At 56.3% G+C, this 68,949-nt stretch overlaps 1 protein-coding gene across 6 annotated transcripts; it reads left to right on the top strand.

Moving 5' to 3' along the window:
- The first annotated feature begins 9,882 nt into the window (after window positions 1-9,882).
- On the top strand, window positions 9,883-67,158 carry NDST1 (N-deacetylase and N-sulfotransferase 1). 6 transcript variants are annotated; one of them, XM_054568175.1, is made up of 17 exons: window positions 28,177-28,398; window positions 28,983-29,070; window positions 37,398-37,521; window positions 38,612-39,507; window positions 45,327-45,821; window positions 48,801-48,888; window positions 50,063-50,217; window positions 50,878-51,063; window positions 51,597-51,725; window positions 52,480-52,662; window positions 53,572-53,668; window positions 54,853-54,976; window positions 56,801-56,975; window positions 58,890-59,060; window positions 59,604-59,713; window positions 61,436-61,538; window positions 62,318-67,158. In XM_054568175.1, the coding sequence occupies exons 4-17, from the start codon at window positions 38,995-38,997 to the stop codon at window positions 62,435-62,437; spliced, it is 2,649 nt and encodes an 882-aa protein (XP_054424150.1). In that variant the 5' UTR covers window positions 28,177-28,398; window positions 28,983-29,070; window positions 37,398-37,521; window positions 38,612-38,994; the 3' UTR covers window positions 62,438-67,158. The 6 variants fall into 6 exon arrangements, with proteins under 6 accessions (XP_054424152.1, XP_054424154.1, XP_054424150.1 ...); XM_054568174.1 differs by lacking the exon at window positions 37,398-37,521; XM_054568178.1 differs by lacking the exons at window positions 28,177-28,398; window positions 28,983-29,070 and adding an exon at window positions 36,502-36,534.
- The last annotated feature ends 1,791 nt before the right edge of the window (window positions 67,159-68,949 follow it).

Genomic DNA, 68,949 nt, shown 5'->3' with positions numbered 1-68,949 from the left:
CCTCACTCCTAAATTTGCGCTTTTCCAAATTCCGGATTCCAGGCCTGGCTTCTTGCTGCCCCGCTGCTCCCACCCCCCAGCCCCTCCACTTGGGCAGAGGCAGATTCTAGAAACCAAGGCTGGCTGTTTTCTGTGGCCCTCTATGGCAGGATCTTTACCATTTCCTCTCTCCTCCTGAGCACTCCAAGCCATCGTGGGGCTTTCCCCAGAGGGGAAACCCAGCCTGGGAAGAACTCAGCTTGGAAACAGTGTGACTGCAGGTGACGCCTGATGTTTGTCTCTTCAGCTGCAGAGTTCTGGGTGCCTGGGAGCGGAGCAAGGCGGGGGACCCCCTGGTGGGTGCTGAGCCAGCAGTACCTTAGGGGTCTCCCTCTGGCCTGTAGCCTGAGACAGGTCATAGCCCCACTTCGGGCTTCAGTTTTCCCACTCCACAAAGTGGAGCAGTCGCAGAGCTCCAGCGCCGGTCCCCCACACTATGTTCGGGCCGGGAGCTTATGTGCTGATGGGAAGCCCTCCTGCCTGCCTTTCCTCTTGGGCTCTCAGGAGGATGAGATGGAACCGTGGCTACAGGAGGTCTTTGGAATCGAGTACGGAGCTGGATGACGCAGCAGGTACAGGGCCCGGTCGCTGTGGACCAAGACCCTCCCCGTCCACCTCCAGCTCCTGCCTGAGCCCAAGCCCCCACTGTCCAGACCCTCTGCAGGACCTGTGGGCTTGGGACAAGGGGGAGCCTGGGGCAAGGCTGGAACCAGGAGGTCCCCGGGCCTGCAACAAGCGTCCCAAAGCCAAGAAGTCACCCATCTAAATATAACGTTGCGGGGTGGGGCCTTCCCGCAGCCTCCCTGATATTCCACCCTGCTGGGTTTGCATCTTGACTTTCCCTGAAAGCAAAAGCTGAGAGGGGAGAGGGAGTGTAGGAACCTTGAGGAGAACCCATGGCTAACAGTCACCTTGTGCCTGGCTTAGGAAACCCCTTCTGCTCCCCTAGGGCTTCCGGTTTTCTATCTGCACCACAAAGGGCCCGTCTCAGGTGACCGCAGACAGCCCTTCTGGCCCTCCCAGATCTTGACAGGGGTCTCTGACTCCTGCCCTCCAGGCTGTAGCTTCGGGCAAATGGAGACCATTTCCACCCTCAGGGGATTCCACGTGGGGCTTTAATCACACTCCCCAGATCCATCTGCTGCAGCCGGCCCCAGAGGCTCTCCAGAGCGGCTAGAAACCCCCGGGAGGGAGGCAGGGGCACGCCCCCTCCCCAGGAGGACCCAGGGGCGGTTGTCTCACTCCTGGGCTTGTGCGCTTGGGTGGAGAGATGACGAGCCTGAGGGATGACTGGAGAGGCAGCTCCACGTGGAGAGGCCAGCGCCCTGGGCGCAGGGGCACGCCCACCCCCGCCTCTGCGGGCTGGGCCAGATGGTGGGGGCGGCTGAGGGGAGGGCTTCTCGCTCCCTCTCTCCCCCGGGGCTCCGCAGGGGCCCTGATTCCTTTCCACACAAAAGACGTGTAGGGGGAAGCCTCACCCCCAGCCGACTCTGGAAAACATTTTAATCTGGTGGAGTCACAGTTGTAGCATTACAGAACTTGCATGTGCTGCAGGATTCTAGAATCTCAGAGGCACAGCTTCCTAGAGTTTGAGAAAAGTGAGTCAGAGACTTTAGGGTTCTATTCTAAACTGTGCAGCTCAACACTGTACCCACGAGCCGTGTGCGGCCGAGGAGCACTCGCATTGTGACTGGTCTGAATTGAGAGGTGCTCTGAGTCCTAGATACAGAGCGGATTTTGAGGACGTCGTGCAAAAGAAAGAATTTAAAATATCTCATTAATAGTTTCTTTATGTTAACTACATGTTGAAATGCTAATATTTGGGGTCTATGGGGTTAAATATATGATTAAAATTAATTTCACCTGTTTCTTTGAGCTTTTTAAAATGTCTACTAAAAAATTAAAAATTTCATGTGTGGCATGAAATTTCAGGACTTTAAAGTGAGAGAATTTTAGAAGCAGATTTCCAGATCTTTACCTCATCGGCTGTGAATCTGAGTTCCCCTCAGAGCCGGGAAGAATCCGAGAAGAGCCTTGGCCTGGTTCCCACCCAATGCGAGGACCCCCCAGCCCACCCTGAGCAGCGCTGACCAGCCTCTGCCTCCCCTCCCCTTTGCCTGGCTGCCGCCCGGCGCAGAACTCACTGCCCCCAAAGCTCCTGGGCTTCTGAGTGGTTAGAATTCCCCTGAGCCAGGTAGGATCTGTTCCCCACAGCCTCCTCCAGCTTCATGGGTGCCATGCAGAGCACCCTCCAGGGCCCCCTGTGAGCAAATCTGCATCTTCCCTATGAAAGGCGGGGATCTGAACCTGCAGGCTTCAGGGCGAACCTTCCCACCTGTTCTTACAGGTAGGCTTCAGGGAACCCTCGCTCCAGGTGACCTTCTCTCCTTCCCCATCCCTCAGCAGAACTGTTCCTGGGACCCCAATAATGAGTTGAGGGCCTTTCCAGCTTCTCCCCTTGTGTAACTTAGCCTGTCTGTCCATCTTGGTGAGGGGTCTGCGCTCAAACGCCCTCTAGGCCTTGCCTGTTTTTAGTTCCAGGAAGATGAATGATGGGCGGCTATGGTTGCCAAGACTTGAGGCGACACAGGAATCAGGAGGCTGATTAGAGGTGTCCCAAATCTGCCTGGGAAGTGCTTTATTTCAGTTTTCAGAGACTCTAGGGAGGAAGAAGGAAGAGGCTTTCTCGCTGACCAAGTGCCAAGTGGCCATGACTCACTCAGAGGGCCTCAGCAGTTCAGAGAAGGAAGACCAGAGGTCAGTCAGGGAAGGCTTCCTGGAGGAGATAGGCCTGGGGTGGAGACTTCAAGGAAATGGGGCTGTGAGACTTGTGAAGAGGTGGGGGTGAGCACATTCTGGGCAGAGGGAATGCTGGGCATGCATGGCGCATACCCAGGCCTCGAGGATCCCAGGCTGTGTGCAGCAGAGGGGTCTGAGGTAACGGGTCTGTGAGGGTGGGTCATCTGGCTGAGGATCCCCTGGAAGTTAGCCTCTGGGGTGGGGGGTATGTAGAACAGAGATGACCCCCAATGAGCTAGAGAGAGGAGTGTTGGGTAAAATGACAGTAACAACGATAGCTATGCCAGGCATTGTGCTAAGTGGCTTCCTAATATTTAATCTTCTCAACAACACTTTGAGGTAAGTGCCATTATCCCCATTCTACAAATAAACAATTGAAGCCACATTAAGTGACAGTAAGTCAGGGCTGACCGTAGATTCCAATACAGGGCAGTCTGGCTCCAAAGTCCTCTAAAAAAATTATTTATTAACGAAAGAGAGGGAGAGATTTGTTGTTCCACTTATTTATGCATTCTTTGGTTGACTCTTGTATGTGCTCTGACTGGGGATCAAACCCACAACCTTGGCATATTGGGACGACCCTCTAGCCTACTCCAAAGCGCTTAATCACTCAGTGGAGGGAGGTGGGTGGGGGTGAGCAGAGTGCTCGGCTTACGAGTGCGGCTGTGCTCTGTGTGTGTGTTGCGGGGGGATATCCCTGCCATTTCCCTCACTCTTCCCTCCCCCAAGCCCATCTCCCTCTCAGGGTGGACCCAGTCCAGACAGGTGGGTGTGAACAGAGGACCTTGGAATGATAAGAATCTCCATGCCTGTTGGAGCAGAGAGCCCAGACAGGAGTCTGGCCACCAGGCCGATTCCAGAGCCAACTTCCCGCTGGAATCAACGCTTTCCCCCTCCCTGCCCCCCATGCTGGCACATCTCCGAGGGCCCAGGAATGGTGTTTAGACTTGACCCTGGGAGTCCTTGCCTTGCTGGTGCCACCGCCTGCTCGGCCACTGATGCACACGCACAGCCGGGCAGTGGGGGCGGGTGACAGGCAGGAGCCTCCCCGGGTCGCCCTAGCTCAGCTTGTTGCCTGTGATGGGGCAGTTCCCTGCTCCTGCCCCTGCTCCCTGGGCCTCATCATCTTCATTGCTGCAAGAAGGTGGATTGAATTCTGTCAGGCATCCTAAGCTAAGACGAAGGAGGCCCAGGAGAATAGTGCAAACAAAGCTGGCTGGGGGGTGTGTCCACGGAGAACCGGGCGGCAACCCCCAGGCCAGGTGACCCGGACCTTCCCTCCCTGCTTCACCTGGTGGGGGCCTTTCTGGACTTGTGCTGTGGAGGCACTGGGACGCTGAGCCTCAGCTTCTTTCACTAGGAAGTGGGAATTGTTATGCCTACCTCCTACCCCACGGGAGTGGTGAGAATGGACTAGAATAATCGATGGAAATCTGGTGGAGAACCGCCCCTCCCACCTCTTTTTGCAACTAATACAATCTTTTGATTTAAGTGCTGTTAAAAGTATTTCACTGAAGGTGATCAAGTGAAAGAGAACTGAAGAATGAGGAGGTCAGATGGTGGAGGAGTGGGTGACTCCTTGCCCCGGGGTGAGCAAGGGCCAGCGCAGGGCAGAGCCCCTCTGAGCGGCAGCACAGAGGTTTGGGAAAGTTCACCCAGCTCTGGCCCCAAGCACCTGCTGCCCTGACGGTGGCTGAGCTTGGCCCAGCCCTGTGCTGCCCTCTGAGGACTTTGAGCAGACTTCTGTCACAGCATTTAGAGACCACACAGGCTTCTGAGTGGTTTTTCTTTGCCAGGTTGTAATTGGTGCAGCACAATGACCTCTGTAAAAAAAAGGGAAATTAAGCGATTTGCATTTGTTTACAAAAGCCATTATCTCCTTGGTGTGAGGATTCTAAAGATCTTTCACTCCCACTTCCCTGTTCTCTTGGTCAAGTTGAACCCTCCAGAGACTTGGAAGAAGGTGGCCAGATGGTCCCAAAAAATGTGTAGCACAGCTCGGCTCTTTTGCAAGCTGAGGGGATCTCCCACAGTTTGGCTGAACCTCCATTTTCTCATCTTTAAATCAGGGTGAGTCTTGGCTGCTGCGGCTCAGTGGATGGAGCGCCATCCTGAGAACTGAAAGGTCAATGGTTTGATTCCCAGTCAGGGCACATGCCTGGATTGCAGGCCAGGCCCCTGGTTGGGGCTATGCAAAAAGCAACGGATCCATGTTTCTCTCGCACATTGATGTTTCTCTCCCTCTCTTTCTCCCTCCCCTCCCCTCTCTCTAAAAATAAATAAAATCTTTTAAAAAACAGGGTGAAATTCTCTACTGTGTCTACCTCTCAGGACTTCTGTGAGGTCCCCAGGAGTTGGTTCACAGAGTAGGAAAATGCTTTATTCAAAACAAAACAAAACAAAACAAAACAGGAAAATGGCTGCACATGAAAGGGATTGTGCTAGGGGAGTCTTTGGCCCAGTGGCAGCTCCTGGGAGTCAGGGATGGTCTGGGGAAGGTGTGACCCACATCCTCAGATTCTGCCTGAAACAGGAAACCTGACCCCAGGGATGGGACTGCTTTGGAAACCAGCTGCAAGTGCTCTTTGAACAGCAGCGGCATTAAGGACAATGGGCACACAAGAGGGAAGGGTGGGAACAGATCCCCGTGGAAAGAAGGGGAGGGGACATAGACCCAGGTGGCCTCGCACACTGTGGGGACACCTGGGCACTGGGAGGTAGAGTAAAATAAATAAGGACAAGAGCTTAGTCTTTTAGTTGGATGGACCTGCATTGGATACTCCTGCCTGGGTGACCTTGGGGAAGCTGCTTCACCTCCCTGAGCTCACACTCCCTGAATTACTGAGTAACAAGTGGAAAGTGTGTGGCATGCACCAGAGTAAGTAATCAATTACTATTAATTGCTCCTATTCCCCGGCCTTAAGACAGTCTTAGGCGGGTTTCCAGAACATTTTATATTCATTGCTTATCAGAAGCATGAATTACCTTCCCATTTCACAGATTTTCTCCTTTAACAGATATTTGGTTCTGCCAGAAGCAAACTGCCCTGGCCCTGGAAGGATTTACTTTGTATGTGTGTGTTGGGGGGAGGGGCGGCAGGCAGGGGAGGAAACTGTTACTCTATGTGGTCGATGCTATAATTACGGTGGCCATGTTATCCAACCACAAATCAAGTCACATGGTCTGACAGTTGCTGTTTTTCTACCTCCACTTAAGTCCAACATGAAATCATGTTGAGTTACACATTCATTGGGTCACCTTTTACTTTTTAAAGAAGCAAATGACATGAAAGTTGTATTGTTCTTGACAAATCCCACTATAGTCCCAGAAAGTCACTCATGACGCGTCCATACGGAGTCCTGGCACGAGCAGGAGGACTCCCTGGAGGAAGTGCTGCTTAGGTGGGCCCTTGGAGGCTGACTGGGTCTTTAGGCAGAGAAAGAGTGGGTGGCCTGAACGCCCCTGGGACAGGACCTTCCCTTCTTGCTCCCGAGACATCCCTTCTGGGAACCAGGGATGTTGGCTGAAATAGGCAGCTGCCATTGTTTTCACTTATGTTTCACTTTCATTGTCCCAAAGACCTCCTGGGAAACAAAATTGGTACAGGCCTTGTAGCCACATGGTTACATTGCATTGTATCTTCTGATTCATTTACATGGCTATCTCTGCGGTAGACAATACATTCCTGAGGACAGGGGCCAGGACTGTCTTGTTCAGCTCTGTGTCCCTCTATTCCCCCTGCCAACCCCAGAGTGGAGTGAGGAAGACCATAAGAGAGGACCTAATCAATGTCAAAGGAATAAATGAATGAGGTACCGCTGATGGGTACTTCACAGGGAGACAGGGCCCTCTGTTTTACGTTGACTCGATGAACTTCAGTTTCATCCGCTTCACCAGGAGCAGCCTGCCGGCCCTGTGCCTGGTGCTGTGGCAGACACGGGCCTTCCCACACAGTGCTTACCCTCCAGAGCAAGACAGGTAGCCGACAAGCAGCTTACAGGAGCGACGAAGGGGCAGGTGTGACGTGTAGACCAGGAAGCATGGTCTGGATCAGGGGTGTAAGGAAAGCGCCCAAAAGGAAATGGAATTTAACTTGATCCTCGAAGGGTCACAATTAATCCCTTAGCTTATAAGTGGCAAAGCCAGCATTCAAGCCCAGGCAGCCTGGCTTGAGTCCACACTCAGTGAGGAACTAAGTAAAGGTGAAGCAGCGGTAGACCACTTAGGGCAAGAGATTAGACTGGACAACAAGGCAGGGAATTCACCCTAGAGCAATGCGAATCTGTTGCTGGTTTCCAGTAAGAAACAGGCACAAGGCGATTGCATTGGAATGAGCAAAGCAGGAGGTAGGGAGAGTATTTCAGGGGCCACTGAAACAAGACAAGACATTAACACAAGGCAGAGACAATATGGAGGCTGGACTAGGGCAGCAGTGAGAAGGAACTGAGGGCAGGTTAGAGAAAAAACTGGAGGCAGAACCAGTGGGACTGGCTCATGGATAGGATGTCTGGGGACAAGGGGCTGGTGTCGGAGCTGGATAAAGGTGCCCTCGAATACAGCCAAGGGGAGCGTCCAGTGGGCAGTGGGGAGGCCATTTAGGGCTGAGGAGAGGGTCTGGGCAAGGGTGGCTGTCAGCACAAAGAAGGGCCCCCTTTGCTCCGGGAGATGTGGGTGGGTCCTGGGGGGAGGGAGGAGCAGGGCTGTCTTCACAGACCCTCCCAGGGGGTGGTTGGAGATGCAGGTCCTCGGCTCCACCTGGACCCCTGGAGGCCTTTCCTGTGTCGGGCCTTGGCCTTGCCTCCTTCCAGGCTTTCTCGGTGACACTGAGCTGGAGGGCCTGGCGTCCAGCTTGGTGAACAGCAGCTTGGTGAAGACCTGAAACATGTAGGAAGAGTTGTTAGCAATGGGAATCGCTCCAGCTCACAGATGCTCCCCCAAAGCAGTGGCTCTGCATGCAGCTCCATTGGCAAGATGCAGCCTCGCGCTCAGCTCAGGTGACCTTCCTTCCCTGCCTCTGTCCTGCACTGTGGCTCTTATCACTTCCTTCACCTGCTACCAACCTTCTCACTCCACCAGGCACTCAGATAACAGTGCAATCTGCGGAGCCCCTCACACAAGGTCACTCGTCATCTGCTCCTAACCTTCCTCTCCAGCTTTCTTGCTCATTCTTTCCTCTCTGCTTCCTCCACTCTTCTCCCCCTGCCCCCTGCCTCCTGCCTATGCAACTCTCAACTTTTCCTGAGTGTTTTCCACGTGGCTTTGCACAGATTGTCCCTTGTGCTGAGAATGTCCATCTCCTACCCCAATCCCCCCACCCATTCCTCTCGATCCAGGTCAGAGGCTCCCTCCCGCAAAAGCTCCCTCATTCCTCTCCCCTCTTACTGGGGGCCCTTGCACTTGCCCTGGGTGTCCCCAGCCTGCCTTTAGCTCCAATAGCTTTTGGACACAGGGAGGGACATGCAGGGCATCTCCAAACCTACATTTCCTTATACCCTGCATCTCGTTACCAGGACCATAGTGCCTGGCAGGAAGAGGCTCACAGGGCCTTATGTGGACGAAAATGGTCCTCCAAACCAGAGCTTTGCATGAGTAAGATTCTAGGGACTTCTTTATCTTGCCTAAGATCCAGACCGTGTTCAAGGACCTGAGGTTACAGACCTCAGGAACACAGATTATGAAGGAGAGTTTGCTGGTGGGTGCTGATTTCCTTGGTCACCTTGGCAGGGTGATGGGAGTATGTCGCGGGAAGTCACAAACCTATCTTCAAACAGGGCCCGCAGCTTAGGCTCGTGGCCGCCACCGTTAGGCTTGGTCCTGTCAGAATACGCGCCACCCAGAGCTGCCACAGGAACACGTCTGGGAGTCGGAAGCTGGGCTCCATTCCCCGGCCTGTTCCCTCCCCTGAGACGTTAGTCTGGCTGAAAAGCCTTTCCTTTCACCACAGGGAGGTTACATTTGAGGGGAACCAGGAGGAGTCTATCCTGTTCTCATGGTCAAACCTGGCTTCTCTACCTCCCTTTGCTCTGTTCTGGTTGTGTACATGTTTTTGAGCTTTGCTCCTCCAGTTAGATAATCTTGAGCCTCTGAAGGTCCTTAACACCAATGCCCTATTTTCCACATTTGCCCAGCGTCACCCTAGACCCACCCAGGATCAGTGTCTCTGGGGGAGGGGCCTGGTAATCTGCATAATAGCAAGTTCCTTTAGGCTCACTAATTAAATCCCCTCCCCCACGTATAGTCTGCCTCAATGAGGCAAAAAACCCCTGGCTGGGCGCAGTGAGACCTAAGTGCAGGCTGAGGCTCTGGCCTTCCTATTGGACTCCCAGAAATCATCTCATCTCTCTGGGCCTCCTGGTCCCCGTCTGCTCCATGAGGACCGGCGGCACGGTAAGGTTGCCCTTGCAGGGTTGTTGAAGCGGTTGAAATAACACTGCGGGTGGGAAACCGAGGTTCAGTGGGAGAAGGGATTTGCACAAGGTCATCTGCCTGTTACGTGCCAGGCTCTGGGGACTCATCTGGGAACAACTTGTTGGGAGAGATGACATTTTAGGATACAATGAAACCAGTAAGTGAACCAGATAATAAAGATCAAATAAAGGGGTTTTCTCGAGTCAGGGCAAAGGTGGGGAGGGGCTGCCGAAAACCTTCCCAGGAGGGGTCACTCCAGCAGAGACCTCGATGTCGGGGAGCCCTCGGACGAAGCCCTGGAGGGCTGTCCTAAGCGCAGTGGCGGCAGAGCCAGGAGGCCCCCTCAGCCCGGCCAGAGCTCTCCCAGGGCCTTTGGAGGCGCGGCGGGCGCAGGTCTTTGTCTCCATGGTTCTCTCTCAAGCCTCTCCGACCCCCAAGCGCTGTTCCCTCTTTGACCCCGAATAACTTGTTGGTTCCCCCTGGGCTTTGTTTCCTCGGGGTCACCACCTCCGGGACGCCCGGCAGCCGCTCCCGGCCCTCGTGGGTCCCTTATCTGACACCCCCTCCGGCCCCCGCCCCCTACCAGCTCGGAGACAGGGGTCAAAGGCAGCCCGTGTCACGTGGTCGCCGAGCAGCACCGAATCGGCCGGGAGAGCCGAGGGAGATTCCGGGTGGAAGCCGAGAAATCCAGCCCCGATAGCAGCGCGGGGTCCCGCCCCGGCCCCCGCCCCGGGGCGCTCGCCGCCCGCCCGCCCGTAGCCCGGGCCTCCGAAGCCGATCTCCGGCCGGCACCCACGCTCCATCACGGGATCGAGCCCCGCTCCCACGGCCGCGATTCGGGGAGGTAGGCGCCAGGGCCGGAGCGGGTAAGGGAGCATGGGTTAGGGGGTCCCTCCGAGCGCGGGTTCGCGGGTCTGCGCTCCGCGGGCCCGTGGGAGGCGAGGGAGCTCGCCCCAACTTCCAGTCTGAAGGGAGACCCCCACCTCGCCGCCGGGGGAGGAGGGGCAGGCTGCAGGCTGCCCCAGCGCTGTGCCGGGGGCCGGGACTGGGGGCTGGGCACCGGGAGGGTGAGGTGGGGGAGGAGAGTGAGCCGGAGGCGGGGCGGACGGCGGCGGTGGCGGCGGCGGTGGCGGCGCGGGGCGGGGGTGGGAGCGGCAAGAGGCGGCCGCGAAAGGGTTAACCCCGGCCCGGGCCGGAGCCTAGCGGCGCTAGCACGGCTAGGGGACCCAGGCGTCCTGCAGATCGCCCAGAGCGCCCCCTTCCCGGGGTTGCGCCCCAGCTGTGGCAGGTAAGAGGCCGAGAGAGCCGGGAACAGCCGGTCTCCTGTCGCCAAGCCGGCGGGGCCCGAGCCCGGCGTGCAGGCCGCGCGGGGCCCAAGCGGCCGCCGGCGCAAGTTCGGTGCGGGCGGGCGCCGGGCGGGCCCCGCGCTCGGGGTGGGAGGACAAAGGGGTGGGGGGCCACGCGGGGGCCGGGGGCAGGCCAGGGTGCGCGCGGGGGCAGCGCGGCAGCTGTAGGTCACGGATAATGTCACTCACGAGGAATGCCCCCTCCCCCTTCCCTACTCTCAAACAGGGGAAACTTTTGTCTGGCGAGGGAGGGGGTTAGAGCCCGGGTCCCCGCTTCGAGAGGGGTAAGGCAGCAGGACCGGTTTTCTCCGGGCTGTGAGCGGCCTGGTCTATAGCTCCCCTCTTCCTTCAGGTTCTCAGGAGCAACGAGTCTCTGCTTTGAACGCTGCCCTTTAACACCCTGCGACCGGGTGAGGAGGGGGCACTCGTGTACGCGTGGGCTCTGGGACAGGAGGGGAATCTGGGGACTGGCTTCCTGGCTTTTTCCCAGATTCGAGCACCTGGGTCAGCTAGGAACCATGCCAGGGCCAGGGGATACAGGACCCTAACCCCAGCCATGCCCCAGTACTGTTACCACCCCACCCCCCACCCTGCCACCACCACCACCACCACCACCACAAACAAGCATGCAGAATGGCCTGGGGCAGTGCTGGCCGCTGGTCTGCTGGTCTGCTGGTCTGCAGTTCGGACTGACCCGGCTGTCTGTTACTTTCCAGCTGTGTGACCTTGGTGCCTTACCTTCTCCTAGCCTCAGTTTCCTCGCTTGTGAAATGGGCAAAATGTAGTATCTGCCAGAATAAGGATGAAAAGAGAACCTCTGGGACCTCAGTAAACAGTGGCATGTTTATATTCAACAAGTATTTATTGTATGTTCATGGTGGGCCAGGCACTGGGCTAAGTGCTTTACGGATGTGAGCTTATTTAATTCTTTGTCATTACTATTAATCACATTTTACAGAGGGGGAAACCGAGGCACAGAATAGCAAAGGCCACACAGGTGGGAAGTGGTGGAGCTTGGATTTGACTCCCCTCCCCCAGCCTGAATCTCAGCTAACAGGGCTCTATAAGGTCCTGCTATGACTGAGCTCACAGTTTCATTTTCAGTTGAAATGATGAGGACACCTGCCCTCTCCTCCCACTACCCTCACCCCCAAGTGATGCTCCTTCTGGCTGGTGCTGCTATGGTTGAGGTCTTGCGCCCTGGCTCTTATTGAAGGCAGCTCGAGCAGGAGGGGAAGTCAGTTGGATCCTGGGCCTGTGGCTCTGTGATGGTCCGATTTCTGTCGCTGGCTGGATCCCGGGCAGGAATGCGCTCCCAGTCTGGGTAGTACAGGGAGGAGCCCGTCTCCCTGGCTTTTGGCTGGGGACAGCTGGTGGCTTTGTCAACAGACCTTTCCCCAGCACCCAGGGGAGAGCAGTGCCTTTCATCTCCATTAGACCAGGTCACTTTGAGATCAGCAGGGGGCAGAGGTAGGGCCCAGAATCGAAGCCCTTGGGGTGATGAGAGATCTGAGGCCCGGAGATTGGTATCTTAGCGTCCTCTTATGTGACTCACCATCAGAGTCTTCAGTGCTAAGCTTAGGGGCTGCTCTAGGTGTCCAAGCCCCAAAGGTCCTTGAGGACAGTTACGGGGAGTGCACTTGGAGCCAGCGTCAGGACTGCAGGATCCTAATGGAAAATGCATGTGTGCACGGGTTTCTGAGCCTAGGGCACGCCGTCGGTTCTCATTAAATACCCTGTGGGTGAGTTGGTGGGTTAGCCCAGACTGCCACTGGCTTTAGTTCCCTGTGCCGGGGATGCCACCTCATGACTGCTGATCGGGCTTTCATTGGGGGCTTTGAGTAATTTCTTAGAAAATGGAAAGCAAATTGTTAGTTCATAAATGACACCTTAAAACAACGGAGTGCGGTAGATAATGAAAGAAGTTCTTGGGAGGCGAAAGTTGGTGCATTGCTGCACTAACTGCTCCGAGGGCTTCTCCGCGCTGCGTCTTGGATTTTCAGGGTCCGTAGGCTTTTCCTCGGCCCTGGGAATAGGGGCCCTCCTGGGGGGACAGTTCACTTTCAGCTTGTGGGAAACCAGTGGCAATTCCACGACCAGCTGGACGTTGAGGAGACTCAGAAACGCAGGGGAATGAGTGGAGGGGCTGGAAGGCTGAAAGGAGTCCCGAGCAATGGGGAGGGCCATTGGCACGTGGTCAGACTCTCTTTGTCATGCTCAGAGCAGGGGGAGAGGCCTCTTGGAGAATCAACAGGTGAAGGGAGACAGCCAGCAAGCAAGAAAAGATGGAGAGCTAGCCTCCTGTGACCAAGGGGGTATGCGAGGAACAGCTTTGCAGTCGCAAGCTGAGGGTGTGAGGATGTGACAAATATGAAATCATCGGCTGGGATTGCCCTAGGAGCCAACGAGCAAACTCTGCATCTGCAAAACTTAGAAATGGACTCCAGTCTCTCTCTGCCCTGCGCTGGGGACCTGCTTGACCTGTCTTCCATACTTTGGGACCAAAGCCAGGCCTGAAAGTCCTCAGAGACTGGGCAGATTTCTGCTGGGCTGGAATTTGCTTTGGGGCATGGCTTGAAATATCTGGACTGTTGGGAAGATTTGGACATTCTTAACTGGAAGTGGAACATTAGGGTAATTTGTTAAATATATATATATGGAAAATGTCAGTAGACAGGGTAATAGGGACGTGAAATGGGCTAAAGGTGCTGCCGGTTTCTGACTGGCGAGGCTGCTGATCTGATGGGGGAAGGAAGGCAAGGATCGAATGATGGCGAACTTGACCAGTGATGGATGGGCTTTGGGAAAGTCAGCAGAGGGTAAAGACCTTCGGCTGTTAACGTCCGCAGGGCTTCCTGGGGGAGGAAGTGTTGGCGAGGCTGTGGGCCGGGAATCGGGGCAGTGGGAGATCAGATCGGTGTGGGCAGCTTGTGGGCAGCCTGCTGTATCTGCGCGGGAGTTTGGATTTTATCCTGCGCTGGAGGAGAGGACAGAGGGTTGTAAGCAGCTCGTTGAGTCGATGCCTGTTACTGTGCCTTGTGCCAGGCTTCTCACAGACGCTCCATTGAAATCTCACAATACCCCTGCAAAGGAGCTGCCGCTGCTGGTAACCCCCACCCCTGCCCCGTTTTCAGACGGGAAAATGGAGGCTCCGAGAGATCGAGTCACTTACAGAGCTATATTTGAATGCAGGCCTGAGCTGTTTCTGCCCAGGTCATTTGGCCAAAAATGATGGCAAGGCTGGCTGGGTTGCAACCAGCTCAGAGAGATGATGCTAATCACGGTCCAGCAGAGAGCTGACCAAAGTCTGACTCAGGCTATGGGACTGAGAGGGAAGGAGGAGGAGGCTGCTCGACTTTGTAGCTGCCTTGGGACTTGGGCTCATCACAGGTGGTCTAAGGTTTGGGAAGGACCCTTAAGTGGCAGTGTCACTGCTTTCAAGTTCCTGCAGAGCTTGAAAGAGGGCATAGTCTTGTCCTGTGTGGCTCCTGTGGCACAGACAGCACCAAGTGCCAGGGAAGCTAACAGAAATGAGCTCCTTGGCCAGGAGGCGAGGTCCCTGTCGCTGAAGGTATGCAAAGGGGCTGGAGAGTTGGAGAGGGCATAGGAAACATGAACAAGGAGGACAGGTCTGGATGACCTCTTTCAGTTCCCATTTTAGCCTAGAACCTCAGCATTGAGGGTGGTGCTTGGCCCACATCCATCCTGTTTTTCTCACAGCTTTTCAGAACTGTTCCTCTTGCACATCTCAGAAGTTCCCCAGCGGGCCCGCAGGCCCCCGCCTGGGAGAGCCCTTGCCCCGTGGACTAGTCGTGGCCCAGCTGACCTTCTAGGGGCCTCTCGGGATGTGTGGCGCAGCTGCCAGAGACTGTGGTTTCACAGACGACTGGGACTTTTTTCTTCCATTTCTCAGTCTGTGAAAGGGGTTCAGCTTCTCTTTCCTCGAACATGAGGAGGTACAGCTGGATCAGGAACCAGGCTGAATGGGAAGGGGGTGGAGGAAAGGGCTGGTGGGTTTCAGGGTGAGGAGTGGGAGGGGTGGGGAGTGGGGCAGAGGAATCTCCCTCCTTCCTTGAAATAGAGGTTAAGGCAGGACCTCCTGGTCTTGGGGCATTTGGAGCTGGGTGGAAGGGGTGGGCATGGATGTCTTGAACCATGTGGCCTCAGGGCTAGAGCCAGCCTGCCACCAAGGAAGTCACACTGGGAATGAGGGTCTTTTCTAGATGGAGGAGAGTTTCTGTAAAGGGGCCTCCTGGCCCTTTGTGTTCCTACTTGGTAGAGTTTTTGATACAGATTGGAGTTATCGAATTTTAAAATGGGTGTTATGAATGAGCACTTAACTAAGTGGAAGGCGAGGTGTGGAAAGTCGGCTGTGACCGCAGTGCCCCACCTCCTCAGCTCGCAGGCAGAGCCGGCCCCCCCCCGCCCCCCGACTCCACATGCGCCCCCTCCCTTCCTGCCCCCACATCTCTCCTGATGGCGAGGATGCTGCACCCCAGTCACTTCCCCTCAACCCCCAGATCCTCCCTGGCCAGTGCCCAGCTCCAGTGTCACCTCTACTTGCAGCCGTCCCTTTTTTGTTTTCCTCTCTTGCAGCCATTCCTAATTCCGTGGAGCGGCATTGCCCACTCCTGCTTTATGGGTGCACAGCCTGTTACTTGGCCCTCTCACGGGCCCTTCGCACCCCCAGCTTTGGCTCCTGGCTCTTATGAACATGTCTCATCTTCCCTGGACTTGGTGCTCTGGGAGCAGGGGCTGCTGGTGGCCCATTTCTGCACCAGTGGAGGCGGGAGGCGTTGCAGAGTGGATCGCAAAGCCCTGCATTCAAACCCCGGTGCCACCGCCATTGGCTGTGGGATCCAGAGCAAGTTCCCTCGCTCTCTCTGGGCATCGGCGCACTCAGCCACGGGAAGAGAGTAAGGATCCCATTTTGCTAGGGAGGCCGAGCACATCAGAGTAAGAGCCCAGTAAGGAGGAGCCCTTGAACGATGACAACCGTGGCTGTTACTACTGTTTGTTTACATCTCAGGAGGTATCTGTCCTTTCAGAGATGGGGGCGAAGGAGTTTGAGTTCCTGAACTTTCTGTCTCATGGCCTGAGACTGTTCAGGCGGCAAAGTTGAGGCCAGGAGACAGAGGGCAATGTGCACGGGATGTGGGCGCTGTCTGCCAGTCTTATCCAGGAAGCCTGGTGGGATTTCCTCTTTCTATCACACCTGTTCTTCCTCTTCTCTGCTTTTATTAAGGTTAAGCTGCTCCAGTTCTGGAAGCCCAGACTGGAGGCCATGTTGAACAGTGTGTAAGACATGTGCCAGATAAGCTGGCCTGGCTGGCAGGCCCTGAGGCGGCCCCCAAGACCCCAGGGACACAAGGCCCAGACTGTGCGCTAAGGGCAGGAACCCCCAGAGGATGCCTGTCCAATCACGCGCCGCCCCCCCCCCCAAACCACCCCATGCCCTGGGAAAGGGGAGAGGTGCTGGCAGGGAAAGGTGACCTGGACCAGGACTTGGAGCAGGTGGCTAGGACACACATGCAGCAAAGGCTGGGAACTAGGCTCTGGAGCCAGACGTCTGGGTTCAAATCCCCGCTGGGCCACTTGCTACTTGGGGGGCCTGAGGCACGCTGTGGAGTTCCTTCCTCTGTACAAAGGGGACCATAACTGTCCCCATCTCACAGCATTTGGAAAGGTAATGCAGGAAGGTGCTTAGCTGCTAGCTCAGTCCACGTAAGTTATGGCGATTGTTAGAGTTGATGATGTTATTGATTAGGGAGCTCACTGCACCCTCCCTCCCAGCCGCAGGAGGAGATAGTCACCGTGCCACCTCCTTTAGCAGGCACGGCAACTGAGGCTTAGCCGAGTGCACAGCTCAGCTTAGAGAGGGTCAGATCCGGGGGGATTACCATCAGGGTCTGCTGGTTTCTGAGGGGCTGCTCGGGCCAGATAGAGCTCCAGAAATGAGAAAGTGTGAACCGTCAGAGCTCGCTGACACGGAGGGCTTGTGTTTGGGGGTCGTGGAGCAGGACCCCGGCTCTCGCAGGGCTGAGATGAGAGGTTCCTGGACCGGTTCAGACCTGAGAGAAGTCCGGCTCCAAGAGGCCGGGCGTGGATTCGCATCGCCCCCAGGCGGGCGGGCCGAGGTTCGGCCTGTCTGGGCAGGCCCCGGGTGGCGGCCGGCGAAGGTTTGCTGTAGTCGTGGTGCAGCCGCAGCCACCCCTGGTGTGCCCAGCCTGCCCAGGCAGAGGCCAGGTGAGAAGAAACGAGTGTCGTCATCGCGGGCCTCCCGCGTGCTGCGCCCTCTGCCCTGAGTCCCTTCCTCCTCCCCTTAAGTCTGGGCAGCTCCCGCTTTCACAGGGGCGTCGGCATTGCCTCTTCGCGGACACTCTCCCTGGGTCACCTGCAGGTTCAGCTCGTGGTTCTCAAAGTTGGTCTCTGGACCAGTCACACCGGCAGTACCTGGAAACTCATTAGAAATGCAAATTACCTAGCCCCACCCCTGACCTACTGAATCAGAAATGTGGGAGGTATGAGAGGTGGGAAACCGGGGACCAGCAGTCTGTTTACGAAGTCCTCCAGGTAATTCCGATGCGTGCTCGCGTTCAAGAAACACCAGTTGGGTAATTTTTAAAAAATTGATGCCTCTCTCCTTGAGCTGTCAGCATATGCAGACACCCAGCGAACACGGGGGCCCTGGAGGAAAGCTCAGTCCCTCTGCCCTGTCTCCACGGAGCCACCATCTTGTAACAGCTTTCTAATCCCAGCAAAAAGCCTCATGATGCAGTGATGGGGTTCAGTAGAACCCTGACAGGACATAGGAGACATTGCTGGGGCGACTTGAGGAAGGCAGCATTGGGGGACTTGGAGGCGGGGGGCGATGTGTGGGCGGCAGCGATGCGTGCCAGGAACAAGCTGGCCGTGTTCTGGGACTGGGGCCAGAGCTGGGGCTGGGCAGAGAGTGTGGGGTCCTGCTTAGAAATGGGGGTGTGCTGGGGCAGGTGCGAGCCTGTGTGGGTGAGGACAGCAGCCAGATGTGGTCCGAGAGGGCCAAGTGGCCTTCGCTGTCACCTGTCCTGTGGTTTTAAGCATCTCCGTAATTTTAATGATGATCGTGTAATTGCCACTCACATTTAGCGGGAGCTTATCAATGCTTGTTAGGTACTTTCACGTAATCGTATCTGGAGTAATCCCCAGAATAATCCTATAAATTAGGCACTGTTGTTGTCCCCATGTGTAGATGAAAATCCTGAAGCCACTCTGTAGCCATAAGGTGGTAGGTCTGGGAATCCTATAGAATTCTGTAAGGGTGCTAAGGAGCATGATCTCACTGGGGAAGGGGCAGTGGGGGGTTGTCCTGGAGTGTTTGTGTGGCAGACACAGCTTAGATTCATTTTCTAAAGGTACAAGAATATACAGGCTATCAAATGAGTGAGTCAGCGGGGGTCGGGGGGGGGTCGGTGTGTGACGGGATTGTGTCAGGGCGGTTAGGGCTCCAGCCTCCAAACTGGGGCCTCCACCACAGACACCGTCGCTCTTCCCGTCTCAGGGATGGGCCATCTGAGGCACAGAGAGGCTCAGTGCCAAGTTCCAGGCCCCACAGGGAGGGCACGGGGTGAAGCCAGAGGCTACAGTGGGTCTCCTCTGGTTGTCGCAGAGCTCCCACGGTGCTGCCTAGGAGTCCAAGGGCTTTCTCAACACCACTTTCCCTCCATTTCTGAGAGGGAAACCGAGGCGCAGGGAGGAGGAGCAAGGACTCGCCCACACAGGCCCACACATGGTGTCACGATGGGGACCAGAACCCAGAGCTATCTCTGCTCTGACCAGGGAAGGGTGTGTTTCCCGAAAACTGTCCCCGCCCCCACCCCCATCTTTGGCAGGCTGGGTAGCGGAAGCCCTCAGGGTGGCCCAGAGCAGCGCTGGGGGCAGAGATGGGCGTGTGCCTGGGAGAAAGCTGCCAGGGAGGGGCGGGGCAGCTTCCAAGAGGAAGAGCGCCAAGGAGCCTGAACCCCAGACGGAAACCAAATGTATTTTCTCGGTCCTCAGAGGATATTTGGAACAATGGAAGTAGGAAGGGGGAAGTGGGGCTATAAAAAGGGCTTCTTGATATCCTTTAAAAAAAAAAAAGAAGTAGTCTTTAAATTTGACTTTTGTTTTTCTGGAGAATGTTTATGAAACTTCCTGAAGCAGGATCCCAGGGCCCTGGGAAGTTTGTCAGGGGCTTTTGTTGCTAGATTCAGGGCTTTGGATCTGGGAAGGACTTGATAGGGTCCTTGCCCCCATTTTACAGTTGGTGGAACTGAGGCTCTAGGAGGAAGGAGGGGCTCGCTTGAGGTCAAAGAGTGAGGCTGTGGAAGACTTGGGACAAGAACCCGGGTCTTCCAGTGCCTTGAAAGAGGCCATTGTCTTGACTTACCTCTCCTAGGACCCTGGCTTGGAGGCCAGGCAGAGGCTGTGGAGGGGCCCCTTTGAAAACACTCAGAGATGCTCCATTCAGGGCAAGGCCAGGTCCAGTCTGCAGTGAGGTGGGCCCACTAGATGGTGACTTGCCTGGTGGGGAGGAGGAGGCTGGGATGGTTCGCATGGTGATGCCACCCCCGTCCAGATGCTGGGGCCCAGCTGTGCACCGTCTGCCCAGCAGCTGGGAGCTGTGAGTCACACCCAGTGGGTGCAGAGGCAAGGGCCATTGTGTGTCGTGATTCATTCTGCTCGCCCAGTCCTGAAGGCATGGCTAGGCCCTGAGCCCTGATTTGTGCCCATGCCTGTGGACTTCAGCAGCTGTGCGTGTGGGCTCCAAGTTAACAGATATGAGGGGGTCCAGCGGGCTTGGGGGAGTTCCTTCCCTCCGCCACCTCCTGTCTCTTGATCCTACGTATCCTATGATCTTGACACTTGCGTTCTCACCAATGCAAGGATCTGGGAGCCCACGCGATCACGTGCAGCGTTTTGGAGGCGTTCCTGTGCGCAGAGCCGGTAGGTTTTGTCAGGTTGTGAGAGGACTTGGCCTCCCCCAGGGTGCTGACAGGAGGGCAGGGGCCGCATGTGTGCACAGCAGGCTTGAGAGAGGGCTGGTGAAGAGGCTGCGTGCCTCTAGCGGAAAGTAGCCTGGCGGTAGTGCCGCAGCTCAGAGCGTGGTCGCGGAGCCGCCGTCGGGTTCTAAGCCGGCACCTTCGCTCACCAGCTGCACGATCGTGGGTGAGGTACCGTGTCTGTCCTCCAGTTTCCCTATCTGTAAAATGGGAATAAGAAGAATAGTGAGGATGTGACAGACTTAACTAGGGTAATACACATAAACGATTTATCCCAGTGCCTGGTATAAAATATCGCTGGGTAAAAGTTTGCTATTATTTTTCATTCCAGCTCTCTGCTCATTAACGGTGTGATCCTTTAAGTGCTTTATCCTGGGGGTCTTTGCCTCCATTTCGGGCTCTGTGCTCTGTGCTAGGCTTCCCAGGAGCTGCAGGGCAAGCTTGGAGAGTGGGGTGGACAGGAGAGGCGGGGGCACGCCCTCTGCGCGCTGAGGCTCCCTGGTCCAGGCCCCCCTGCTGCCTTGAACGTGGCTTTGTCCTGAGGCCGGGTTATGTAATCAGCCGGGCCTGGCCAGGCAGGATACCATTCTCAACCTCCTTTTGTCCCCATTGTCTCTTCCTCTCCCTTCTTCTGCCCCCTCTCCCCCCATGGAGCTGTTGCATTAGCTGACCTGTTCTTCAAGCTCCAGGGATGAAATCGAACCTGTGCTATTCTGCCACCAATTGATTTAGTTTGGAGGTTTACTGGGCAGGTGGCCCCTCCTCCTGCCACCTGGGGACAGGCAGAGCTAATGCCTTTGTGCCTGCTTTGGGAATGGAGACAGGGACTCCTTTCTGGGGGAAAGGCAGGAGGCTGGGGGGCCCCTGACCCGTGTCCCTGTCGTTCCAGCAGGTATGCTCACCCCTCCCCGTGACTTCCTCCCCAGGAGGGCCCTCTCCACTCCTGTAGCCCAGCACCGATGCCTCTTCCCCTAGGAAGCCTTCCCTGGTGTCTCAGCTGCAGGGAAGTTGGCCTCTACTGAGTCCACTGAGCTCCACAGCGTGTTTTCTGTCCCTTTTAAGAAAACACAGGCCATAAACTGGCAGGCCACATCCGCCCCACAGGCAGATTTCGCTGGGCCCGTGCCAAAAACTGAGCTAGTTGCCAACAGGAGAGTTTACATAAAAATCCTAACTTTGGGCCTTACTTCAGAAACGGGAAGATCAGAAAACTCTGAACCTCCCTTTTCCCGTGGCTACTACTGGAGGTGGGGCACATGCGCCCCGCTCTGCGCCAGCGCCACTGGCCGCTTCACGCACTCGCACGATCGTTCTGGCCCTCTGGGTGTCGGAGTTTGCAACCCTGCCCTGGCGGCGCGGACTGCTCTCTCCTGCGTCGCCTTGGGGTGCCTTCTGTGTCTGCTCTGTGGGCTCACTGAGGGTCCCATGTCCCTCGAAGCGCTGTGCTCAGGCTCCGTGCTCAGGCTCCGGCTCAGGCCCAGGGCGGTGCACACAGCAGGAGCATACTACGTGCTTCCTTTCTGAACCCGGGCACGGCCGTGGTGCTCCCGCCAGCTGTGAAGGCCCCATGTAATACAGGCCCTGGATCCACCTGCCCCGTGGCCCCCGAATCCTCCCCCATGTTAGCTGTGGCTGCTTACCACTGACCCAGACAGCTCCTTAAGCTGCAGATAAATAGTCACTGCAAGTGTCCCCATGCTGCAGTGTCACCAAGGAGAGGGGCTTTTAACTCGCAGCCGTCCCCACGGTTCACTCTCCTGGAGGGCTCGAAGGAGTTTGCGGGGAGAAGGGAGGCCGGGATCAGCAGGCTTCACAGGGTGTCACCATTTCCTACCGCCGCACCCTGAGAGGAGGGGACCGGGAAGGTGGGGTCATTTCAGGTGTTTACCGGCCGGGCTTCCCCTCCTTGGGGCCTTTCTCTGTTTTGTTCTCCTTCTAGAGTTGCACTTTATCCATCAGTTATCCAGCTGTCTGTCCCTCTAAGGTTTATTTCTCTCTTTTAATTGAAATCCAAAACATCCCCCGAGGCCAGCTAAGATGTCTCCGCCTGGAAGACGTCTTAGCTGTGAGGTCAGGATGACTGGGTACGAGTAGACCTGGGAGGCTTGTAAAAAATGCGTGCAGGTTTCTGTCCCCGGTGTCTGAGCCCTTCCGTCTGGGCCACAGCCTCTCACGACTCCAGGAGGTCCAGACACGAGATGCGCTTTGAGGGCCCCGTCTTAACTCCTGGAGCCCAGGGCGGGCAGGAAGGACCCCAGGGTGGCACTTGTGTTGTGCAATGTCAGCGTGCCCCTCTCCCTCTCTGGGCTTCTCTTTTGTCCCCCGTGTACTAGCGTGCTGTGCCCCTCTCAGGGGTTGTGGCTGAAAGTGCCCTGTGAGCCCTGAAAGCGGGGGTTGGGGCGGGTACCAGTGTCGGGGTGGGGACCCCCGTCCTGGCCCCACCTTGAGCAGGCCTGGAGGAGTTCCACATTCTTCAGGCAACAGCTCAGGAGAGGAGGGCCTGACGCCAGTGGAGGACGCAGGCTGGGGGCCCGGCGCAGAGTGAGCGGGGGCTGTGTCCCTGGTGTCCGGCCCCACCGGGAGGGCCTGGGCCTGGGAGGGTGGAGGATGGGCCTGGCCAACCCCACCACTGGGCCTCAGGCCACGCTGTGGGGTCCTGGGGGACGTGGGCTGGGCTTCCAGTGAAGACCTGGACAAGCCACGTGCAGACAAGTAGACCAAGGTCCATCGAGGGAGGGCCTCCCACTGCCGTAGGGGTACGTGGAGAGTCGGGCCTGGACTCCAGGTCTCCGACTCATCGGCAAGGCCACACTCCTCTGTCCTCACCTCCCTCTGCAGGGCCACTGCCTGATCATTCAGCTGGGACAGTCGTCTGCCTTGAGGTTAGGGCTGTGTCTGGTGCCCTCCGGGCTAGGGACTGGTGGGGTCTGCAAATGACCCCTGAAACATCCTCTATCCCATTTTTTTGTTTTTCCTTAAACTGCCGCCTGTGGGTCCGTGCCCACTTCCGCCTGGCACTGGGCTTCACGCTCTTTATTCTGAGAACAAAGCTTCCTTCTGATGGTCCCCCTGCTGACAACAGGAAAAGGGCAGGCGTGGCACCGGGCCGCCCTCCTCCGCCTCCTCTTGCTGGGAGCATGGGGCAGCCTTTGTAGATGCTGGACCTCGGCAGCTCCGGGGGGCTGGGAGGGAGGCCAGCGGCAGCCCGGTCCCCGTTCCTGCTGGCGGCTGGAGCTGCCCCACAGGCCCAGCTCTTAGACTCAGAAGTTCCCCTTCAATGACCAAAAGGGTGGGCAAAGACGTCGGACAGGGACCAATGTAATTGTCCTGTTTTGGTCCATGCACTCAGTTGTCGCAAGACACTTTGACGGGGCACGGTTCACGTGACAACCCTCTGGGCTTCAGCTGGCCCAGACGGAGTATTGGATTGGCCTCCAGGTGACCGAGGTCTTCTGGGAGGGCTGCAGAAACTGAAAGGTGTGTTCAGATGGGCAAGGCAACGGTCCCTCATTCAACAATTCTTTCTAGGCATCTACTTTTTAACAATTCTTTTTAAGCATCCACCCAGGCCAAGAGTGGCATTCCACTGGCCACTTGGACGTGGCCTCGGTTCCTGTTGTGGATCCAGGCTGGGTGGTCTTGCTCCTTTGTTCCAGCTTCTTTTTTAGGCACGGGACACAGCAGTGAACAAAACAGACCAGGACTCGAGGCTGACGTTGTAGCAGTGGGATAGATTCAGCAAACCAGCAAACACTAGCTTGGCTCTAGCTGTTAGTCGGGCAGTGAGCAGTGCCTGGAAGAAAGGTAAAGCTGGCTTGGGGCCAGAAAGTGTGACTTTCAGGGAGTGGCTCTGCTGTGGCAGGTGGTCACCAAAAGTCTCTGGTAAGGGGACAGTAGACGCCAGGAGGGGGAGGGGGAGCCAAGGGTTACCCGAGGAAGGAAGAGCCTTCCAGGCAGAGGGGATAGCATCATGAAGACCCTGAGGCAGGAGGGCGTGGGGGTGCTGGAAAAACAGCAAGGAGGCCTGTGCGGCTGGGCAGGAAGGACAAGAGCCATCCTAGTGGGAGAGAGGGCCCAAGGGAGCGTGCAGGGCTCCGAGCCCACTGAGGGGACCTTGCTGTTCAGTCTGAGCAAAGGGGAAGCTGCTGAAGGGCTGGGCGCAGGCCCAAGGTGCTGGGACGTACGGCGCTCCCGCGAGGAGGAGAGGCTGGAAGCGGAAGTGGGACCCCGGCCGGGAGGCCGCTGCAGTCACGCGGATGAGGGAGGACCTCCGTGTGGGCACGGCCTGGCAGGCAACCAGGGGTCGGATGCTGGATTGATTTTGCAGGATCAGCCAGTGGATTCCAGGTGGGGTGTGGGAGGAGCAGGGTGCCCATGGCAAGGCTGCTGCCCTGAGGACAGTGTTGGCATTTACGGAGAGCAGGGGAGGCTGCAGGATGAGCAGGTTTGGGGAGAAGGATGGAGATTTCAGGTCAGGGGTGTGAAACTGGCAGTTACCCTGGGGTGGGGGAGATCAGTGCTGGGCCTGCAGGGTCTGGTTGCTGCGGGGATGAGGGGTGCTCTGCAGGACCCTCCTGAGCACCGAGGGCCTTGTCTATAAGGACAAAGATTTCCTGGGCCCTTCCTGTTCTTTTCTCTTCCTGCAAACCTCCTCCTGGACAGAGGAAAGAGACAAGATTCTGAGGACTAATTGTTATGGAGTCAGTCCGGGCATGTCTTTGGGGTGGGAGTTCCTCCTGGGCTGGGGGGGGCTCTGGTATGGGGAGCCCTGGGAAGGGAGGCTGGAGGCCATAGGCCTTGCCCTGACTCTGCTACCAACACAGAGGGCCTTTTCTCTGTGGCCTGGTTTCCCCTCCTGGACACACAACCGTTGAGCTAGCCTCAGGGTTCTGGCGGGGGGCGGGGGCAGGGAGCTCTTGAGGGGGCTTCATAGCACGACGGTTAAGAACCTGGGCTTAGTCCAGGCACGGTGGGAATCCTTTCTCTGCCAGGGACGTAACTTCTTGGCTGTGAGACTCTGGGTCAGTGACACAAGCTCTCTGAGCCTCAGTGTTCCCACCTGTAAAAAATTTGCCAACTGTGGGACCCGTGTCACAGGCTTACCGCGAGGGCTGAGTGAGAAAATGTGCGCAAAGCCCTTGGCAAAGGCCCTGGCATGTTCCGCGCCCACTTAGCAGACGGTTAGATGGTTGGTAACAGTGACCTGTGTAGTCAGCCAGGTTGAGAAGGTTTTGCCTGGTGGCTGGTGGGAGCCGTGGAAGGCTATTGAGTAGGAGCGTGTTATACACGTGGTTCGAGGGGGCGACTGTAAGTGTGGAGGCTTGGGCTGAGCCCCCTCCACCTGCCAGAGTGAGAACTGAGGGTTGGACCCTCCCCAGCCCAAGGGTCTTCGCTGACTTGGTGTGGGCAGCCCCTGTCTTGCACGGGTCCCTTGGGACGGGGGGTGGTCATTTACCCTAAGGTCTCCTCCAGGACCCCTTGTCTCTACATCCCAGGAGCTGGCCCTTAGGGAATGTGAGCGAGGGGGGGTTGACAGTAAGTGCACTTGAGTTGCATGCAGAGCTCCGGGCCGGGGGCAGGGTGGGCCTGGAGCAGCATTCCACTGGCCTCTTGGACGTGACCTCGGTTCCCGACGCGGGTCCAGGCTGGGTGGTTCTCGCTGCGGTGGAGCCGTGGAGAGGTTGACAGCAGCGGAATGCAGCCCCCTCAGGACCCACACTTCAGCGGTGCCCAGGCATGCTGGCCCGCCCCGCGCTTTTGCAAGCCTGTTTCCCAGCAGTCGAGCCATGCCAGGACATCCAAGGACATTTCAGAGTCCCCCAGGGCTCGCAGCCAGGCTGTTACCGAGCAGTGCTTGTTTTCCCAGGGTCCAAGGGTTTTTATCATGGCGGGGGCTCTGAAGATATTCCAAGGATGTTTCTCAACAGCTGGGTAAATTGAGAGAGAGCAAAGGCACTTGACCAGGGTCTCACAAGGCCACCTCCCACCTGTCACCTCCCCCTGTTCCCATGTCCCTTGCTCAGACTCCTGGCCTCCTGCCCAGATGTTTGTAACAACCTCAGTCTTGTGGGCTCTCCAAGAGCTTTGTTTGTCCTTCTATTATCATAATCTTGCTATAACCTGCCAGACACACACACTGAGTGCATCTGGTCTCCTGGCCCCTCTGGTCCCAGACAGAGCAGTGCAGCACTGAGGTTCTGAGCGCAGGCCCCAGAGCCAGACTGACCTCAGTTCAAATCCCAGCTCTGCCCCTTCCTCGCTCGGCGACCTGGGGACAGATGCTCCATATTTCATTTTCATCTGTGAAATGAAAACAGTAGCAGTACTTAATTTATGAGGATGTTGTGATGGTTAAATGAGATACTGTCAGAAGTGCTGGGTAGAATACCTGCACTGGGTGAACTCAGCAATGGTCATTGTTGCTTTATAAGGGCCATGAATGCTGGTTACACTGAAAAGTCAAGGGCACGGAGGGGAGACACAGCCCTGAACCGGGAGGCAGGAGAGGCAGGCTCCAAATTCGTTCTCAAGCTCTGCCTCGCTGTGTGCCTTTTGGGAAGTCACTCCTCCGCCGGGAGTGGCACTTTCCTCATTTGAGAAAGAAATCCCTGCTCTGTTTCTATAAGGTTGTCATGTGACGCCAAAGCAATGTCTGTGAAACAGCTTTGCATCTGTGTAATGATTTAAAAATGGCACAGCGGTGGCTGTGGTGTGCTGGTGGTGATGTGGACATTGTAGCCACAACGATGGACAGCTGGCTTGGCTGGAGGCTGGTCAGCCTGCAAATGCCCAGCGCCCATGCGGGCGTCCCGTCCCCGCCTGCTCCCGGCCTCCACCAGCCTGCCTTTCACATTAGTCTCGGCATTTCGCGCTCAGCGTGGGAGGTGCAAAGACCCGGTGGCACCCACCAGGCCCTAGTGGGTTTGGGCAACCTGCCGCTGAGGCCACGGAAGGCAGGGGTTACAGCCAGACGCCGGGCTCAATCTCAGCTGAGCACTTTGTAACTGGGAGCTGGAGCAAGTTGCCAGGAGCCTCAGTTTCCACATTTGTTTCCACAAGATGAGGCCCTGCCGAAGTGCAGCCAAGCAGTTAGCAAAGGCCCGGTCCTCGGTCCTCGGTTGTGGCTGTGTGATGTGTTTTCCATCTGGAGTGTGGTGACTTGCAGATTCACGGATGGTGGCGAGTGGCGGTCATTGTGGATGAGCTGTGGGGGTCGCCCCGCTTAGAGTTAGGAGGGCCTTTGGAGCCACCTGCCGTCATTCCATTTTACAGGAGAGCAAAGAAGGCCCACAAAGGAGTCACGGAGGTCCCAGGCGAGGCTGGGACCAGCGGAGGCAAGCGGGGCCCCTAAAGCTAACTTGAAGGGGTGTTTACTCTTAGGTGCCGTGATGAGGTGGCGCTGAGGCCTGGCAGTGCCCCCACGAGGTCCGTGCCTGCTGCCTCCCTGGCCCTGCCCTAGAGGCCTGCGACTAGAATTCTGCTCTCCTGACCCTGTGAACCGTTTCCTGAGCCTTGGGAGTGTGGGGACATCTGTGAGGCACCTTCTAGAGTCTCACTGAGGCCCCCTGGGTCCCATTAAAAGGAGCCTGTGATATGTAGGTCACCCGGCGCCTTTTGCTGTCTCCGCTCACTCACTGGCTCTCTGTGCTCGAGAGAGGGCCAGGCCCTCCAGCCCCCGCTTTTACTCCCTGCTCTCCTGCCAGCGGCGCCTCTCTGTGTGTTGAACCCCTCACCCCCGAGGTGTGGTGGCAGCGGGCTCTTGTCTTGGTGACGAGCCCCAGCAAGTCTGGAGGGACAAGTCCACTTTCATGTGGGCCTTGAGTCTCAGCAAGCTCCATGTTATGCCCACCAGGACTGCAGAAGATTAGGGGGCTTCTGCAGCTTCAAGTGCCTCAAAGCCTTCCCTCCCTCCTCGTCGCCCCCCAGCGTCCCTGGCTTCCCTCCGTTCTGGCCACGGGGCCTGGAGCCTTTCAGATCCCCAAGGCTCTCATGTCTTCTAGGCAGACTGGTCCCCGTGTAGCCTCCTGGGCCGTTCCCCCCATCGCCACCGCCAGGCCTGCTGGCTGGGTCCCAGGTGACGTGGGAAGAGGCGGCCAAGACTGCTGATTCCTGCAGGGGTGCCTCGATTCCCCTGGGGCTGGCGGCCTCCTAGGCCACCCTCAGGGTGTGACAGCGGGGATCCTTGGACAGCCCGCCCAGCCTCCCTCCCCAGGCCCCACGCGTCCGAGCACGCCATGTTTTTTATCCCCATGGCTGCTCCTGGGGCCTGAAATTCTGTCATTAGCAAGTTGCCTTGTGCTCTCCTGGGTGTCCTCTAAAAAGACAGAAACCTTGCAGGCGGTGCCTCTTACATGCTTGCTTGCTGCCGAGAAGTAAATCCGGGCCAGCCTGGCTCTTTCCCAGCTGCCTGTGTGACCGTGGCCAGGTTGCCTCTGCCCTCTGGGCTCTGTAAGGCCCTTTTCGGCTCTAGCACCTGACGCTCTGGCATGGGTTTGGCCCCCTCCACGCTGGCAGTCACCCTTCTTCCTCCTCGGCAGGGCAGGGCAGTGGGAAGAGCCCGCGGGTCAGCCGGGGTGCAGCAAGGGCCAAAAGCCAACGTCACGGACGCTTTGATCACCGGCTGGCCCCACCGGGGGACAGCAGTCTTTCTTCCTCCGCTTTGCAGGACCGGTGGGGAAACTGAGACCTGGAGCGGGATGGGGGAGCCTTGCTGAAGACCACACGGGAGGTCAGGCAGAGCCGCAGTCAGTGGCGCTTCCTGCCGGCGTGGGTTCCTCCGCCCCCAGGTGCTTGCTTGCTTTTTTAAGATTTTATTTACTCATTTTTAGAGAGAGCAGAAGGGAGGCAGAAAGAGGAAGAGAAGCATCGATGTGAGAGAGGGGCGTCAATTGTTTGCCTCTTGTACGCACCCCGATCGGGGACCAAACCTGCAACCCAGGCGTGTGCTCTGACCGGGAATCAAACCAGTGGCCTTTTGCTTTGTGGAATGACGCCCAACCCACTGAGCCACACTGGTCAGGGCACCACCTGTTTTGAGAGGGACCACAGGACTCATCAGCATAGAGTCAGGCACACACTTTCTCTTCTCTGGAAGGCACTGCCAGGCAGGGGTCCCTGCCTGTTGCGGGGATTCCTGGGCTGGGGGCTGAATCGGGCTGAGGTTCAAGAGGTAGGAGCTCTGACCCTCAGAACCTTGGCTTCTGACAAGGGACATGGTGGGGGGTGGAGGGCTGGAAGTTTCTGGGAAAATGGTTGGTGGCGCAGGGTGCCCTAGGGCCACCTCCCTCCGTCCCTCCGTCCCTCCCTCCCTCCCTCCTGGGGAGGAGACTGGGACGACTGTTAATGCCATTTGTCCTGGCTCTGGGATTAGGTGCTGCCGTGTTAAGTGAGGAGTGTGGAGCCATTGAGAGGACATGGAGAAGTGAAACGGAGCTGAGCGGCTGCTGCCTGGAGCTCGGGTGGGTCTTGTCATTCTCTCCCTGGCCTCCTGGCCCTCTGACCATAGCCCCTAGTGCCCCTGCTTCCTGTCCAAGGCTCCCAGGTCTGCCTGGGCGTACATGTACCTCTCCTGTGTGCATGTTCATACCCACACAGGAGAGGCCCGGGGTACCGAGGTTGGGGCAGGCTGGCCCTGCGGCCGCTCCAAGGCTGAGCTGGCAGCTTCCTTGCAGAGGAGAAGAGGGTGGCAGCTCAGGGATGGGAAGGAAGGAAGGGATCACTTTCTCTTGCGACTTCTCCTGACAGCTTGGCGAGTCCACAAATCCACCCGAAGCCAACAGGTCTGAGAGTTAAAGATTTACCGCAGGGCCCTGGGTGGAGCTGGAGTGGGGAGGTTCCCGGGTGCTCAGATGTCACATTTGTGGCTTCAGCGCTGTCTAGACCTTGAGAGCCATGGCTCATCAAAGCCGGCAGGGCCCCTAGAGGGTTTCCATGTTCTTTACTTGGGGGCCAGTCACAGCCGCCCCGAATTCGTATGGATCTGGCATCTGTCTAGGGAGAGTCCAGTAAGAGCCATCATTATATTCTCGAAGGGTTCTGTGACCCAGGAGGTCATCACGTTCTGGTCTAGTTCACTCCCCTCATCGTCCAGTTGAAGAACAGGCTCAGAGAAGGCGAGGGTCCAGTCCGGAGGCACACAGAGGGCGAGTTGAAGGCACTGGAGTGCTGATGTAGACTTCAAGCCCACGTGGATTTTGGCTTCTGCACCCACGAGACGGGGGTCCCCAAACACGCCTGCTTCTTGGAATCTCTCGGGGCATCTGGCAACCTGAGGTGGGCAGGTGGGAGGGCAGGGGTTGGGCTTGACTAGCATTTCCCTGCTCCTCTTTGGGGTGACAGACAGGGAGGAGTTTGGGGCATGATCAGCTTGTTTCTACTTCATTGGGAATACGTGATGGATACATGAGGTCACGAGTGGGACGTGCTTGCTAGAGCACTGGCATGCAGCAGACCCCGGAGACATGACAGCCACCGTTGTCCTTCTCATTGTGGTTAGCTGAGATCCCACGCTTCTGACCATCACTCCTGCTTCTCCCTCCTCTTCCGTAGCAGGGGGCCCCTGCCCAGGGCATGGAGGCAGCCCCCCTTTCTCATGTGGGTCTTTGTCTCCCTGTGATGACAGAAGCCCCCAGGGCAGGAGAAGGTAAGGACCCTCTGGCTGAGGTCTTGCCTCTCTGGGGACCTGTGGTGCCCCTTCTGCCAGGGAAGGCTTTACCGTTGCAGATTCTCCTGGGCGAGTCTACGCTTAGGCAGCAGGGCTGGTCACCTGCAGAAAGCCTCTCTCTGGGTTGGCTTTGGGCCGAAGACCCGACTCAAAAATGGTGTGGAATGCTGGGCAGCAGGACTGTATAGGGCTTACAAGCAGGGGCTCTAAGTGGGCTGGCTTGGGGCCGTCCTAGCTCTACCTCTGCCCAGCTGTGTGGCCTTGAGTCAGTTGCTTACCCTCTCTGAGCCTAAGTTCCCTCATCTGTAAGGTGCACAGCTCAGTGATGCCACCTCTCAGGGTAGGAGGACTGGGTGTGATAATTCAGGGAAAGCTCTCAGCACAGCCGGTGTGGGGCTGGTGAGTTACCAGCAACTCAGTCCCTGCTGGCTGCTGGCAGCCAGGGAGATTAGGAAATTTACAAAGAAATAGCGTTCTCGTCTTCTTGAGTGCCTATGATCTGAGCCTAAGAAAAAATAGTTAGGGGTGGATTTGAGTGTGTCGTAAGTGGATTTGGGGGTTGGGAGGAGGGAGCCCTAGTCTGGGAAGCTGAACGGGCTAGTGAGGAGCATGCCCTGTCATGGGCCTGCCCACCTTGGTCAGCGTTGGGAGCTTCAGGGGGCCCAGAGGGGAGCCTGTCCTTGGGACAGGACGGCAGCAGGTCCTGACCTGCCTGTTCTCCACTCCAGCCCCTCCCACAAACTGTCTTGTTTGTTTGCTCCGTAAGCCCTTTCTTCAGAGCTGGTGCAAAGGTAAACGCTCAACTCAGGCCCTGTTGGAAAAAAGACAAATTCTCAGCCAGCAGGTCTAAGTTCTTGAGGTTTCTTGCTGGGCATTCCCTGCCAGGGAACCCACAACAAATCCCGGCTGAGAACCTGGGAGTGAACCAGGGCTTTAGGCTTTGTTTGCTTGCAGATTGACAGGTGATTTGTGGGTCTGCTTCCAAGAAGGCTTGTTTAACGTTGCCTGTAAGTTAAAACATACATAAAATGGGTGAAAACAAGAGCAGAAAAAGCACCATTCAAAGGGAGTGGAGGGTGGGAGGTCCTGGGGGAGCTCAGGGGACCCATGGTTTTGAAGGATGACGATTCTGTGCTGAGATTCCCCTCTGCCTTGCCTGCTCAGCGGCTCTGTGCGCTGGGGCAACTCGTGGGTCCCCTCTGGGCCTCCGTTTCCTCATCTGTGAAATGAGTGCAAAGAAGGCGATGGTGCTGTCGTAGGGTTAAACAATAGCACGCCGTACAGGCCATGTCCTGCCTAATAAATGGAAGCTCATACTATCAGTGCATTCAGCTTGGAGAGGCCTCACAGCAGATTCAAAAAGGGAAGGTAACTGGCAAGGGCACGAGACTGCTGGGCGCCTACCATGGGTAGGAGACCACGTCCGCCTTGGAAAGCTTCCTGTGAAGTTGGGCGACCAGTGTTCTAGCCTCGAGGGCAGCTTGACATCCAGCAGCACAAGTCTGGCATTGCATGGTGGGATGCAGAGCAGGAGAGCCCGTCGAGGACTTTGGAAATCCGCAGCTGGTGGAGTCCAACCTGCAACGACGGCTGGGCTTACGGGGGATGGGCAGGGTTTTGTTGGACAAGTAAATGGGCCGCGGTGGGTGGAGTGGGGGGGTGGCAGCCTGGCCAGCACAGCCGCAGGGGATCGTTTTCTCTCTCTGGGCCTCAGTGTCCCCGGGTGTCACTGCAGGGCGGACTGCACGCTCTTTGGCCCCAGACTCTGAGCCAGACCGCCAGCAGTCCCTCGGTGGTGGCCCTGGACTCCAGGATGACTGACGGGCAGCAGCTTGGCCCCGGGCCCGGCAGCACTGCAGGGCTGTGGGGGATGGGGGACGCTGCGAATTCCTGCAGAGCAGGGATTTGCTTCTGGCCTGGGCCTCCCAGGGGTGTGATTGAGCTGGAGAAACTCCGGCACAGCTGGGAAGCAAATGTGGAGGATTTTCTTGCCTGCGCTGTGCATGGTGGGTGGGGCAGGGCGGCCGGTGGAGCTGGGTGGCTGTGGGGTGCGGCTGGGCAGTGGGTGGTGAGGTGACCGTGTTGGGGGTGTGACAGGCAGAAAGCGCCCGGGGTCAGCTGTGGGGAGTGTCCCTGGGATTGCATGTGGGGCTGTCAGAGCCTGGCCTGCAGCCACCTCTCCTCCCCCGAGCCCAGGGCCCATTCACATACTTGCAAGCCTGCTTCCAAGGCTCCTCCCGCACCTCCTCTCCGCTCCCCAGCCCCGTTCTTGTGCCTGTGGCCCAGATGCCTGCGAGGCACTGTGTGACCATGGAAGCGCCATATGAATTTGTCTGTGCATTCGTGTGCGTGTGAGTGCGGGAGAGGCCGGGGACATAGTCAGGAGTAACCCAGGCGAGACGTGGAACCTGGGCTGGGTGAGCCTGCAGGCTGCGGGGACTGTCATCGCCCTGCAGCAGCACCGCGCCAGAGACCTGAGACCATGAGACCGCGGGGCCCAGGGCCTGCGTCTCCACTGCCTGGGGCCACGCTTGTCCCTAGCTGGGCTCAGCAATCACAGAGGGAGGGAACAGGGAGCCATCACCGGCTTGTCCCTAACTCGCAGGGTGCTCCCGGACCTGACCTCCCTTCTTCTCTTCCTGGGCCCACTCTTAATTTGATATGTGGCCTCGGGCCAGTTCCTTCCTGAGTCCCCGTTTCCAAATCTGTTAAAAGGGTAGTACGTTTATTAACCTATGACACCATGTGCCAGGCGCTGAGCTGTTCTATCCACATCATCTCTCTTAGTCTTGGCAGCATATAGATAAGTGGTATAAACTCCATTTTACACTTGGGGAAACTGAGGCTCAAAGAGGTTGAGAGATTTGCTGAAAGGTCACACAGCTAGTAAATAACGGAGGCCGGACTCCAGCCCGGGCAGGCTGGCTCCAGTCTGAGCCCTTGACTGCCACGCTGGCGGCCACCACGCTGCCACCTGTCAGACTGGTGGGGTGAAATGGCATGAGGCATACGGCCCTCTGTAGGAGGCCCGCTGCACACAGTAGGCACTGAGTGCGCTCACGTTACGTGTTAGGTGCCCTTCACCATGAGAGGCACAAGGAGCTCAGTCTCAGGGAGCTCTTGGTTGCACTTCAGAGTCCACCCATCCATCCAGGGCAGAGCTGGACCCCCTCCCCAGTCCTGATCTCTAGACAGCTTGGTCCCTGGGAGGCCCATCTCCTTCTGCCTCCACTCTGGGCCCTAGAAAGGATTATAGGGGAATCAGAGCATTTCTTAGTGGAGGGTGGGGTAGGGAGTGACTTTCAACTCCTGAGCAGCGGCCACAGTTACTGTGGTATTTCCCGAAAGTGCGGTGTTGCCATGGCGTCTCCATGACAACCAGAGCATCTCATTCATTATCCCCAGCACCTTGGCAGGGAAAGCTGGACCTAGGACTGGGAGAGCACAGTGGGAGCCTGGCTGAGGGTTGGAGGCCTCTGTGGCTGAGGCCCCCTCTTGCTGTCCCCCATCCTGGCCAAGGTTCCCCTGCAGGATCTGGACCCCCACCCCCCATGGGGTCTGGATTCAAATTGCAACCCTGCCACCGAAGAGCTGTGTGATTTGGGGCAAGTGACTTAATCTCCCTAAGCCTCATTTTTCTCAATCGCAAATGTGAAAATATCAGTATTAGTTGTCAGGATTAAATGAGATGAGGTGTGTAAAGGTGGTTAGCACATGGCCAGGCTCATGGTAAATGCCCAGTACATGGTAGCAGGAAAAATAACAATGACAATAATTATAATGGTATTGTTTGTTTGTTTTTTTTTTTTAAAAAAAACAAACCTTTGAGTTTCAGGGAGGAATGACAAGATTTTGAGTCAAGATTTAGCAGTTTCCTATGTGACTGTGACAATTCACTTCACCTTGAAGCCTCAGTCTTCTTATCTGTAAATTGGGAACAATAACAGCTGCTCATTTATTCATATCCTGAGCACTCAATAAGGACTGATCCCTGGGGAAAGTCGTGGGAGCATGTCCCTGTCCTATAGGACACCCAGGCAGGTGGGAAAAGGGAAGAAAGGAAATTAGCATTTGAGGAGGACCTCTGTGTGCTGCCTGCCAGGCAGGGCCTACCATGCAGTGGTCAGGAAGTCCTGGTTCAGCCCTGGGACCTGCAGCCTACAGAGTTCAGGGCTGTGCGTAGAAACACCCCACGTCTACTCTGTATGGACCACATGCCCAGGTGCGCCGAGGGACTGGCCAGGAAGCTGGATGAGGGAGGGAGGTTGACTGCGGGACACTGTTGACTGGCGAGTGCGTGGCCAGCCAGTCTGAGGCGGGTGTGTTGGTGCCTCAGCTGACGGTGGCCAGTAGGGATGTGTGCCCCATGTCACCAGAATGTGCTGGTTTAAAAAAAAAATCTTTACTTACTGATCAGAGAGAGAGGAAGGGAGAATGAGAGAGAGACATTGATTTGATGTTCCCCTTATTTATGCATTCATTGGTTGAGTCTTGTGTGTGCCCTGACTGGGATTCGAACCTGCAACTTTGTTATTAGGTATGATGCTCCTGTAGCCAGGGCAGAATGTGCTCTTTTTAAAGACAGCTTAGAAGTTCTGACTTTCATGTGAACTCTCCTGATTGTAAATTAAAAAAAAATATTGTGTGAGTCAAAGGACACACACCTGCACCCTGGTTTGGCCTGAGGGGCCAAGCTTCCAGCCTCTGGCTGTGGAGTGGGGATGGGCCGGAGCCTGAGGAAGGGGACCATCTGGGACAGGAACGGGCCTGGTGCATGGGGATGACTTCAGAGAGGAGATGATGACATTGGCACTGGGGTCTTGAAGGATGAGTAAGTGTCCCAAGGGGTAGGGGGAGAGATGTCAGGCAATGGGAACTTCATTAGAAAAGCCCAGATTCACGACCAAGATTGGTGACTGGTTGGGAGAGGCTAGAGTCTGACTGGTGATATTGGCAAGGCCCAGAGCATGGGGGATTGTTGAGGCCTCGCCCCCCAGCTGCCCTTGAGGCCCTGGTGGCTCCTGGGGAATTAGAAACCCGACAGCTCCCCATCCCTGGAGTCAGGGCTCTGGAATGCAGGCTGTGTGGAGGGCCTCGAACGGCCTTTGAGGGGACTGTAGCGGGGGGGGGGGGGGGGTGCTCCAGCTGCCAGCACGCTGGCGGCCAGCACCCTGTTTACGTAGCTACTGGCTCCCCCTCACCCCTACTCCAGGGGGTGGGCTGGTGGGCCCACTCTCTTGTGCCCTTTATCCTCGCTTGAGCCTGGGCCTGGGCTGCACCATGGCCTTCTCTCTAGCCTCCTGACCTCTAACCATCTGGCCCCTCCCTGCCCCCCCGCCCAGTGCCTGGGAAAGGTCACAACCTCTGAAAATGGGGATTCAGAGAGAGCACGCACAGAGCTCCCCGGTGCTCCGTGGGCTCCGTCAGTGCCACGTGATGAGCACTTTAAACGGGGCGCCCAGGAACAGCGGCTGGCCCTTCGCGCTGCGCATCAGGCGTGGTTCCAAGCCATGTGTATGGATCAGCTCATTTAATCTCCACGGCTTTGGGGAGTATGTCACGTTTTCCTATATTTTACACATCAGGAAATGGGGGGTGGCTGAAAAGTTAAATTACTTGCCCAGGATTGCACAGCGACTGGGTGGTGGGGCTGGGGTTTGAACGAGGCCTCCTGGCCCCCATAACCATTAGGCTCTGTTGGCCTAGGGTTTTAGGTCCCACGGATGGGTCTGGGGTCATGGGGTCTGGACTTCTCGAAATCATTGCAGCCTTTTCTAGGGCGTGTGCATATTTTTTGGTGGGAAAATGTCTGATTCCCACAAGGGTCTGTGTCCCCCAGATGCTGAGATGTTGCTGGATGATCATTAGCACCCATGCAGAAAGGCCGTTGATGCAGTAGACTGAGGGCCAGTGACCAAGCGCCCGGGCCTGCAAGGAAAGTGGGGTTGGGTGGTCCCGCGCCTCAGTGACAAGCAGGGCACCAGTGGGGCAGCTCTGCCTCCTGTGCTCCACCCGCTGCACTGCTTTCCTGGCCCCGGGCCAAGGGGCGGGGCTCACTGTGACCGCAGGGCAGAGGGCTGCCCTTATCAGTGGGATAGAGGACGCAGGTGCACCCTGGGTATAAACAGGGCCAGTCAGCCCGCCTCTGCCCGCCCCCCCCCCCCGCCTCACCCAGGAAACTTGCCCCTTTCTGCCTGCTCTCAGCTGGGACTTCGGAGGCCCCGGAAAGCTCCACGCACTCCTTCAGCTCCACGCTGTGGTATGTGCCCCTCCCCCTTCCCACTCAGGGTCAACAGTTACTTGTTTTTCTCTGGTTAGTTCACTTACCACTTCCTCCAGGAAGCCTTCCTTGGTCCTTCCCCCTCCAGGGACATTAGGTGCCCTCAGGTCTTTCAGACACCCTTCATCCCCCACTGCCCCACTCCTCCCCATACACTGTAGGTGCCTGTGTTTTTGGTGGCCTTGGGTTCCCCACGGTGCTGGCACATAGTAGAGACTGAATTGTAGACTCAGAGGTGAAAGGGTCCCCAAAGGTTATCCGGCCCAAGCCCCTCTCTAATCAGCAGGAGGCCCAGAGAGGGGCAGGGTGTGCTTGGGGTCACACAGCATGTTAAGGCAGAACTGGGAGCAGGCTTGGTGGCTAAGATGTGTCCTCATTTCACAACCCTGCCCCTTGCTTCTGAGCACATCTTTTAAAAACACTTATTTTCTTATTTTCGCAAAAAAAAAAAAAATACTATTGTAAAAAATTTAGGAAACAAACAAAAAGAGGAAAATAAAAACTGCATCAGAGATAATCATTGTTAACTTTTTTGGGTATTTAGTACCAGTTTCTGGCCTATGCATAAAAAATTTTACCCAAAATATGACAATGCATACTGTTTTATACAGGTTTTACACTTGAACAGTCTACCTGGCAATTATCTTTCTGTGTCAGTAAACATCTTCTTTGACATGCTGTGAATAGCTGCCTGGCATGCAGTCCCCTGCTTGCGTTATAATTGCCAAAGGCAGTCCCCTGTTCTTGGGCATTTGCTGTTGAAACGCCATCCTTTGCTGTTACCTTGATAAATAGCACCAGGGTCTGCATTTTTGTGGGGAAATCTCTATATGTTTCTGCAGTTACCACCTCTAGGATAAATGCCGTCAAGTTCAGGGTCTCTGGTAGGCTGTACCCATGCTGGACACCCCGGATAGCCTTGGAGCTGGGAGGGACTTGGAAGATTTTCACGAGTCTGTGTCAGAGGTTTGCATTCCCTCCCTGGCTGCACCCACCCAGGCCCTCGCACCTTCTGTCCCTGTCCCCATCCCCACCGCCTGGGGGAGCTGTCCTGCTGGCTTTCCGCGGCTGCTTCCACTCACGTCGAAGGGAGGCTAGGGGGCTGTGGTGGGGGGTGCTATTTGGCGTCATGGAATGGGGGCCTTAGTGTGGTGGGTGTGCGTGTGTGGTCTTCAAGAACTCTCCAGGGAAACCAGCGCAGGTGGCATGCCTGTCTGGGGTCAGCTGGGCGGGAGCCCAGAGCCCAGAGTTCTGGCTGCCTGGGTAGACAGAGGCCCAGGAACGGAGATGCCTCCCTGCCTGTTGGTCCGTCGGGATCCTGGTAGGTGTACCAGTGGGCATGTGCTCTAAGGACGAGAGATGCCTGCTGCGTTGGGGCAAATAGCAACAGCTGCCGTTTCTTAAGTGTTGCTGGTGCCAAGCTCCTCTGACTGATTCACTGGGTTCTCCCTCGGCCCCAGGCCTGCGCTGCGGGGGCGGTGATTCTGCAGAGGAGGGCGCGGATGCTGAGAGGGGCCTTCTAGCACGGCTAAGCCGCTGGTGCCTCACAGCTCTGGCCTAGCTGCCCTGCCTGAGCCTCAGTCTTTCCACCTGGTAGATGGGGCTGCTGGGGCCATTCAGAGAGAGAAATGGGAAGGAAACACTGTGGATAATTGAGGGGAATGTTCGAGTATGATTGAGAATTCCACCTCCAGCTCCCAGGTCTGGGAAATATTTATTGTCTCACTTCTTTCTGCTTCTGGAGTTTTCTTGGTCTAGTCTTGGACTCCGATAATTGCAGTAAAAAACAACTGCCATATAGGCACCAGATGCTGCTGTAAGTGATTTATATGCATTATGGGATTTAATCCCCCAGCCTGTCTTGTGAGGTGGGTAGTAATGCCAGCCCCGTTTTGCCAGTGGGCAAACTGATGCTCAGAGAGATTAAGGAGCTTGCCCATGTTGGGCAGCAGCACTTGAACTTGGGCCCGCCTAGGTCAGGTCCTGTGCCTCCGCCGTCAGTGGACCCCCACAGCCCACGCTGCCGCTCTTCACCTTCTCACTCTTCTCTCCACAGCCTTGGCCTCGGGGGCCCCGCCAAGCCAGCAGCATGTGGCACCCCCGGGCCTGGCCAGTGTCCTCCCGCCAGCTGCCTGGCCCCCCCAGGAGGCCCTGACGCCCTGGGGCACTTCTGCTGTGCACAGGACCACGTGGGGGTTTGCCATGGTGACATAAAGGGGCGCGGAGGAAGGAAGGAGCACAACCAGCCTGCGGACTGCGCCCCCGGCTGGGAGGAAGGGCCGGCGGCCTGACCCTCCCCTCCTGCTGCCCACTGAGGGCCTCGCTTGATAAGTGTCTGTGAATCTGTTGGTCAGCGGACGACTCCAGTATCTCCTGCGTGAGGCCGTGGGGTGGCCAGGGCAGGCCGGGCCTCCGGGGGCCGAGGTCTCGAGGACCAGGATGCCCACCCTGACGCGCTTCCGCAGGCTGTGTCGGCACGTGTCCCCACAGGCTGTCCTTTTCCTGCTGTTTGTCTTCTGCGTGTTCAGCGTTTTTGTCTCCGCCTACTACCTATATGGCTGGAAGCGGGGCCTGGAGCCCTCGGCTGACGCCCCCGAGCTTGACTGCGGGGACCCGCCGCCCATGGCCCCCAGCCGCCTGCTCCCGCTCAAGCCCGTGCAGGCGGCCGCCCCTTCCCGCACGGACCCACTGGTGCTGGTGTTCGTGGAGAGCCTCTACTCCCAGCTGGGCCAGGAGGTCGTGGCCATCCTGGAGTCGAGCCGCTTTAAGTACCGCACAGAGATTGCACCGGGCAAGGGGGATATGCCCACGCTCACGGACAAGGGCCGTGGCCGCTTCGCCCTCATCATCTACGAGAACATCCTCAAGTACGTCAACCTGGACGCCTGGAACCGGGAGCTGCTGGACAAGTACTGTGTGGCCTACGGCGTGGGCATCATCGGCTTCTTCAAGGTACGCAGGGAGCACAGTGCCTGTGCTTCAGAGCTCCAGCTGAGTTTGAGTCCCGTCTCCACACTCATTAGCTGAGTGCCTGACTTCTCTTATCTGTGAGATGGGTGTAGAGGTAGCACCTACCTCCCAGGGTTTTTGTGAAGGTTGAATGGGCGAGTGCACGTGAAGCATTTGCGGCACACTGTGCTGGTGCCCTGTGAGTGTCTTCGAAGGATTAGCTTTTATTAGGAGCACAAGGCAGGGGCATTGCTTGCCATGCATGAGACTCAGCATATAGCAGGCACATGCCTGAAGGAGGCCCCAGGGATGGGTTGCGAGGGAGGGGAGGATGTGCTCGGCTGGGCCCTCAAAACCTGTCATGGCAGCCCTCCTACAGGACAGGGCACGTCGTTCCCATTTTGTAGACACCTAAACCGAGGCTTAGGAGGGTGAAGTTATGGATACGTATCTGTGCAGCCTGTAAGTGGGAGAGCCAGGATTTGAACCCAGACTTAGAGGGCTTGGGCTCTGGAGCACAGGATCTTTCCTCTTGGCTGTGGTGGAGTGTGGAATATATGCAGCTCCTGAATCACAGCCATTTTGCATTGGGAGCAAGGGGAGAAAGAAATCCCAGTGGGCAGGTGAGCTGCCCTGGGCTCTGTGGGGCCCCCAGAATGACTGCTGGGATCAGAGTCCTTGCTGACAAAGTGTTGCAGAGAAGTTGTCCTTGGAGAGGGGGAGGTTGGGGACAGCTGGATGGGGCATCCAGAGGCTCTGGCCAGAGAACTCCGACCTATCAGATGAAAGCAAGCACTGGTTGGGACGCTAGCTGGGTGCTTGGGAGCGTTCATTCCTCAATTCGGCAAATATTTACTGAGTACTTAATATGTTCCAGGGCCTGTGCTAGGTACTGGGGACAGCGTAGTGATCAAAATGAGCCAAGTCCCTGCTGTCATGGAGTGGACATTTCAGTGCCATGGGGTGGGGTAGGTGACAAACAATGAACGAATAAACGTACCAGTGGCAGGTGGCGATCACTTCAAAAAGGAATAAATGAGGGCAAGGGCGTAGGGGGTGATGGGTGTGGCAGGTGAGACTATTTCTGATAGAATGACCAGGGGAGTCGTCCTTGATAAAGTGGCCGGAAGGAAGTGAGGGGAGGAGTTGCCTGGCTTTCTGTGCCAGGGGCCTTCCTACGCACGGAGGGAAAGGTGAGTGTGTGGGTCCTGAGGCAGGTTCTTGCTTAACATGAGCGGGGAGGGGAGCAGGAGGTGGATCCGAAGTGGCCTGTGTTCACCGTCGGATGACCGTTTGCCCCCAGGCATTCGTGGTCACCCCTGTGCACGGGCCCTGTGCTGGGAGGAGCCTGTGGCAGTGGCGGGTTTCCCACAGCGTGTGCTTTCATGCCTTAGTGTAGCAGGGTGCTCTGTCACTAACGAAGGTTTTGTGGGCCACGTAATTGCAGGCGCTTAGAAGTCCTGCAGCAGAGCAACCTGGTGAGGTTTGTTTCCCGGCTGGCTTGATCACAAAGCCCTTCGCCTCGCAGAGCACCGTCTGGGAAACACTGACCTGGTTTACGGCTTTATGGTGACATAACGTCAGGCTGTCTTCATTGTCTGTTTCTTCTTTTCTCCTGGATTCTGCTCTCTTTCCTGCCACCAACTTCATTAAGACTGAGCCAGAGCCCCAGGCCTGAAAAGCATCAGGATTGCTGACGTTTATTGAGTGCTCACGCAGAGCCGCACCCTGTCCTGCATGCTTTGCATGAATTAACCCACTGAACAGTCATGAACCATTCTCCAAGCCAGGTAGATATCATCTTGATTGAGGCGGGAAGGGAATAGAGGCAAAGAGGGGCGAAGAAATGTGCCCAAGCTCACACCTCCAGTGAGTGCAGACCTAGGACTTGAAGCCAGGCATCTGGCTCTCGAGGCCTTAGTCTTAACCATTGTGCAGTGAGTCCAGGATCCTCAGGTACCATTCATTTCGTAGAATTTGCATCAAGAGGCCATGTCCAGTGCAGAGTCCCAGTCTCTGGGAACCAGGCAATGGGCTAGGGCAATTGGGCACAATTGGCACAACGAAGGACTTGGATCCCATCTAGCCCCAGTTCCTTGCTCTACAGGTGAATCCGAGGCCCTGGAGGGGGCAGGGGCATGCTCAGTCTCACTCTGGGGTTCGTGGCAATTTGGGGTCTTCGTGCTCTTCCTACCCTATTGCATAGAGATAACTTGGTTTTAAACAGAGGCTTGTGACTTTTTACTCTTCTGGGCTCCCTCTGGTGGTCAAGCTACATTTTTTGGCTCTTTCTGCAAGGCCAGCTTCAGCACTGTGCATTGGGTTAGCCAAGCCCAGACAGTTTGTGGACCCCGGGGGATCTCGAGACTCATTTTCCAATTCTCACTGGTGCTGGAACAGGGGCAGAGAAGTCCAGACCCTTGTTTAGATCTTTCTGTTACTTAAAAACAGAGTGACCTTGGACAGGGTACTACTCAAGCCATCTCTAAAGCAGAGCCAGTCACAGCTCCTGCCTCACTGAGCCATGGTGAAGATAAAGCAAGACAGGAGGTGGCAATCGCAAACACAGTGCATGGTACCTGGAGCCACCAAATAAATGGCAGCTGTCATGCTTTGTCATCTCTGTGTCGGCAAACAGCTGGTGGCGGCATTTAGTCTTGTGGCTCTGAATCCTGAGCTCATGTAGGGTCCTTCAGGGTGGGAGCAGGTCTTTGTCAGGAGCCTGGTTCCTGGGATGGACGAGGGCTGCCCGACCTCTTTTTCCACACACTCGCTGTGTGCCAGACACTGAGCTCATTGCTTTGCTGCCTTTGCCACGCGTAATTTGCACAACTACCCTGTGAAGCGGCACTTTCTTTACAGGTGAGGAAGTAAGGCTCAGAAAGGTACATGGCTGTCTAGCGCGGCACAGCTGGGAAGCCAGGGCCAAGCTTTGACAACCGCACTCGGTGCCTCTAATCCAGCCACACGTGAGCACGGCAGAGCAAGCTGACCGCGGCCTGGAGGGGACACATGGGGCTCCTAAGGTCATCAGCTGGTCATTGAGTCTGCGCCAGGCTTCCCAGTACCTGAGTTGGGGCTTCTCTCTGCTGCCTGGGTGACCTCAAGGGAGGATTTGGCGTCCCCTGAGTGGGTGTTCAGTGCTGAGACATGGGCAGGGTCCCCTCCCGTGGGGCGAGGCCTGCTGTCGCTCTGCAAAGCGAGCCTCGCTCTCCATTCCCTTCTCCAGCTGGTTCCTTTCATTGCCGCCTGGAGTGGACTGTCAGTGACTTGGCTTTTTCCCTTCTTCAGTGTCTCCCAGCTGGGCAGCCGGCTGAGCTGCCAGCGCCTGGCAGTCAGCTTAGGGTCGGGGCTTTGAAATGGGATCCCCCGGTGCCCGTGGTCCAGCGTGACCTCCCAGGCCACGGCAGGTGATGGACAGGGCCCGAAGTGTCCCTGGCCCCTGCTGTCTTTGCAGTTCTCCTCTTCAGCCAGCGCTGGCCTAGGGGTCGTGGGGAGCCTGGGGCTGGCGGAGGTGGCCTCTCAGGATGGGGTGCTCTGCACTGAGGCCGGCTGGGGACAGAGTGGGGAGTTGGCAGGTACTCCTGGTAAGTGGTGACATCAAATGTGGCTCCTTATCGCGTTTGCAAGGCCAGGGCCCTGCAGAGCCTTTGTGGGAATCAGGAAGAGAGCCCTCCAGCGTGGAGGAGAGCGTAAAAGGCACCCCTCTGGGCAGATGTGGCTCCCCCGCCCCGGGGCACCGCGGAGTGCCCTTGTGCAGCGCTCCCCTGGCCAGCCCTCTGGGCGGCCCTGGGCACCACCCTGCCTCCCTCTCTGGCCTCATTTGGCGCCCTTGGTCCACTGTTGCTTTGCCCCACCCCACTCATTCTCCACACAGCGGCCAGATGGTCTTTTAAAATGCAAATTGAACCCGTCATCCCTTTGATGGAGTCTTTGATGGCTCCCCGCTGCCACTTCCAGCCTTCTAGGTCCTGCCATCTGGTCCCAGCTGACCTTTCTATCTCATCTTCTTGGTCACTCTGTTGACCTCTTGCTATTCCTTGACTGTGCTGAGCCCTCTCCTACCCCTGGGCCTTAGCACTTCTGTTCTTTGAACTTGGCCTCTGCCTCTCCCCAAGTTGATGCTTACTCATTCTTCAAGTCCCACTCTCCAGGAAAGTCCCTTTGTCCAGGAAGTCTTTTCTGAGCCCGTTGATTATGGCCACTTATCTGTTGTTCTAGAACTATGAACCTCCTCTGTGTACCATGTGCCCCAGTGACATTTTATGTTTATTTCTGCGGTTTTGATTGTTGTCTTTCTTTCTTGCTCAACTTTAAGGTTCATGAGGGCACGGACCCAATCTGTTTTTCTCACTGTATCCCTGACAGTAAACACAGCGTCTGGCACGGTGAACAGTTGTGGAGGGAACAAATGAAACCTCTACTGAGCAACTGTCACGTGCCAGGTACTGGAGAGCTGTCTGTTCGTCTTTCACTCTTTTTAAAAAGTCAGTTACTCATCAAATGGGTGTTCGCTCCCTGTGGATGTCAGGTCTGTGCTGGACACTGGGGATCCGAAGGTGGGAAGGACACAGCCCTTGCCCTGAAGAGGGTACAGACTGGTGGGAGGGAGACCCTGAGCGAGAACGTAGCCGCCCAGGTAAACGTTGCTGTAGCCAAGGCTTCAGCATGATCCCAGGGAGGCCAGTGCAGAGAAGAGGGTATATGCATTGGCTTTTGAAGGATGAGCAGGAGTTGGCCAGGAAGACAGAATGGAACTGGCACAGGGACAAGGACAAGTTGTACCATACCCAGAGGCAGGTGGCTGGGAGGCTGGGAGCCTAGGGAAGAGGAGAAGCAGGGGCGGGGGGCACTGTCGGCAGGCCCCCCGGGAGCTGGGCAGCAGCAGGCCCCGGGAGGAGGGGGGAGGGACGGGCGGCGGGGTTCCTGTGAGGGGGTGGCCTTGGAGCTGCTGGGGGCAAGTGGGGGCTGGACATGCCGTGGGGTGGAGTGACGCTGTTCCTGCGCGCCCCACAGATACCTCCTTTTTGATCTCCTCTACACTGGCTCCTGTCAGATTTCTCCTGAAGAAAGGTTTGTGTGCAGAAGCAGTTTGGAAACCCCAGGAGGTGCAGCCTGGTGGTCAGGTGTGTGGGCTGCAGGACTAGACCGCCTGTCTGCACACTGGCTCCTCCCGACAGCTGTGTGACTGAGGGCCGCCCTCCCCTCGGAGCCTCAGTGTCCTCACCTGCGAAGTGGGGCAACCAAGGCCCCTTCCTCCTGAGGCCGATGTGAGGACTGAGTGAGCAGTCGGTGGTGCCGCTGGCCCTGTGCTGAGCGCTCTGCCAGCGTTGCACTCGTCCTTCTCCACGGCCCCTTGGGATATTTTCTGAGTCCGTAGCCGCATCTTACAGCGGAGGGAGCCGAGGCACAGAAAGGTTACCTACCTTCCCTGGGCCCAGTGGTCAAGCCTGTGCTCTCAGCTGCTGGGCCTCTCTCACTGTGTGACTTTGGGCAGGTGGCCTCTCTGGGCCCCATTCTCCTCATCTGTAAAATGGGAATGATAGCAATGCCTTCCTCGCGGGGGTCTCTGGGGATTACCAGCACCCCTGCATGCAAAGCGCTTGAACCTGGGGCCTGACTTTGGTACGGACGGCATGTGTGTTAGCTAGTGTACTATTGTGACAGGTGAAGCTGGGTTTGAGAGCCAGAGGTGTGGCAGGCCCTCCGTGAAGGTTAGTGAAGACTTGATATTCCTGTTACCACACACCTGAGACTCCATGGGCCCTTGGGACTCTGGGTCTGATGGCTCTTCTCCCCTCCTTGCCTCACCCTGACTGCAGGCCAACGAGAACAGCCTGCTGAGTGCGCAGCTCAAAGGCTTCCCCCTGTTCCTGCACTCGAACCTGGGCCTGAAGGACTGTAGCATCAACCCCAGGTCCCCGCTGCTCTACGTGACGCGGCCCAGCGAGGTGGAAAAGGGCGTGCTGCCCGGCGAGGACTGGACCGTGTTCCAGTCCAACCACTCCACCTACGAGCCAGTACTGCTGGCCAAGACGCGCTCATCCGAGTCCATCCCGCACCTGGGCGCGGACGCCGGCCTGCATGCCGCGCTGCACGCCACCGTGGTCCAGGACCTGGGCCTCCACGACGGCATCCAGCGCGTGCTGTTCGGCAACAACCTCAACTTCTGGCTGCACAAGCTTGTCTTCGTGGACGCCGTGGCCTTCCTTACCGGCAAGCGCCTCTCACTGCCTTTGGACCGCTATATTCTGGTGGACATCGATGACATCTTCGTGGGCAAGGAGGGCACACGCATGAAGGTGGAGGACGTGAAGGTAGGGCCCAGGCGCCATACCGGGGTCGCCTCGCCTTCCAACCTTCCCCTGCCCCGTCAGGACTGTGCTGTCTGCATCTCCCCTGTGCTGCTGGTCCCCCGCCCTTGGCCAGTGGGTTTTATTAATTGCTTATTTGAAGCAGAGGTCATGTAAAATTATATTGAAGTATTGACTCTAGAGGAATTTTGCATCTGGAGTGGGGAACCCAAGAATATATCTGTGGAGGAAGAAACCCAGCCACTGGGGTGCAGGTGGGCAGGGTTGTTTACCTACCTATTAATCCAGACATGATTTTTAAAAAAAAACATTTTATTTATTTATTTTTAGAGAGAGGGTAAGGGAGGGAGAAACAGAGGGAAAGGAACATTGATGTGTGAGAGACACATTGATTGGTTGCCTCTTGCACACCCCTAACTGGAGACCTGGCCTGCAACCCAGGCATATGCCCTGACTGGGAATTGAACCGGTGACCTTTTAGTTCACAGGCTGACACTCAATCCACTGCCACACCAGCCAGGGCCGATGTTTAACTCTCAAAAATGTCTGTGTCAGTACCAGAACCACCAAACTCTTACACAAGAACTAGAGCTTGAATCATACACAAAGCACACGTCAACTGAGGTCAGTATAGATAGTGGAATGCATATGTTTAATTCAAAATGTGTTTACGAAACTAAGCTCTATGTACAAGCACTTGGCAAACCACAAAGTTTTACACACGGCTCACAACTAAAGAGAAGGCTGCCAATTGAGACCATTACGCAATCCTTACACAGTTTTTATCTACTCAGTGTTTCACGCACAAGTTATTTGTAAAGGAAAGGCCCCCACTCGTGTAAATGCAAAGTCAGAACCGGTTGCCATAAATAGAGGGCAACATAACAATAGCTCCAGTGAAAACAAAGCCGGGGGATTACATTCTGCAGAGATACTGCCTGTCCTCGCTTCCACCAGATTAGCAAGTGTCAGAGACGCATTAGCACCAAACCAAGCCTTCTTTTTGATGTTAAGAGGAGGATTGGAAAAAGAGACTTCCAAGAAGAATGCTTTTCACCCTGAGTGACTCAGATGATCTGTGCCGGCTCATCCTTCTGAAATCACTGCTGGGGATTGGCCCGGGGGCCTGGAAGGAAGACTGGGGTGGGGGTGGGGTCATTCTCCCGCCCGGGTCAGGAGTTAATGCTCCAGTGTTCCTCACGCCTCCCTAGGAGGAGGAGGGCAGAGCAGACCGTGTCAGGGAGCAGGCACTGTCGGAAATCAAGTTTCAGTTTGACTCTCCCTGGGTGACTTGGGCCTGTCCCTTCCCATCTCTGAGCTTCAGCTCTAAAATGACAAAGTGGGGTGGATGGGAGGTTTCCAGGCTATTTTCTGACATCCTAGGGTTTCGCAGAGGTGCTGGGAGAGGCATGAGGGATTGGGGAGGGGGGCGGGGGGGGCAGGGCATTTGCAGACAGCCAGGTGCTGAACCCTCTGGGCGGCAGCCTCCTGGGACCGACCGGGCAGTTGCCTTGATCTGCTTTACAAACTGTGTTTCCTCCTGGAATTTCACGTGGGATCGTTCTGGTGGCCCAGCCTTGCTCTCTCCTGCCGTCACCAAGGTCTTTGCTGCCTGTCCAGGGTTGACGCGCCTGAGGAAACCAGGCTCCGGGCTCACTGTGTCCCCAAGAACCCTGGGGTCACCCGGCTTAGTTCTTACCTTCCCTATTGCTGGCGTGGGAGGAGTGCTCGCGGGGTAGAGCCATTTCTGTAAGAGAATACTAACAGGTGCCCCCGCCGCACGCTTAGCTCAGCGCAGACTGCAGAGTGCGTCGCCGGCCAGGGTCCCATTTGCCTTAAACGTCCTTGTGAGTCAAAAAGGACAGAGTTGTTTTAATTTTTTCTTTAATCCCAAGCCCAGGCTACAGCTGAGCCTTTCTTTCAGAGTCATGAATGTTGCCTCATTAACTGGTACAGTACTGGCTGTACAGTGTAATTTAAATAATCCCAGCAGCAGCTGCTTATTCAGGGCTTGGCGAGGGCCAGGCTCCGGGCTCAGGCCGTCCTGTGCGTTGCCCCATCTGATCCTCACAGCCGCCCCAGGAGGTGGGCATTGTTGTACGTTGCATTTTGCAGAGCAGGGCGCTGAGGCTCGGGGGGCAGAAGCAACTTGCCCAGGGCCACCCAGCTGGAGCATAGATGTCCATCAGGCAGCCCGTGGGCTCAGGAGGGCCAGGACGGCGACTCTGCGAAGTGCTCGGATAGCAGGCTCTTGCAGGTTTCTTAGCAGCCTTCTGCGTCCTGCGAGGGTGTTTTCAAGTCTTGGCCCCAGAAGACAACCGTGCGTTTGTTTGAGGAATGTCAGCAGCCTTTCGCTGTCTTGCAAAGCACTGGGTGCGCTATGCATGGGAGCTGCTGGGTCCAGTACATCTTTGGAAAGGTCATGGCCCTTTGACATCAGCCTCGCATTCACCTATGAGGAGAAATCCTCCCCATTTGACAGATGAAGACATGGCAGGTGAAAACATGAGGCTTACAGTGGCAGTGATCATAGGCAGACATACGACACCATCATTTTTCATCATTGACCAAATGTCAGGCGGGTTAACATGCAATCTCTTATTTAATCCTTCCAAGAGCTCCTTGAGGGAGATGATATTATCCCCACTTCACGTTTGGGGAGACTAAGGCCTTCTCAAGGACACACAGCAGGGCCAGGCTGGAGCCTAGGACTTGTCTTGCCTGGTGTGGGTGGCCACACGGGACTGGCTTCAGGGTGCGGGGCCTGTGCAGCCACTCAGGGCCCTGTGCTCAGATGGGCCCGGACAAGGTGTGATACTTGGCTTTTGCCTTTGAGTGAGAGTCCCGCCTTTTCATTTTTCACTGAGCCCCACAGACTTTTTAGCTGGTCCTGTAGCCACAGGACACTTCCTGGCCCTCAGTGGGAGGGGCGGGGCTCCTGGCTTTTCCCTCACCCCTTTCTTTCTCCTCTGCCCGCCTTAGGCCCTGTTTGATACACAGAACGAACTACGCACGCACATCCCAAACTTCACCTTCAACCTGGGCTACTCAGGGAAATTCTTCCACACAGGTAAGTGGGTCTGGTCGTGTCCCCACCAGCAACTTCCTGGGGCCTTCACGTCTGGACAGATCCTTAGAGCATGGCGGGTGGTGTGATGGGCCACGTGAGGAGCACATTTGATCCCCGTTCCCCACCCCCCAGCCCCCAACCAGCAGCTCACAGAACAGCCACAGTCCCAGACAGTGGCCCTTTGGGGACAGCAACAGCTCGATGGTAGCTCCCACTCAGGTCTCCCTGGCCTGCAGGCTGCACTGTCCTGGGGAAGCGTCTTCTCCTGCTTGTCACCCCCTCATCCCCACCTTTTAAAATGACTTGTACTCTTTCTGCTTCAAAATGTAATGGAATGTCAAGAAATTACAAAAATATATAGGATAGAAAGTGAAAATGTCCTAGACTTGTACCCACCCTGTTCTGAGTTTATTTTCAAGTCCTCAGGGTTGAGGCTGAGGGCTGTGGGCGGCCTGGTTCATGCCTTCTCTCCTCTCTTGGGCTCGTCCGCGTTCCTCACATTCCGCGCACACTGCCCTTCAGGGACTGGGCCAGAGGGAACACACCTGAATGTCACCTGCAGTGAGCATTTCTTCTCGCCGCCCTCTGGCTGGGCCACAGTGAGGACGGCCTCTCTTGAATTCCAGGCAAAACCCTATTAGTCTGCAGTTCTGGGGGAGGAGTGTGCAATACAGCCCCAGAACCAAAGAAGAGCGACACTGGGCTGTCCCTCCACATTTCTGATATTCTCAGCCCTTAGCAACGTACCAGAGGGAGTTGCAGTCGTGCACCTGAGGCAGAATTAAACATTATGTGCATATGCAAAGAGCTTCTGCAAATCCATAAGAAAGAGATGAGCGGCCCACTAGGAAAACAGAAAGAGGATCGGAGCAGGTGTGTCCGAGCGGAAGAAACCTTGGGACCATGGCCTCTGAAGCCTGCATTGCACAGAGGAGGAGGTCTTGGCCAAGGTCACAGAGGGTGTCAGAGTGACACCCCAGACTGGCCTCCAGGGCCCTGGCCTGGGCTCTGTCTGCTCCTGTGCTGCCGCTCAGGCAGCTGTTCCACGCTCTTGGGGGGGGGCCTGGGGGGGTACCGTATAGCCATGCCCCCCCCCATTCCTGCACCAGCCCAGGCTGGGGGACGCCGAGGCAGGCGGGCCAGGCGGGCTGAGCTACCTGTGCTTGGGCCGCAGGTACGGACGCTGAGGACGCTGGGGATGACCTGCTGCTGTCCTACGTAAAGGAGTTCTGGTGGTTCCCCCACATGTGGAGCCACATGCAGCCCCACCTTTTCCACAACCAGTCTGTGCTGGCTGAGCAGATGGCCCTGAACAAGAAGTTCGCTGTCGTGAGTAAGATTCCCTACGGGGCAGAGCTGGGCGGGCTAGGGGCTGGGCTGGGGACCGACGGCGGCCTCTGGCCACTATCGCAGTCCGGTCCGACAGCTTCTTATGAACGTCTTTGTAGCCAGTCTCGCGGGAGCGTCACAGAGACTCCAGGAGGCGGGAGTCAATAGCCTCCCTTTTAGGCAAGAAACCAAAGCTCAGGGAGGCCACAGCAGCTAGTGAGAGTCCAGCCAGGACTTAACCCCAGGCCCATGTGCTTCCTGAGCGCAAGCTCTTCCCTTCAGGCTAGAACGGGAGCTCTGGAAAGCTGGAGGAGGCGCTCCACCAGGAGGGAGGGAGGCCTGGGGCCGGTGGAGCTTGAGCCCGCCAGCCAGCTCGAGGCCCAGAGAGGCAGGAACAGCCCCGTCTTCTCCCTCACTCCTGGGCACTGGATGGCATGACCCTGAGAGTTAGAATCCCAGCTCAGCTGGTTTCTCATTCGGAGACTCTGAGCACATCTCCCTCCCTCCTGGGCCTCTGTTTGCCCATCTGTAGCACAAGGCCTTGGACTCCCTGCCCTGCTGTCTAGCCTCTGGTTTTTCTCTCCCATTCTGCAAAGGGGAAGTAAGGCCCAGAGGGGCTGGACCCCCATGCTTAGCCTGCCCGGGCCCTCCTCTCCCCAGGAGCACGGAATTCCCACAGACATGGGGTACGCAGTGGCGCCCCACCACTCGGGCGTGTACCCTGTGCACGTGCAGCTGTATGAGGCCTGGAAACAGGTGTGGAGCATCCGAGTGACCAGCACGGAGGAGTACCCCCACCTGAAGCCGGCCCGCTACCGCCGCGGCTTCATCCACAACGGCATCATGGTGCGTGGGCTGCTGCCTGCGGGGGTGGGGCAGGTGTGCACACACTCTCCTGGGAGGCGTGGCTTTGGTGAGCTGGTGAGGGGTTCCAGGCCAGTTTCTGCTGCCCCCTCTGGCATCTGAGACTCTCCATCCCAGGGAAGGCAGCTGCCAGTCTGCCCCTGTCATGAGCTCCCTAGCTGTTGTGACAGGGGACGAACACTGTTTAAAGGGACCTCCAGTGGGGCCTTGGGACAGGCGTCAGTCTCATTTGTTTGCTTACATAACAAATTTCCATGAGCTTTGACTGTATGCCTGACACTTTCCTACGCACTGGGGATGCAGGCATGCACAAGCCCGACAGAAGTCCCCGCCCTTGTAGATCTGTCAGTCGAGCGGTCACATGGTGTCGTAGACTGGGTCTTTGTGGGAGAAGACCCTCAAGGGACAGGGCTGTGCTGCCACATAGAAGGAGACACCCTGGCTGCTCTGAGGAAGGGTCCTCCCACCCCCATCCATGTCTGGAGGTGCTAGAGCTCCCCCCGGCCCGCCCCCAGGTCCTCCCGCGGCAGACCTGCGGCCTCTTCACCCACACCATCTTCTACAACGAGTACCCTGGCGGCTCCAGCGAGCTGGACAAGATCATCAACGGGGGCGAGCTCTTCCTCACCGTGCTCCTCAATCCTGTGAGTGCCCCATGGAGGAGGGGCTGTGGGCAGCCTTCCCAGGCTGAGAAGAGGGGGCGCGGGGGCAGGTGTGCGGGCCGGGAATGGGGACACCCACCCTCTGGCCTGGGCTTTGTCCCCACCCCGCAGCGCGGCCCTGGGTGGAGAATCTGCGCTGTCTTTTTTTTCCCCTTTTACAATCTTGCACTTCAATATATATAGTAGTGTTAGCATTTTAGACCATGTTTTCTTTCCAGCCTTGGCGTGCGTGTATAAATATATATTAATATACATAGTAAACTATTACTAGAATAAACTGTATATACTATTTATAGTTTAAACTATTCAGCTGAGCTTTCTGGGCCTCTCTTTCCTTATCTGTAAAATGGAAGTAATCATTCATGTTTTAATATAGATATCAAGATGCTAAATTCATATCAAGTGGTGGTGTTATTTAGTTGTTTTGGATACTAAATAATCCTTATTGTCCATGCACCACACCCCCCTACCCCCACCAAAAAACATTAAACAGAATACCCAGATAATTGCAGTAGGTTGTCTTCCCATTTCAGGGCCGTAATAGTTGGTGGCCAGTCAGACCTTCATTCACCTGGCTGCAGCCAGCCCAAGGTCACACAGTGAGTTTGTTGATGGCCTGATAAACCTGGTCATTGAGTGGCCCTCCAAGTGAAGCAAGACCAAAAGGTCAGAAGTAGGGTGACTGTGGCTCAGAGGGTGACCAGCTTCTGCCTCCCGCCTCCCTGCCCTGGAGCAGATTAGCATCTTCATGACGCACCTGTCCAACTACGGGAATGACCGCCTGGGCCTCTACACCTTTAAGCACCTGGTGCGCTTCCTGCACTCCTGGACCAACCTCCGGCTGCAGACGCTGCCCCCTGTGCAGCTGGCCCAGAAGTACTTCCAGATCTTCTCTGAGGAGAAGGACCCGCTCTGGCAGGTGGGTGCAGGTGGGGCCTGGAGGCCTTGTCGCGGGGATGGAATGCCCGCTGTGCACAGATGCCTGCTCCAGATGTGGGCTCGGGGGCCCAACCCTCACACCCGCGTGCAAGCTCAGGTGCGCATCTGCTCACCGACACGAGCACACTCACTTGTTCTTGTGCATGTATATGTGTACTCCACCCCCAACAGGCACGCACACTCACGCATAGCCTCTGAAAAGATAGCAGTAAGTGGATATGAGTAAGTGGACAAAGTGTAGAAAGCAGCTGCCTGGCCTGGTTAGACTTAGTTTTTTCTGCCCTGAGCCATGGGAAAGGGTACTGAGGGGAGGGTGGTGGAGACAGTTCTTGGGGAAGCCTGTCCTTGGGGACTGTCAAAAACTGGAACTGGAAGCTGGAATTAATGCTGTGCTCATAGTTCAGACCAGGGGTCCACAAACTTTGGCCCATGGTCTGTTTTTGTAAGTAGAGTTTTATGGGTACCCAGCCCCGCCCATTCTTGTCTGTACCGCCTGTGACTGCTTTCAAGCCACAACAGTGGAGCTGAATAGTTGGGACAGAGACCGATAGTCTCCAAGTCTAATATATTTAATAAATATTTCAAAAGATTTACTAAACTTTATAGTAAATGGTTTTGACCCCTGGTTGAGACACATCTCAGACAGTTAAATTCAACAAGTACTTGTGAATTCCTGTTGCGTGCCAAACACTGGGCTGAGTGTTTTGCTAGGACTGACCCTAAGTGGTCCCTGGCTGCCCTGCCAACAGCCCAGTGTCCCACGGAGGGGATGTGACAAGGACACATGTAGTAAAGCCTGACAGGGCTGTAAGAGCCACAAATCAATGCACCGTGGGAGTCCATTCACTGGATTTTGGCCCCCCGCAACAATCCTTCACTGTTATTCTAGGACCCCTGTGAGGACAAACGCCACAAAGACATCTGGTCCAAGGAGAAGACGTGTGACCGCTTCCCGAAACTCCTCATCATCGGCCCCCAGAAAACAGGCAGGTCTCCTCACTCTCAGTCAGCCTTCCCCACTGCCCACCGTCTCAGCCACACAATTCTGGGGACTAGCTTGCCTTGGTCCCATCCCCAGTAGCTTGCCCCCTCTTTCCCAGGAAGTGGGAGTAAAGCTGGGGTGAACATGAATTGCCTGTCAGTGTGGAGGTGGGAACAGGGTGGAGGGTAGGCACGGGATTCTTCAGTCTGTCCTGAACCACAGCTCAGACAGTGCTCCCTGGGTCCTGGGAGTCTCTGAGTCTAGGCAGAGAAGCCCAGATGACCTGTATGACGACTTCAAGCGGTGCCAGGTCAAAACTGGTTCTGGGCAAAGAGGACTGCGATCAGTTAGTCATGTGATCCATTAGTCATGTCTGCCGGAGGTGCAGGAGGGAGAAGTGGTGGCACGATTGCTAAGCACTTGCCACCCACTGTCTACAAGGCACAAACAGCAAAACGCTCGAAGCTCAGAGAAGTTAAGTGACTTCCTCTAACACATTCAGTTAGGGTCTGATCCTGGTCTTGAACCCTGGTCTCTGTGACCCCAAAATGCATACTCTTAATTACCAAAGTCTAGCCGCCTTCTCTGCTGGGGCCTCTCATTATAGCATGTTAACCACAGGCTCACACACAAGGAGGGAATGAGCTCTCTGTAGGAGAAGGGGTAGGGGAGCAGGTGTGAGTGAGGGCACCCAGGAGAGGAGGCATCTGAGCCAGCTTTCTTAGCCCTTCGGGAGTTTCACATCTGCAGACTGGAGCGTCTGGAGCTCCCTTTTCTCCGAGCTCCTCCTGAGTGTCAGAATAGAGGCCCAGCGCTGGCAGGGCCCAGCATAAAGCATCCGGTTCTGGGATGACGAGGAGACTGTAGTGAGTGTGATGTGGCTGCTGGCGTACAGTGGTGAGAAGGATGTTGCAGCCGAGTTCCCACTCCGTAATGAAGAATGCCGTGACGGATGAGCGAGGTCCACAGTGGGTGCAGCAGTTGAGATACTCACATGCATGCCATGTATTTGCCATACTGGGTGTAGTATAACTCCTTCACTGTGCAGATGTGGAGCCCCAGAGAAGGGAAAGGACTTTCCCAGGACCTTGCAGTGAGTCATGGAGAACTAGAACCAGAACCCAGGATTTCAGACCCCATCTCTGTTGGGGGCCAGGCCCTGGTCTCAGCCTCCTTCCACCTGCACAGGCACCACGGCCCTCTACCTGTTCCTGAGCGTGCACCCGGACCTCAGCAGCAACTACCCCAGCTCAGAGACCTTTGAGGAGATCCAGTTTTTTAACGGCCACAACTATCACAAAGGCATCGACTGGTGAGTGGGTCTTTCAGGCCGCAGCAGCGGGACAGGGTGGCCTTTGTAGAGCCTGCACAGGAGGAGGTCTGCCGGGGCAACAGCAGGAAGCAGCTGGTGCTTGCTCATACCCAGTCAAGTTCCTGTAAACAGGGACAAAGCGCAGTGACCCCAGAGTCATGGGCTGGAACCTTGTCGTAGATGGGACACTTGATGAGGAAGCCCTTGGCCCCTTTGCATTACTGCTCACAGCCAGAGGCTACTGGAAGCCGGAGTCCAGCCCCTCCCTTGCTTGCTCAGGCACATCCTGAGGTCCAAGGTCCTGAGGGCTGGAGACAGAGCAGGGGCCAAAATCCAAGTGTTCTGACCTGAGAGCTGGCCCTTCCTGCTGTTCTCGTGGGTCCTTCAGAGGCGGGTCGCTAGCCTTCGGGGGCGGGGGGGGGTCCCTACATGGGGGGAGGCATGGTTGGCATGGCAGCTTCCTACAGAACCTGTCACCAGAGGTTACCCTGCGGGGTAGGGACCATATGGGGATGGTTTCATATTCTGATTTTTCAATTTGCATCTTTCTGTTTATCGTTTCTTACCCTATCCATGTGTTACTCTTTTTTTATGTCAGTGGTTTACCTGGGTGGAGAGATGATGGCCATTCTTCCAAAGGTTTTCTTTGGTATTTTTCTATGTCTATTTCTCTCTCTCTCTCATCTCTCATATCTCTATTTACTTACCTACCTACCTGTCTCTCTGTCTCTATCTCTAATATGTCTACATCCTCTTATCTAAAACCTGTCATGGCCAGACGTATTGTTGGAAGTCAGCATGTTTCAGATCGTGGACGAGTAATGTGCCGCAACACCCACCATCTGCACGGTCGGGGACAGCGCCCTGTTAGCAAATACATCAGTACGTCTGTGGCAAAGGGCGTAGATATTTATACTCGGTGAGATGAATAAGTCTGGTTTTGCTGCCACGTGCCTTTGCTACAAACATGAGGGGAAGTTTCAGTTTTCAGAGCTTTCTCGGTTTAGGTATTACAGTGGATTGTGGACAGGAAGATGCGTGTTAGGAAGAAAATTCAGAAAGAGGAGAGAGGGAGAGCAAGTCGTCAGCCGCATTCCCAAGATTTTGACTTTGTAGATGTGAGTAGGGTGGGGTGCAGGAACCTCACAGGCCCCCTGAGCGTGCACCCGGACCTCAGCAGCAACTGAGAGTAGGGTGGCTCTGCTGGAGGGCCCCCTGGGACCACTCTGGAGAATCTCTGTCTCACAGGACAGAGCGGGGATCCTACACATTAACTAAGGTGGGCCTCGTGGTTCCCACAAACCCCTGGAAATGTCCCTCTACTTTGCCTGAGTAGATGCCCTTGTCGGGGGGAGTCCAGAGTGTTCATTTAGGTTTCTGAGGGGTCCTCAACCTGGAGATGGTCCCAAAGGACGGGTGTGGACTGTGACTCTGGGTGGCATATAGCAGGTTCATCTGGGAAGCAGCTGTCGTTCCCAGTCCCAGCCCGCCCCCTAGAGGCAGTGAAGGTTAGGGCTCTGTCAGCTTTCCTCTGGGAGCATCTGTTTAGGATGGAGACACAACAACCCCTTCCCATGCTGCAACCCATATCATGCCCTAAGTCTTCAGCTCCTCCTCACCTCAAGGATTTCTGAAAAGGGAGACTGCCAGTTGGCCATTCCCCTAGGACCCCTGCCAGAAGTGAGCCCCTGCTGGCCTGGGAGCGACACACCTTGCTTGATTCCGGAAGTTCCAACCCCAGCGACCCTTGCCCTCTGTGCTGTATCCCTCAAGCCCGTTCCTCATGAGTCTTGACTGTGAGCCCCCTCTCTGGGCTTCCTGCAGGTACATGGAGTTCTTCCCCATCCCCTCCAACACCACCTCTGACTTCTACTTTGAGAAAAGCGCCAACTACTTTGATTCAGAAGTGGCACCCCGGCGGGCAGCCGCCCTGTTGCCCAAAGCCAAGGTTCTGACCATCCTCATCAACCCAGCGGACCGGGCCTATTCCTGGTACCAGGTGAGCCAGGCTGGGGCAGGGCTTGCGTCGGGGCACGGGGCTCTGTCTGCCGCTCAGCTATGCATTCATTCAAAAGATTTTTACTAATCGCCTATCATGTGTGCTAGCTAGGCTCCTGGGTAAGGTGAGAATAGAGTCCCACCTCCATAGTGCTTCCAGCCTGGTGGAGGAGATGGGCAGAAATCCTTGGAATCCCAGCCAACAGTGGCCTGCTCACCATCCTGGCCTTGTCTGGGGTCCTGCCTCGCGGTCTGACACCAGTAAGAGGTCAAGGCTGTTTCTACTTTGATTTGGTGGACAGTGCTCTGAGCTGATACTAACGGTGACCCCTCGCTGGACACTGGGTGGGGTTGGGGGTGGGAATTCAGGGAAGGACAAGACACAAGACCTGCCATTCTCAGTGGAAGTTGCAAACCCCTGATCAGGTGAGGAAGTTACCGGGACTGCGTCCGTGCCAGAGTGTGACTTCTAGTCCTTACTTGACTATGTAAGAATTAGAACTTTCTTTCATTTTGATGATCTGACTTAACTTCTGCTGAGCACCATTCCCTTGGGCTTTAAGGAGAGCATAGGCTTGGGCCTCTTTGGGGGTGTCCTCCCCTGCCTGCCGTGTGCTGGGGTATTGCGGGTGGCTGGTCTACCAGCTGGTCCAGAAAGGCTGCCCCGAGAGGCCCCTTTGGGCAGTTCCCTGTCACCCTCTGAGCCTGCTCGCCTGGCCACTCTAGGTGGCCAGCTCCACTCCAGGGCCTTGCTGGGCCCATGCTACTGGCAGGGGCCGGCTGCAGACCCTCCCCCACTTCCTCTGAGCTGGGCACGGTCCTCAGTGGGAGGTGGGGACAGGTGAGGGGTCCCCCGATCCAGGCCCCTGGTCTCTGGACTGGGGGAGTTCTGCAGGAGCCAGCGGCCCGTGGCATTATTTCAGGCGGTTCAAACCTGGCATTTCCTCCTTTCTACTTCTGCCCCAGTCCCTCAGCCATGGTCTGCTCAGGCAGCCGTAACAAAATATCATAGATTGGGTGGCTGAAACAACAGAAATTTGTTTCTCATAGTTTTGGAGGCTGGAAGTCCCAAGATCAAGGTGCCACCGATACAGTTCCTGGTGAGAGGGCTGTTCCTGGCCTTTAGACAGCCGCCTTCTCCCTGTGGCCTCACGTGGCAGAGAGCAAACCCTCTGTGTTTCTTCTTTACAGGGAAGCTAACCCATCACCAGGGCCCCACGCTCCTGACCTCACCTAAGCCTCATCACCTCCCCAAGGTCCCATCTTAAATATTACCACATTGGGGGTCCAGGGTTCAACATAAACATTCGGGACAGGACATTCCATCTTTGACACTTTCTGATTTCTATAAAGGAGAAGTTATTAATTCAGTGCAAATGGCTCCGAAGTCCTTTCTAACACTGCTAGGCTGTGTCTTCAAACAAAGAGTATGAACTTGCAGGTCACCATCTGTAGCAGATGTCTGTATCTGGCTGGCATTTGAGAACGTTGCGTTCTTGTTGTGTTTATGAACTTTCTGTATATGACAACTGTTCTAGTTATCCTTTTATGGAGGGAATAGTGGGTTTTAGTTTGAAATAACTGTATGTGAATAAGAAAGATGACTCAATGTAAAGTATGTTGGCATTGGCACATACTTTTTGTGGATGTTGCAGAAATTTCAGAGATGGTTTGCAAATTACCAACATTTGGAAACTCTCTTCTCATCCAACTCATGTCTTGCAAAGATGTCTAGGGCTCAGAGGGGCCAGTGACTTCCCTGATGGCAGATGACGATGGGAACAGAGCCAGGACTTGAACCCTTGGCTCCTGGTGTCAGCCCGGGGTCGTCTGGCTGCCTCATAGTGCTCTGCCACTAAAGCTTCCTCCTTTGTGCCTTCTCCATGACATGCCAACCTTCCCCCCTTGCCCGCAGCACCAGCGAGCCCACGATGACCCAGTGGCCCTGAAGTACACCTTCCACGAGGTGATCACGGCTGGGCCCGATGCGTCCTCGAAGCTGCGCGCCCTCCAGAACCGTTGCCTGGTCCCTGGCTGGTATGCCACCCACATTGAGCGCTGGCTCAGCGCCTTTCACGCCAACCAGGTAGCTGCCTGTCCCTCACCCTTTGGGGGGCAGTCTCAGCTGGCAGAGAACCACAGACACTCTCGCCAGTCATGGGGCCAAAATGCCACCACGGGCAAGTTAGACCTTTGGGGTCTTCAGAAGTTTCCGTCTCGTCTATCCCAAGGTTGATGTGTGAGAATTCCCCAAGTCCTTGTCTCTTCACAACAGGGTCTGTATCCTTAAGGGGACCCAGATTGCACAGCACGTTTTAGGAAAACTTGGAGGACTCAGGAGAGTGGCCTGTAGGCCAGGAGCTTGGGGAGAGGCCAGAGGGGGATGTTGTAGAGATCGGAGCAGTGGGCAGGTTTGGTGACAGCTCAGACTCTAGGGAAGGATGACATTGGTGAGGGGAAGCTGACACTTGAGGACACCTGCCGTCCAGAGGTGGAGGAGGAAACAGGTTCTCCGGAGTGCAGGGACCCCAGTTTGTAACCATGGCTGCTGACCCAGGGGACTGGGGGCCTGTTTGCCACTGGAATGAGAACGGGGTCAGATCGCCCTTCTCCCTTTTCTTTATTCCAGATTCTGGTCTTGGATGGCAAGCTGCTGCGAACAGAACCTGCCAAGGTAATGGACACAGTGCAGAAGTTCCTCGGGGTGACCAACACCATTGACTACCACAAAACCTTGGCGTGAGTATGGCCTTGGCTTTCAAACGGGGTTTCCTGAGTGGGCAGCTGGGCCAGAAAGCGAAAGGCTTAACGGATTATGGGGGAGACACAGGCCAATTAGCATCAACAAATTACCAACATTTGGAAATTCTGTTCTCGTCCAACTCATGTCTTGCAAAGATGAGGAAACTAGGGCTCAGAGGGGCCAGTCTTCCCTGAGGGCAGAGGACGATGGGAAACAGAGGCAGGAGCTGAACCCTTGGTTCCTGGCTCTCTTTTGTACGCATGTCCTTGATGGCAGTTTAGCAGAAAAACTAATGTTAATACGACTTGCGTCATATTTATAAAGGTATTGACTTAAGAAAAAGGGAGGTGATGAATCTGTTCTACTGTGGTCGGTCTCATTCCTGGGTGTTCATTTCAGTCTGGGCTCAACGTTTCTCAGAGTGTTGTATCTAAGTCAGTCAGATGGGCTGTGAGCAGTCCCAATTCCCACAAGGTTTCTTAGTATTAGATTAGCACTTAAATATAGTTTCAGGAAAAGGAAACTGCAGAAAGCGTCGATGGCACCCCGTCATTCGCGCCCACCGCCAATGCACTGATAGTGCCCCCAGATGAGTAAGCGCCAGCGCGCGCTGCAGGGGCTCAGGGCCGGGCAGAGGCGAGTGACACACGGCGGGATGCGGGGCGTCTCAAGAAGAAGGAACAAAGCCACCTTCCCTGGCTGCCTTCCGAGGGAAGTCTCACAGCAAGAATGTCCCTTTCTCACTACCCTGGAAGTGGAAGGTGGGGCAGGAAGGGGAAGCAGCTAAGGGTGTGGGCTGTGACATCAGAGCTGCGTGGGTGGGGACCCCAGATCCACCTGTGACTTCTTTAGCTGCGTGACCTTGAAAAAAATGTCTTCGCTCCTTTAAGCCTCGCTCCCCTCACCTGTTAGTTGGGGATTAAGGTAATAACTGTGTCGAGGGAAGGCGTGCGCATGGAGCTCGCACCCCAGCGCCTGGCGCAGGGCGATGCTGCATGGGTGTTGCTGCTGTCTCCTCACCATGCTCTCCGTTACCTGTGCCCGCCCTGTGGCCCTGCCAGAAACCCTCCTTCCTTCACCTGCCAGGTGTGAATCCTGTTTTCCTGCTGTCCCTGTGCCCAGAATCTCCTAACGGTCCCTCACCTGGGGCTGAATTCTGATGCCACCGTGCCTCCCCTCCCCGGGACAGCTTCAGATCTCCTCTCCCCAAAATGCCCTTGAAGGCCCAGCACGACTTCAAATCCCGAAGGCTGTCTTCGTGCTATCATTTCTGAAAGTCACTCCACAAGTGAAACTTTCCGGACGGCGGCTCACATGCTCTGAGCCTCCCCGTCTCCTGGCTGGTAGTCCTAGTTCCGGCTGCAACGCGCAGCCTGCGCACGCCCCGCCTTCGCAATTCCCAGAAACCTCTCCTGAGTGTTCCCCAACCCAGGGGTGAGCAACACTTTTATGAAGAAATGCAATATCCACCATTGTAGTTAAGCATGTCCGTCCCTGGAAGACGGGGCAGGTGGACTTAGTGGAGTAAGAGACAAAATGTGGGCCAGCAGCTGCAGGTGTTGGCCCCACGCAACCTGTGAGTTCCAGAGTGTGCAGAGGGGCATTCATTCTGTAGCCTCCCAGGCTCCACCACTCCTGGGGTCTGTGACCATTGCCTTAAAATGGGAAGGAGGTGGTCTGGGCCAGCTCACACCCACAGGCTTTCCCCACCTCCACAGGTTTGATCCAAAGAAAGGATTTTGGTGCCAACTGCTCGAAGGAGGAAAAACCAAGTGTCTGGGCAAGAGCAAGGGCCGGAAATACCCAGAGATGGACTTGGATGTAAGTGGTGGACACACCGCCTGCAGCAGCTGGATAAATGGACAGGGTCCCTGTACTGGAGGGCGCCTTCTCTCCCCTTCACCCTGCCCCCAGCACGCTGATGGCCTTGGTTCTTTTTGGATGGCCTTCTTAAGAAAAGGAAATAATGGCTTGGGATAGGGTGGGTCAGAATCAATTTAGTCAAATGAGTATTTATTGCCTTCTCCTGAGGGCTGAATGCTACGGGGCTTTGAGGATGAATCAGACGTGTCTTTGTCTTGAAGGAACCCCTAGTCTAGGAGTCCCCCCGAGGAGGGAAATCAAGTCAACACAGCAGTGAGTAGAATCCAAGGCAGGAGGTGCTCTGTGCCATTGGAGAGGCCCAGGCCCGAGGGATTTGGGATGAGGAGGGGTGAAGACGCTTTCCCAAAGGCCGGGAGGGGTCTCTGGAGTTGGGCCTGGAAGGACGGGCCGCATTCGGACCTCTGGCTGGTTGGAGAGAAGGCAGGTCAAAGGACATAGGAGAAAGGTCACACACTGTGACTCTCATTATGTTTGCCTTTTCGCGCCTGATTGTGCTTAATTCTCCCTCTTTTCTATCACAAGAAATTGGACCTTTTGTGCTATGTTTTGGTGCTCCTACTAGGTAGGGGTGTCCTTTTGGAGGCTACCCTTTTGAAGAAGACTGTGAATGAAACCTGGGCAAATGGGATGGGGCCAACAGCATGGTGGCCTTAAGGAGAAGGGATTGCTCTTGAGAGAGCACATCCCCCAGATCTGAGCTTTCCTTCCTGTTACAGTCCCGCGCCTTCCTGAAGGACTATTACCGGGACCACAACATCGAGCTTTCCAAGCTGCTGTACAAGATGGGCCAGACGCTGCCCACCTGGCTGCGGGAGGACCTCCAGAACACCAGGTAGCCGCGGCCCCCCAGCCAGACCGAACGTTTGTGATGGCAGGGACGTCCTGCCGCGCGCTGAGCCAGACTGACCTGCAGAACGGGGAGCTGGGCCTGGGCTGGCCAGGCCCGTACGAGCAATACTCTGCCAGAGCCCAGGCAGGGCCCGGAGAAGAGCCCAGGCCAGTCTGCAAGCGCCTCAGAGCACCCAGCGCTGGGTCTGCGGCCTCTAGGACCTCCTGAGCCACCGGGGTCCGTTCTGTTCGCAGCCATCTGCAGGGAGGCCACCCCCTGGGAGGAGGGGGTCTGTGAGACTCTCTTTTCTGTCCCTCACTGTGTTCTACCAACCATGGCCTCTCCTTTGCCCGCCCCTCCCTGCCCCGGCAGGGCCTCCCCTCGGTCTTTGCTGCCATGTTGTCCCCGTCCTCCAGACAGTACGGGAGAAGAGCCCAGCTGGGCCTTTCGCCACACCAGGGAGAGAGACTGGACCTTCCGCGGGGCCAGCCGGGTGCCCAGAGTCTGTTGCTAGGCTGGACGTGAGGGGGGTACCTCGGGAGGACTCTGAACTTCCACACACGTTCTGGCTCATACCTTCACCTCTCACCCGCCCTTTTTGGGGAGAGAAGCACGGGTCCCGACAGCATCCGCCTGACACTCAAAGCCTCCTGTGGGGCCCTGGGGCACTGCCATGCCACTGGGACCCAGAGACCCAGGCCTCCACCCCCTCCCCTTTCACCCTGGGGTATGACGTGCGTGGTGTTTCCTGTGGTAGAAGACGGAGGCGGTTCAGGAGTCTGCCAGGATACATGTTCCAGTGTACACACAGCGCCCCCACGCCTGCCCAGCCGCCGCCCCCGGCCAGCTCCGGGCAGAGCTGGGGAGAGGCTTTGCCCCGGCGACCTGTGGCTGAGGGTTCCTAGAGGCCCCCTTAACCTCCCCAATACTAAGAAGCTAAAGTATTTTAATATTTTGTTTTATTTCTTGGTGCCAGAGTTTATACTTTGGGTGCTGGGGTCGCACTGTGTTATATATATATATATATATAATTTGTATATATATATTATATTTTTTTGGTTGGGTTTGTTTTTAATTCAGTCATACAAAATGGTGGCAAGCCCCAGCCCCGTGCACGAAAACGAGACGGAAGGGAGGGGGCGACCACGTCTTCCCGCGTCTAGGGCCTCGCGGCAGCAGTGCAGAGGTGCCCTGGGAGCGCCGTCTGTCTCTCCCAAGTGCCGTGGCTTCCAGGGCTGCGTCAGGCGCACAGAGGGGTTGAGACACACAAGGAAGACCTGCTCTCTCTAGGAAACCCGGCTTCATGAAGTGCGGGGACCTGGGGGAACTTTAGCCAAAGGAAACAGCCAGGCTGGCGTGGGCGGCTGGGCGGGAGGCTGGCCTGTCCCCTCCCCTCACATGGTGCTAGGTGGGGAGCTGCCCTGGGAGCTGGGGGGCCGCAGGGACCCGCAGGGCTATCTCCAGGCCTCCTGCGGACAGTGGGTCTCTGGGTCGTTTCCTGGTTGGGGTCTGCTCCTACCCTCCTTCTAACAATGTGAAGTGACTAAACTGGGGTGCTCTCCCCAGCCCCTCCCACTGCCAGTTCAGCTTTGAACTGACACCCAGGAAGTCCTTTCTGGAGAGCCTTGCCTTGTTCACAAGACAGTAGCGTCTTGGGGTTGGAAGGGCCCCTCGGCTATGGAAACAGCGGGTGGTGGCCTCCCTGGCCGATGTCACAGAGCTGGTTGGGAGCAGGGCCAAGAATTGAATGTGCAGCTCCCGATTCCAAGTCCAGTGCTCCTCTTCCAACGCCACACTGCCTCTGAACCCTTCCTTGGGACCCTACTCTGTGCCAGGTTCCTGTCCCTCCCTCAGTCACACCCTTGGTCACTCCAGGACATAGGGACAAACCACTTCTTCCCAGCCAGGGTGCCTTTGAGCTTTCTCAGATCTGCATTTGCATCCCTGTCTTGCTCTCCCCACCTCCAAAGGCTCTTCGCAGTCTGCAGGGCCTGGGTCTCTTTCAGCTCTGAACCAGTTCCCTTTCTGGGCCTGAGTAGGGTGGCTACTCAGCGGGACCAGCTGCGTGCGCGTGGTTTCCTGGCCCCACCGTGCTTCCCATCGGGGCCTTTGAGCCTGGGAGTCCTGAGCCTGTCAACCCTGCGGGGGACAAGGAGCCCAGTGTCCCAGGACGGGGTGGCATGGCAGCTTGTACGCCCCTGAAGACTGGCCCACGCTTTGGACCCAGACTCCCACAGAGACTTCCACAGGGCAAGTCCCCGGTCTCACCTCCCAGCAGTCAGAGAGGGGCCTGGGCTCGTGGCCTGTGAGGACCGTCCAGTGCCACACTTGCGCAGTCCGCCCTCTGGGCCTGGACGCCGGTCCCCGACCCTCGGAGCTCTGAAGGCCTTCTGGCCCGGCAGCTCCACTTCTTGGGGCCTCTGGCCCGAGGAAGGCGCGGGCAGGTGTGAGACCCCGCAGGAGAAGAGATATTGGGGATTTCTGTCCAGTCCCTTCTGGGAGGCTGGGGACGTGACCTGCCGTGTGTTCTAAGTCTGGTCACTGCTCTTCCTTCCCTTCCCTTCCCACTGATGAATCTTTCTCAAGGACCCACTGCCAGGACCTGCAGGTATTGCGGAGGGGACAGAGAAGTCCCCCAGGGACTCTCAGCTACTGAGTGAGCACACAGGTCCCCTCACAAGAAGAAAGAACCAGAGGTCGTTGGGTGCAGCAGCATCAGCTTGTTTAATGTTCTCTAGTTCACTGCAAGCATTTGGCCAAAAAGAGAGAGAAAAATAGCTTAAATTGTGTAAATGACTTCATCACCCATTCTGCCGACCCCTCCACGAGCCCTCGCCTCAGAGGTTGGGTGCAGCAGGGAGTACGGCTGACGCTGCCTCAGCCACGCGGGGTTCCAGAGTCACCTATAGGGCGGGCGTCTTGTGATAGGCCTTTCCAAGGCCCTAAGCAGGAGCAGCCAGTGTCTCCGGGGCCCAGGGGAGGGGGCAGCAGTCTGTCCCCAGGAGCAGAGGGCTACCGGGCTGCTCCAGAGAGTGGTGGTCCCCACGTGGGGCTGACCCCACGGGCTTGTTAACCCACCACCTAGATTTAAAATTGACATTTTGGTACATTTGTTTTCTCTCACTATGTAGAGTTTTTTTGTGAATTAACTTGAAAATAAAAATCAGGAGACTTCACCCCCAAATGCTGCAGCCTGCATCTGCGAAGAATAAGACATTTCTCCTGTGTCGTGACCCAGTATCACACCGGAGACAGCGACACGTTCACATCTGCCCTCTGATCCGTATTCCTCTTTCCCCCAAAGAACTTACACTGGGTTTTGGAATTCGCATCCAATCAAGGGGCACGCGTTGCATTTTGTAACTTTTTAAATCTCCTTGGATGTTGAAAAGTCTTCCTTCTGCTCACTTTGATTTTTTTAAGTGGCACATCTCTGAGGCCAGTGGGCCTGCTGTCTTGGAGAAATCCAGCATTCTGCGTCTGTCCTCTTGTTCTCCCCCGGTGTCGCAGGACGAGTTCCCCTAGCCCCGCGTTGTCAAGACCAAGTGAGGTTGTGTGGATTTTGCCATTGTGCTGATTGGACAGTTTCCCTCCAGCCTAAGGCGCCCCTTTAGTGTCACCTGTACCAAGTGCCAAACCAGCAGAGGGGCCAGCTGGAGCTCCTGGAGCTCAGCGGAGGGCGAGAGAGGCCGCCTCGCAGAGGGGCCTGGGGGTCCTCAAGGAGGAGGAGGCCCGAGCGTGGAGGCCGGACCAAACGGTATAGGGCCTCTTGGAAATGAGACGTCTCTGGCTCAGAAAAGCCTGTGCTGCCCGCTTTGATCCTGGTGATGGACCTCAGGGCGCCAAAGAGCATCCGAATCTCTCTCTCTCTCTCTCTCTTGCTTGCTCTTTACCTCTCCATCTCTCTCTCTGCTGGGGTCTCTCGGCCTTCACTTCCGGGAGGCCCGTGGTCTGTGTGCACTGGAGTAGAGCCAGGCCCCGAGATTGTATCGGGTGGGTCTAGCTCAGGAACCGCCTCCCACAAACGGGGGCAGGAGGGGAAGAGCACTGGGCTGGAGGCAGGAGGTGGGAAATCCCATCCAGACGGTGTACAGTTTAGTCGCTGCATGAGAGTTTTCCTCCCAGGGCCTCAGTTTCCCCATTTATAGAATGAGCAGGTGAAACTACAGCAGGGCCCTTCAAATGTCAGAAAGGAAGTTAGGTTTGCTCTCGGGAAGGGAGGATGAGGGCCGGCCCGCCCCCACCCCTGCCCCCATGGCTTGCCCTCGCCAGCTCAGACAGCCGGAGGTGTTTTCCGCTCCTTCCAGGGATGGGTGTTGGTTTTGTGTGGGGTCCACGTCAAGGGCTTGGGGGACTCTGGCTGTGTTTTATCCTAATAAGTTCACCCCTCCCTCTCTCCTTCCTCTCTGTGGCCCTTGAGGGGAATGAGGGAGGAGAGGTTTTCTCTGACTGTGCTAGCTTTTATTATCAGCAAGAGGGCTCCTTTTGTAATTTGTGCATGAAATTCATGTCATTTCCTGGGGAGAAGAGAGGGCTGACTGGAGAGGGTGGGGGGCACGCTGGGGGAGCAGGCTGTGGCTGCCTTCCCTTGTGGGGGTGGGGAGAGGTGTGGAAAGGGGGCGCTACCCAGCTCACCTGATCAGGGCTCTTGAACCAGCCGTTTTGGGTTGTGTTAAAAGTGGGAACCTTCCTCCATTAATGTACAATCTCGAACTAACTGCTAATAAAGTGGGGTTCCGTTTGTACGCATTGCTCATGTCTGTCTCTCTGACCTAGGCCTGCGGAGGAGGGTGGAGACGCAGATGTCTGCGTGCATGGCCACTCTGGCCACCCCTCCCCCCACACGCGGTGACTGGGACAAATCTAAGGTCATTTCCACAGGGTTGTAAACTGAAGCTCTTCCAGATAGCAGAGGCCCAGCCCCAGGGCCACCAGCCAGGTGGGGCATCTCAGGTGAAGAAGAGCCTAGACCTTTAAGCGCTGGGGCTGAACATTGCCCTGGGGATTGAGGCTCAGTGTCTAGAACCCGTTCTGCCACAAATGTGTCTTGTGACTGGGGATAAGTCACTTCTCCCTTTTGAACCTCAGTTTCCCTTATCTTTTAGGGGTGTGGAGGGAATTGGACTGGGTGGCTCTCCCTGGAGAATTTGCTTAAAACACCAGATTCCCAGGCCACACCTTGAGAGACTTCTCCCTGACAGGTGCGGGGTTGGGCCCAAGCCCCTGCACTTTAACCATCTCTCCGGCATGCCAGGGCACCCCACTTTGGAAAACCCTGGCCCAGGTCAGTGGTTCCCTACAGGCTCTAATTAATTCAGCATCCCTCGTCCAAGGAACAAAGACTTTGGATCAAACAAATGACCTTCGAGCCCTCCCAGCCTGGTTGAGGTTTGCCGGGGAGAGGCCCTGGCCAGCTCTGCCATGCCAGTGTCTGGACCTGTCCCCTCAGAACCCCCTGCAAAGCTTGGAAAATGCCCATTCCGGAGTCCCCCCAAAATCCATTCAATCAGCCTATGGGAACGGGACCCAGCAATATGCATTTTAATAGCGCCACCTAGTGTGAGCCAGAGAAGGTCACAGAAATGGCCGCTGCTAAGGGGCCTGTTGGAACCCAACTGGAACACGCCGAAATGCCAACGCCAATGGCTCAAAAGCCCATTGGCACAGACCACTTTGCAAGTTGTCATCTGGGAGCTCAGTACGGGTCATGCGGCCTCACCAACGAGATTGTGGCCAGAGGCTGCACTGCTGGGAACAGGTCCAGGAGGCGTGATACAGAAAGAAGACCTGCACCAGGTAAGGGGCTGGGCTCCATCTGAAATGTTTGACTTTTAAAACAGCAAAGATTCTTCTTTAAAAGAGAAACTTCATTGGAAACCAGGTGAAGGCAGGGGGCTCTTGGAGTGGGGTGAGGGTCTGGGCTCATGAGCTCCACTCCTTCCTCCTGGTCCCCCATCCTGTCTGGAGCCCTAAGATTCCTTGAAACATACTGTGAAAAGCCAGTCTGGCTGCTCTCAGAGGTCCCACAAGACAGGCAAATCCCCCAGGTTGAGTGGACAAAAATGCACTAGCCCCTCCTCACCCCCTTTAGCAGGGATGCTGCTGCGGAAGTCGGGTGCCCCAGGGGCAGGCCAGCTCCAGGGCTGGGCATTTCCCCCAGAAAAGCCCTGGATTGTGTGCCCAGGGTGATGTGTTTCATAAGAGCAAAGCACCGGGAACAACCTTGATGTCCACCCATGGGGGATCAGCCAAACAGCCTCTTGTGTAGCCACAGGCTGGAACATGACAATGCAGCTGAAAACATTTAGTCCTGCGGGCTCATTTCTTCCAGACAGACCTACCTACACACCGTGACCATTTGTGGAAAGAGAATGCTACATAGTGTGTATTTTTTTCTGGGAGTATAGATACATATCTCTGACACCAAACTGGCAACAGGAGGGGGAGGGGACCGAGAAGAGGGGTCTTCCAAAGGGACTTTAGCTTTGGCGGAAACATATTTTAAAAAATTATCCATCT

This window comes from Pteronotus mesoamericanus, unplaced genomic scaffold, assembly GCF_021234165.1.
Source record: "Pteronotus mesoamericanus isolate MK-2021 breed Mesoamerican mustached bat unplaced genomic scaffold, CSHL_Meso_final contig_2, whole genome shotgun sequence".
Taxonomy (NCBI): domain Eukaryota; kingdom Metazoa; phylum Chordata; class Mammalia; order Chiroptera; family Mormoopidae; genus Pteronotus; species Pteronotus mesoamericanus.
The sequence above is the reverse complement of the archived record's forward strand: the minus strand, read 5'-3'. Positions and strand labels throughout refer to the sequence as shown.

Bases quoted from the DNA above. Each gene is read 5' to 3' on its own strand.
- NDST1 (XM_054568177.1), top strand. From the start codon at position 38,995: ATGCCCACCCTGACGCGCTTCCGCAGGCTGTGTCGGCACGTGTCCCCA. The intron at 39,508-45,326 runs GTACGCAGGGAG...CCCTGACTGCAG, and splicing joins GCATCATCGGCTTCTTCAAG to GCCAACGAGAACAGCCTGCT. The intron at 54,977-56,800 runs GTGAGTGGGTCT...GGCTTCCTGCAG, and splicing joins TATCACAAAGGCATCGACTG to GTACATGGAGTTCTTCCCCA.